The 72,089-nt window shown below is 36.8% G+C and overlaps 3 protein-coding genes across 4 annotated transcripts; 2 read left to right on the forward strand and 1 right to left on the reverse strand.

Moving 5' to 3' along the window:
* Positions 1 to 3,578: 3,578 nt before the first annotated feature.
* Positions 3,579 to 5,123, reverse strand: LOC145580956 (uncharacterized). Its single transcript, XM_081638035.1, has one exon. The coding sequence runs from the start codon at positions 5,121 to 5,123 to the stop codon at positions 3,579 to 3,581; it is 1,545 nt and encodes a 514-aa protein (XP_081494161.1).
* Positions 5,124 to 29,482: 24,359 nt separating this feature from the next.
* On the forward strand, positions 29,483 to 33,129 carry LOC145582060 (protein IQ-DOMAIN 19-like). 2 transcript variants are annotated; one of them, XM_081639093.1, is made up of 4 exons: positions 29,483 to 30,382; positions 30,656 to 30,886; positions 32,219 to 32,908; positions 33,018 to 33,116. In XM_081639093.1, exons 1-4 carry the CDS (start codon positions 29,849 to 29,851, stop codon positions 33,027 to 33,029), a joined length of 1,467 nt encoding a protein of 488 aa, XP_081495219.1. In that variant the 5' UTR covers positions 29,483 to 29,848; the 3' UTR covers positions 33,030 to 33,116. The 2 variants fall into 2 exon arrangements, with proteins under 2 accessions (XP_081495219.1, XP_081495218.1); XM_081639092.1 differs by having other exon boundaries at positions 29,485 to 30,382; positions 32,219 to 33,129.
* A 5,492-nt stretch (positions 33,130 to 38,621) lies between these two features.
* LOC145580957 (uncharacterized) lies at positions 38,622 to 39,404 on the forward strand. Its single transcript, XM_081638036.1, has one exon. The coding sequence runs from the start codon at positions 38,622 to 38,624 to the stop codon at positions 39,402 to 39,404; it is 783 nt and encodes a 260-aa protein (XP_081494162.1).
* Positions 39,405 to 72,089: the final 32,685 nt, after the last annotated feature.

Raw genomic sequence — 72,089 nt, forward strand, 5'->3', positions numbered from 1 at the left:
GCAGCTTGCTGTTTTTTTTTTTTTTTGTTGTTGTTGTTTACGTGAAAGAGGAAGAGAGTGAAAGGGGAAAATAATAAGGGTTTGGGGTTTTGTATGTTTTGTGGGCTTGGTTTCAAAATTAAGTGGGAGTAGGAATTGTATTTGGGCTAGAATAAAAATTTAATCTCTCTATATTCATATTTGGGCTACTAAAATCATTGATAAAATATATTGGTGTATAGAAAAGAAAGTTTTAATTAGATTAGTACTTATTAATTTAATAAAGTTCAAACACGTTTTACATATAATAATTCATTTAATGAAAACAAAGTAAAATATTTATTTACTTGATAAAAAAAATATAATAATTTATTCTGAAAATATGGGGGATTACAATCTACCCCCCCTTAAAAGAAGTTTCGCCCTCGAAACTTAACCCAAAAACTATAATTTTTCTAAAACCATTCAAACTTTTGTGTTTTGTATTGCTGTAAATTGCTTGATCCTCAACATTTATACTCAACAAATTGAACTTTATGCTTAATGAACTCATACTTGACCAAAGTTTACATACTTCTATTGTATGAAAACACAATAATAATGCATAATAATAAGCGAAAACATGCAATTTCAAGCAATAAATAGCATACTTGAGGGAAAATCGCGAAATTACATCGCATTCTACCCCCCTTAAAAGAAAAGAGTTACGCCCTCGTAACTCACCTCGTCAAATAATTTGGCATACTTGTTCCTCATCTCCTCCTTGGCCTCCCAAGTAGCCTCTTCGTACTCTTGGTTCGACCAAAGGACCTTCACTATGCTCACATCTTTATTTCTAGTACTACGCACCTTGCGGTCTAGGATTTTGACTGGTCTTTCTTCATAAGTTAGAGACTCATCTAGTTGAATTGTCTCTGGTTGCAACACATGGGTTTCACTAGGTACATACTTCTTCAGTTGGGAAATGTGGAATACATCGTGCATTTTCTCGAACTCCATTGGCAAAGCCAACTTATAAGCTACTTTTCCCACACGTTGAAGAATTTCATACGGGCCCACATACTTAGCACTAAGCTTCCCTTTCTTGCCGAAGCGCATCACACCTTTTGTCGGAGAAACTTTTAGAAAGACCTTGTCCCCGACACTAAACTCATCATCCCTCCTCTTTAAGTCTGCATAACTCTTCTGTCTATCTTGTGCTGCCTTAATACGTGACTGGATCAGTCTCACCTTGCTCACCATATCCTTAATAAACTCTGTCCCCAAGGTTACTCGTTCACTGTAGTCATTCCAGCAAACTGGGCTTCTGCACTTTCTTCCATACAATGCTTCAAATGGTGCCATCTTGATGCTTGTATGGTAACTGTTGTTGTAGGAGAATTCGATCAAAGGTAGGTGATCTTCCCAATTTCCTTGGAAATCCAAAGCACAGGCTCGCAGCATATCTTCCATGGTTTGGTTGGTTCTTTCAGTTTGACCATCTGTTGCAGGGTGAAAGGCAGTACTCATCTTCAACGTCGTTGCTAGATTCTGTTGTACTTTTTGCCAGAATTTTGATAAAAACCTCGAGTCTCTATCTGACACTATGTCCTTGGGAACTCCATGCAACCGAACTACATTTTTCACATAGACACTTGCTAGCTGCTTCTTTTTCCAGGTCTCTTTGATAGGGAGGAACATCGCTGACTTAGTAAGTCTGTCTACAATCACCCAAATTGTGTCATTCCCAGTGCGGGTTTTTGGTAAACCTGTCACAAAGTCCATGGATATGGAATCCCACTTCCAACCTGGTAATTCTAATGGTTGCACCTTTCCCATGGGTCTCTTGTGATCTATCTTCACCTTCTGGCACGTCAGACACTTGGACACACACTCAGCAACTTCTCTCTTCATATTTGGCCACCAATACAACTCTTTCAAGTCCTTATATAACTTGTCTCCCCCAGGGTGAACTGAATACGGCGTATTATGACACTCCTCCATGATTTTCCTTTTTATATCTTCACACTTCTGTGGTATACACCATCTCTCCTTATATCTCAAACTCCCATCCTCATGAATCTTGAATTCAGTCTCTGCACCACTATTCACACGATCCTTAATCTTCTGAAATGACTCATCCCCTTATTGCTTCTCCTTAATCTCGTCGAATATGGAAGGTTGGATGGTTAAGGCACTTAGCAACCCCTCTAACTCTCCTTTGTTAATGACCTCGAGATTCAATCTTCTCATATCCTCACACAACTCATTGGCCACCACCAAAGCATTGACATAATGACTTGACTTTCTACTAAGGGCATCTGCAACAACATTCGCCTTTCCCTCATGATACTGAATGTGAACGTGGTAGTCTGTGAGGAACTCTAGCCATCTACGTTGCCGCATATTCAGGTGATCTTGGGTGAAGATGTACTTTAGATTCTTATGATCCGTGAAGATCTTACAAGAGACACCGTAAAGGTAGTGCCTCCAAATCTTCAAAGCGAACACAACAGCTGCAAGCTCCAAGTCATGGGTAGGGTAGTTGAACTCATGTGGCTTCAGTTGTCGCGATGAATACGCGATCACCCTTCCATTCTGTTGCAGGACACATCCCAAACCATGCTTCAAGGCGTCACTGTATACTTCGAATCCGTCTCTCCCATCCGGTAACACTAATACTGGTGCAGTAGTCAATCGCTCTTTGAGGGTTTGAAAAGCTAACTCACAGCTCTCGTTCCACTCAAACTTGCTCTGCTTCTTCATAAGAGTAGTCATGGGTCTGGCTATTCTCGAAAAGTCTTTAACAAACCTCCTATAATACCCAGCTAATCCCAAGAAACTACGAACATCAGTCACATTCTTAGGTGTAGGCCACTCACTCACCGCTTTGATCTTCGCAGGATCCATAGAAACACCCTCTTTTGAGATGTAATGCCCCAAAAATGCAACTTTCTCCAACCAGAACTCACACTTAGAAAACTTAGCATACAGCTTGTTCTTCCTAAGAGTTTCAAGGATAGTTCTCAAGTGCTCGGCATGTTCCTCCTCATTCCTCGAATACACCAAAATGTCATCAATGAACACAACTACAAACTTGTCCAAGTACTCATGAAACACTCGATTCATCAAGTCCATGAATATGGCAGGTGCATTGGTTAACCCAAAAGGCATGACCGTAAACTCATAATGTCCATACCGAGTTCTAAAGGCTGTTTTCGGAATGTCTTTATCTGCAACCCTCAACTGATGGTACCCCGACCTCAAATCAATCTTCGAAAACACACTTGCCCCTTTCAGCTGGTCAAACAAGTCATCTATCCTAGGTAAAGGATACTTGTTCTTCACAGTCACATTATTCAACTCTCTATAGTCAATACATAACCTCAAACTTCCATCCTTCTTTTTCACAAATAAAACAGGAGCTCCCCAAGGTGATGCACTAGGCCTAATGAACCCCTTGTCCAACAACTCCTGCAGTTGAGCCTTCAACTCGCTCATCTCAGCTGGTGCCATCCTATAAGGTGCTTTTGAGATAGGTGCAACTCTAGGAACTAAGTCAATGGTAAACTCAACTTCCCTCTTAGGTTGCATTCCCGAAATTTCATCTGGAAAGACATCTAAAACTCATTCACAATGGGTACATCCTCCATTCGCCTACTCTCATTCATTCCCAAATCTTGAACACAACAAAAGTATAACGGACACCCCTTGCTCACAAGCTTCTTAACCTTTAAAGCAGAAATAATCCCAAAACCCTTAGGCTTCCCTAAACGTCTATAGGACACTGTCTTACCCAAAGGATCACTCAGGTGCACTCTCTGTATCTCACAGTCTATCTTGGCCTTGTATAAACTCAGCCAATCCATCCCCAAAATGACATCTAAATCCCCTAAGTTAAACTCAATAAGATCCGATGGAAAGATAGCTTCCCCTATTTTCAAAGGCAAGTCTTTGAATATTTTATTACAATGAACAAGTTTGCCCGTAGGCAGACTGACTGACACATCAACATGACTCGACTCAGTTAAGTTTAACTTACGCACAACAGAAGTAGAAATGAAAGAGTAAGCTGCCCCAGAGTCAAACAAAGTGTTGACGGAGACAGAATGGATAGAAAAAGTACCAGTGACTACGTCCGAGGACCTCTCAGCTTCTCCCTTGCTCATCACAGACAAGCGCCCGGGAGTGTTGATTCTTCCTTGGTAACCATTGTTGTTGCCCGAGTTGTTGTTGTTGCTGCCGTTGCCAGATCTGTTGTTGTTGTTACCATTTCCAAACTTCTCATTCTGACCATTTCCTTTATTCCCCTGATTGGTGAAGTTATTAGGCCTCTGTTGGGTATTCCCACCATTTCCACCATTCCCCTGTTGTTTCTGCTTGGTGTAACACTCATATTCCCTGTGCCCCTTTTTATTACAGAACCGGCAAGTCACCAAATTCCCATCACAGTCTCTCCCAGGGTGGTTTCTCCTACACCTCTTACAATGGTAGGTTCTCTCTCCATTGTTAGCATTAGAAGAGTTGCTGACATTTTGGTTACCCCTATCAAATGAGTTCCCATTCCTAGGTCTCTTAAAGTTATTCTGGTGTTCGGGTTTCCCAAAGTCCTTCCTTTTCTCTCCGGCCTTAGCACTCTCACCCACACTCTTTGAATTCAGGTGGTACATGTGAGCAGCTCTCTCATATACCTTATCAAGGGTTTTGAATACCTTTCCAGCTAGGTCTTTTTGTAATTGGTCGGTCAACCCCTGCTCAAACCTCTGAGCCTTCAGTTCTTCAATGGGTACTACCTCAGGAGCAAATCTAGCAAGGGTTATAAATTTATTGTAATACTCAGAGATTGTCATCTGCCCCATTTCTAGGTTTATGAACTCCTGAACCTTCTGTTTCTTTAGGAATGGAGGGTAGAATTTGTCTCTCAAGGCGGTTTTGAACACTTCCCATCCAAAGTTAGGTTTGGCTTTTACTAGGTCAGAGTTATCTCTCCACCAGATATCAGCTTCGTCCTTAAGGTACATAGCGGCTTGGTCCACTTTCAAACCCTCAGGACAGTTGAGTGCCACGAACAAATTGTCAAACTCTCGAATCCAATTTTCTAGGAAGGTAGGGTCAGCACCTCCCTTAAAAACTGGTGGCCTAACCTGGGCCAGTTTCTTAAACATCTCAGCTTGGGGGTCGACTTGGTCTCCCCGATTTTGGTTCAGATTTTTGGCCAGCAAACGAATAACATCAGCTCAGGCAGCGTTGTCAGCCATTCTAGCTCTACGCCTGAAATAAAATAAATAAATATGCACTCCATTTTAAATAAAACCCATATACTATTCGCACATATTCATGGAATCGCAATATTACATTTTGTCACATAAATTGGTTCAAAAGGGTACTTTAAGATCGCACCCCCTTGTCCCAAGCAAAATCACACAATAAAACACAATTCATACGCAGGAATAAACGAAGTTAAGAAAATAATTTCCCATCCCGCGACACTCTTACTAAATTTAATCATAGACAAAGAAATTCTTCCCAAAATTATATGATCACTAAAAAAAATTAAACTTGTTCTTACTCACAAATAAAAGTAAAATGAAGCTCTTAGAATAAAATATCAACTTACTATTATAACTTATATAAAGGTATCAATCCCAAATAATAACTCTGTAACACTTGCTACTTATTAAAATAAATCATCTAAATCATACTATAATGAGGTTCTAATAACCTTTATCAATGGAAAATGCCTTATTCATGCTAGCTCCACCCTAACAAAATAATCCTCAAGGTGTCACATTACTATTCTTATCTTTCATCTCATTATAATTATTAACATCAAAATCAGGATCATTTTCATCATCTGAGTCTTCAATAATTATTGCCTTGTATAGCGGGTTCGGATTTCTAGTAGCTCTCTTCCCCGCATTTGGATCTTCAAGTGGTGGTTGTAACCATTCAAGCTCATCCTCATCTGAGATTTCGATAAGAGTATACTCATGGAACATTCTTTGGTAGGTTTTAATTTTATGCTTTTTATTCTTTGATGTTTTAAACTCATATATGTACTGGTAGTCTTCCTCATCAGGATTAGTTGGTGTCATAATCCTTTCCAACCTTTCAAGAGTATCTTCACTTCGAGTATCATTCTCATCCTCAGACACGACAATGGGATTGTTCTTAGTACCGTGATTCGAGCTTTCAGCCGTGACTATTGAGTCGTTCATCTCTTTTCTACGTCAACCCAACACAACGAACATTTCAAAAGCATAACACAAACACATCACAAAGCAAATCAATAAGAACATTAACTACAACATGTTAAATAATGAGAAAAAATAACACTTCATTTAATAATCAAATGAAAAGGTATGTATGAAATATGCATGCATTCCCTTCTTAAGTCTACCCAAAGCTCACCAAGTAAACAAAATAAACTTCAAAGTCTTTTTAGATAAAACGTTTCAAAACATAGTATCGAAAAATCACTTTAGCCTTTGAACTTAAGTCCTCAACTGTTAGTTAGACGCGTAAAACATACTAAGCTAATTGGCTTTAATGGTAATTAAATCTAACCTAAGCTCCCAGATACCACTTTGGAACACCCCAATAAATCTCTCTTAAAAACCTGTGAACACCTGAACAATTCTAAGAGATTTACTGGCGTGCTACCGCCACGTGTTCAAACGTTAAGGCTATATCAAAATTTAGCAGCGGAAAAACTAAATCAATTATATAATTAAGTTTCAAACCAAAAGATTAAATCAAAATGAGTGATACAAGTTGGAACCACCATGGCCCTTATTCAAACCCATCAAAAGTAATAAATAATTAAAACTGGTATTCAAATAAATTCAACTTGCAAAAGAAATAGTATGTAGTCAACCAACTCTCCACACAAATCCCACAACCCTGATGTGAATGCTGCATGTGTAAGAACCTGTGGTTAATCTGCTCCCCAATATTACGAGTGTAAAAATTGGATCGTCACAGGGTCATTGAAAGGCGAAGGCCATGACCAAAGAAAGACACACACAAAAGCACGCAATCAGCAACGCTGGGTACATACAAGCTGCAAAATAAATTAAGAAATCCCTAACATGCTACTAATAATCAACTCACACATCATTAGATCACAAACTCAATACATGACTCAATTATCAAATTTATTAAGACTTCACTAGTTAATATTAACTAATTCCTTTATTTATTTCTTTGGATTAGCAATAGACAAGGTTGTCCAACCCCATGTTCCATTTGGAACATCAATAAATGAAAAACCCCATGCCTCCTTTCGGAAACATCAATAAACATCCAACGACCACGGGCGCGACTCCGTGACCGTAGTTAGTATGAGATCTCATCTAACTCCTAGTTTTTAAAGAAAACATATTTGAAATAAGAGACTCGCGGATCAAACGGCCTCGAGAAAAGTACACGGCTAATACCCCATGTACCCCAACCCCTGGTTGTCATTACTCCAGATGTGCACCAATCCAGAGTTTTATTGCTCATCCATCTTGCACTTTACGTGATTTACAGGTTTAGACTTGGTGATGACTCATATGCAAACAATACAATCAATCCATAGTCAATTCAACAAGTAAAACAACTTTCCAATTCCAATTCTTGATTTATTAGTGATAAGCAACATTTATTATTTATTCTTTTACTACCTCGGTGTATTAACACCTTGAGTGCAATAGGCACCCCAAAACCTAAACCTCGTCTTATAAGACTTGAATTCCTCCTTTACTCATCCTACTTCATAAATCATGAATGAGAAATTAATAAATCGTTTCACCAATCACATACCTTTGCCTCTAAGCGCACCTTGCATAATTAGAGCATAAAAAATACTTGCAATATAGGATAGTGCACATCATATAAAATTCACAATGTATAACCATACAATTTAACCCAGTCATCCCTATACATGATACTAAGTTCTCGATCCGTCCTTAAACATGCACCTACAAGCAAGGTTTCGTAACTTGTACGTACCTTGTGTAGACAATCCGGTTGGCCACTTTCAAAAAAACTAGAAATCGCCTTCTACAAAGTCCTCTCCTAAACCAAACAATTAGAAATAAATCAATACCCAAGCAAATAAATTTACAGCAATACTAAATTACTTTAAAACCTCTTAAATTGTCAAAACAAAGCCTTTAAATTGTCCCCAATAGCCATTAGTAGTAATATAATATCCCAGCTATAAGTTTATATGTCAAAATTATGAAAATATAGTGTATAATATAAAATTCCAGCAACTTTAAAGTAGGTAAATAAATCTGAAAATTTAGTCTAAGTATATAAAATAACCCCATAAGCATCATTACTTGAAAATATTGTTATATAGCAAGTTAGTGTGTTAAAAACCCAAAAATATGCCAATTCAATGTAATTAGAGGCTTCAAAATAAAAAGTATGAAATCTGAAAATTTATACTTGAGGTTGTAATTTAAAGTTCAAAGCTTTTTTGATCATAAAATACCCACAATAATTATTTTATAGACTTAGAAGCATTAAAAACATGAAATTAACATACTTTGCTCATAAAAATTAAAACTTTAATAATCTGAAAATTTATATATAAACAAAATAATGATACTTTGATGCAATTTAAACATAGAATAATTTGGTAACTTGATTAGTACGTTATCAAACCCTAAAACATGAAAAAAAATAAGTTTTAAACCCTAAATTATACAACATACATAATCTGAAATTTTATATAATAAATTAAACATGCTAAAACTTATAAATTTATAATCTTTTATAAATTAAACATACTATCAAACCATCATAATATAATTTAGAACAAAATCAAATAAAAATTGAAGCTTTAAATCAAAATAACAAAACAAGAAAAGTGAGAAAAAAGGGAAGGAAGATGCGGACAGCAGCAGGCGGCAGCCGGTGGTGGTGCGGCGGTGGTGCAGCAGCCGGCAGAAGGTGGCAGCGGCGGTGGTGGTGCAGCGGCAGTGAGCAGTGAGCAGCTTGCTGTTTTTTTTTTTTGTTGTTGTTGTTTACGTGAAAGAGGAAGAGAGTGAAAGGGGAAAATAATAAGGGTTTGGGGTTTTGTATGTTTTGTGGGCTTGGTTTCAAAATTAAGTGGGAGTAGGAATTGTATTTGGGCTAGAATAAAAATTTAATCTCTCTATATTCATATTTGGGCTACTAAAATCATTGATAAAATATATTGGTGTATAGAAAAGAAAGTTTTAATTAGATTAGTACTTATTAATTTAATAAAGTTCAAACACGTTTTACATATAATAATTCATTTAATGAAAACAAAGTAAAATATTTATTTACTTGATAAAAAAAATAATAATAATTTATTCTGAAAATATGGGGGATTACAATGTCATACTCGACCGCCCCACTCTAACCGCATCCAAGGCGGTCATTGTGCCTCACCTGATGTTATTGAAGTTTGAGAGGTCGGATGGATAGATTGGCTCGATCCAAGGAAATCAGAAAATGGCGAAAGAATGTAACCAATTAGCTGTAAAGCCAACAATTCGTGGTTGAGCAAACTCATCCGAGCCAAACTCAGATGAAGGGTCACTCCAAGCATACCAGGTCGGCCAAAAGAGAAAGGCGACCAAGAAAGAGCATGCATAGCAGTTAATGACCGTCGGCCGGCCTAAAGAGCTAAGGCCCAAGCCGGCCGGCGATCACCAGGATGTAATGCTGGACCCTAATCAACCTGATCGGACGGTCAAGGTAGGCACTATAGCCATGGGTCTGCTTGGGGATGACCTAATCAAGCTGCTAAGAATATTAAAAGATGTGCATAAGTTAGTTGTTAATCCACTTGTTAGGCCCGTCCGATAAAAGAAACGAAATCACGGGGAAGAAAGGAATTTGGCGGCCGCAGCCGAAGTACGAAAGTTGTTGGATGCTGGTTTCATTCGGCAATGTTACTACCTAGATTGGGTAGCCAATGTAGTTCTTGTTAAGAAGCCGAATGGGACTTGAAGAATGTACGTAGATTATACCGATCTCAACCAGGCATGTCCGAAGGATAGCTTTCCCTTGCCAAAGATTGACCGGCTAGTCAACTCTACGGCTGGACATGCTCTTATGAGTTTTATGGATGCATACTCCGGATTCCATCAGATCCCACAGTGGGAGGAAGATCAAGAAAAAACTGCGTTTGTGACCGAGCAAGGATTGTACTATTATAAAGTCATGTCGTTTGGTCTCAAGAATGCCCCAGCTACCTTTCAGAGACTTATCAATACAGTTTTTAGAGATCAGATCGGCCGGAATATGGAAGCATACATTGATGACATGATTGTCAAGTCAAAAGAGTCGGCCGACCATCTTAAGGATCTTCGAGAAACGTTTACCGAACTCAGGCGGCATAAGATGATGTTTAATCCAAAGAAATGTGTCTTTGGTGTTGAGTTCGGTAAATTTCTCGGGTTTCTGATCGATCAACGAGGAATTGAGGCCAACCCAGAAAAATTTAAGCTGTCTTGGACATGAAGTCGCCGAGGACAATCAAAGAAGTGCAAAGATTGACTGGCTGTTTAGCTGCACTCGGCCAATTTTTGTCAAAATCAGGGGACAAGTGCCGATACTTTTTTCAGACTATCAAGAAGAAAGCAATGTTTGAGTGGACAGAAGAGGCCGAGGGAGCCTTCGTACGGCTAAAAAAACAATTGCATACACTGCCCCGGCTCGTCAGTCCACTCAAGGATGAAAAGCTATACATGTATCTTGCCATTTCAGACCACTCCTTAAGTGCCGTCCTCCTTGTTGAAACGGACGGTAATTAGATCCCAGTCTATTTCATCAGCCACGTACTTCGTAATGCCGAGCTTAGGTATTGTAGGGAATATTTCAAGCCATCCCAAAAGTTGAACCCCACTGTGATCATGCACTTAAGTATGGTGGCGTCCAAAGGGAAGAAAGCTAGAGCAAAAGAGTCGCCAACAAGTTTTAGGAACTTGTAAACCGTTCACAGCGTGAAGGTTACACCCCTTCACGATCCATGAGATCGCTAACTCCATAGTGGTCTGGAACCATGACTGGATATTCAGGGATGAAGGTACGAATCCAATCTAAAAGAGAAAGAACTCGCCCTAATAATAGGCCTCTACTTTATTCTTCTCATATTCATGTGCGCTTTCTGATTAACATACAATCAATAAGTTAATCCTAAACCTGTTAAATCTATGTTGGTTGAATATTAATGCACAAACAAATCTATTATTGGCGATCACTTGAATTATAATCACATTAATCTAAACAAGATTATTAATTATCTTATTAAGCGTGATTACAAGTAAAAATTCCCTTTAAACATGCATAAAAGGCGTGATCAAGCAATAACAATAATATATATCAAGCAACATAATAATCATCAATCATCATCATAATCATAATCAATAATAATCTCAATCTCATCATTAAAGCATAATAATATTAGCAAGATCCTAGGCATGATACTAACAAGATTAATAACAAATCCTAGCATGTCACTAAATAATAAAGCTCAAATCTTTATCCCTACCATGATACTAACATGATATAAGAAAGAAATAGGACGCATCATAGAAACATACATGATATTAAAAAGCATAAAAGCATCCTAACATGATACTAGGAATTAAAATAATATAAACATGCTTTTTATATCAAAAGACTTTTCTTATGTTTTTCTTAGGGTTGACCTAAGGTTTTATTGTGTTTGACATTATGATTGCTTTGACTTGAGGTTGACTCGAGGTTTAGTGTGTTTGAATCTTATGTGATTTAATGTGTTTTGACACATGTGTTAGACTCAACTCGATGTGACACGATATGACTCAACATACATGACTCATGTGTGCATTGTATTGTGATTGTGTAACTCAAAAATGCAAAAAGGCAAAAAATTTCCGTCATTTTTTGTAGAGGGTATCGACTTTCTCCCGAAAAAGAAAGACACGAAAAAGAATAAGTGAAGTGTTTTGAGTGTTTGTAGTGCATGTTGAATGAGCTTAGTCAAATGTATGCGTCGACGTTGTATCTCATAGTGCAAGGATTGATAATCCTATACTTGTCTTGATTGATGATGAAAGAATTTAGGTAATCTTAGGCATGGAGGCTAAGTACTTCATACTCTGTGATGCAATGATGATTACAGCGATGAGTGATTTTGATATGACAAGGCATGCATGCTTCAACGTTGTGTTAAGATTTCATGACAAAGGGTTCCTAAAGGAAGTGCTATTTGGTCTATGTGTCTGTGCAGCGTGTGAAAGTAACACTAAGTCTAAGCTGCAAAGGCTAAGTGTATGGGATATATTTTGAGAAAAGTCAAATGATGGTGACTCTTAGGCTGGGTAAGCTAATGATGTTGGGACCAAGCCCCCATGTCTAGCTCTAAATGGATAGGGATGAGCATCGGAGATCCCTTGATAGGATCAATTATGAATGCAAATATGAATGCATTTTTATTACGACCGCACCTCAATGTGAGGTTGCCTACGTATCCCTTAGGAATCAGGCCAAACGTAGCTCTAGCCGAACCTCGCACAAGTGTATGTATACCTCAAAAAGGTCTTTTTAAGGGTTGTAACGTGGTTAGGCTAAAGGTTGAAGAAGAAGGGGATAAAGGCTCAAGACCCTAGATAAGCCCCCAAGGTGTGCAACCTTGCTTTTGAATCTTTGTATTTTTATGCTTGAGTTTTCTCACTTTTAAACTCTCTTTTGTTTATATTTTTGCTCTCTTTCTTTTTTCTTTTTCTGCTTTTGCATTTTTTTATTTTGATAAGTGTGGGCAATCTCGATCATGCGGTCTATCACTCACTTGGTATTCATGTTTCTCAGGCACGGTACCAAGCACTCGATAAGAGACGCAATCTTAGACGTGTTCATATCAAAGACATGTTCATATCAAAGACATTGGAACACTTGCCCTTTAGTACACTTTTATTATTTCTATTTTTGCTTATTTTAATCTTTTGAATTTCTTGTAAAAATCACTCAAGCTTTTGTTCTTTGAAAATTGCATAAATTGCACCACATCCCATCCCAAGGTTAGATAGATGTAGGTTGAAAAAAGAAAGGCATATCGCTAGAGGAAGCTCAAAGTGTTTTATCAAGAAATGATGTACATTTGAAGGGTCAAAGTGATATGATATGGCTACAAGGGGTGCCTCTAATCATGGGTATACCTTGTGCTTGGTTCGACAATTTTTTATTTTTTTATTTTTTTAATGCAATGCAATGATCATATGCAAGAAAGAATGCTCATTTTATTAAAGGGGGAAGAAAAATCCTACAAAATAAATTCCTATAAAATAAAATCTAAGGAAAATAAAAAGTGTCTATGCTAGACTTATTGGGGAAAGGGTGAATAAAGGAAATAGAAAAAAGGTCACAAAATCTTGTCTTTGAAGCTCGCCTCTTGTCTTGTGCCTTATCACTCGGTCTTCTTGCCAGTTGGAGGTATGGGAAGCTTGTTATTATCGATCAAATATTGGATGGCCTCTTTTAGCTTCCAACAACTCTCAGTAGTATGTCCTCTACCTTGATGGTACTTGCAATGAGCGTCAGCATTCCAATTGGGTGACCTGTTTTCGGGTGTTGGATCTTGAAGAGGTCCAATAGGAGTGATGAGTCCTTTGGCATGGAGTCGATCAAAAGCGGTATCGTAGTTCATCCCAATGGGGGTAAACTCTTTCCTTAGTTGATTTTTAGGTCTTTGGTTATCCATGGCTAAGACTTCATTGAGGTTAAAGGTACTAACATTGTTACTAGAGTGGGCATTTTCGAAAGAAGAAAGATTGTCGTTCTTCTTTCCTTTCCAGCTACTGTTGTTGCTATTGTTAGTAGTTTTTTGTTTTGCAAGGTCATCCTCGATTTCAATACCTATGTCATAGACGACCTTGAAAGTATTCAAATTGTGTTGGTATTTCAAATGCTTTGAATATTTTTCTTGGAGGTTCTTGATGAACATCCTTACAGACTTCTTTTCAGTATGAACCTCAACCATATTAGCGGAAGTTTCCCTCCACTTGTTGATGAAAGAGGTAAACCCTTCGTTTTCTTTTTGATTTAGCATCTCGAGTTGTCTATGGTTAGTTTCAACTTGAATGTTGCACTTATATCTATCAATGAAAGCGTTTATTATTCCATCCCAAGTAGAGGTCTTCTCTTTATCAAGAGAAAAGAACCAATGTTGACAAACGGTTTCTATAGATAGTGAGAACAAAGAGTGAAAAATATTCCTATAAATCCCCTTAATGTTCATTATAGTTTCAAAAGCCCTTAAGTGAAAGTAAGGATTGTCAGTTGGCTTGAACTTAGGGATGTCATTGGCATTGAACTTCTGCGGAAGAAGATCCGTGTCCACTGAGACCCCTTGTGAGCTAATACCCTGGAACCTATAGTCATTGGAGATCTTGCTCAAGCTTTCTTGCATTCGCTCCATTTGTTGTTGCTTCATAGGATCATTGATTTGAAGAGCCATAGCCTTCATCATTTCAGTTAGGTTAGCCAAGTCCTTCCTAAGTTCGTTGACTTCTTCTTAACTCGCCATTATCTTCTTAGCTTTTCTCTTTTTTCGAATCGGTTTATCAAATAGTAAGACTTGAATAAAGGTGTTGTCCTTGATTAATCTCCCTTCTCTCCTTGACCAAGTGTTGTGGAAAGGGAAGTTAGGGATACTTTTTATTGATTATTTAACTCAAACTCTATTCAACATGCAATAGATTAGAAGAGATCATGGAAGGATGAGGGGAATGATATGCATGGAGAAAGTATGTAGTGGGTGGGAAGATGATGTAGATGGGGAGATTAGGAATAGAATGGACCCTCAACTCAAATGACGGAAAAAACGTAAAACTCATGCATGAACCTAAGACATGGTCAAGGTAACATATACACGAAGTGTGTGCTAAGACTAGTGAGTGTAGGTGACATGTTAAGACTTGTGTCATGATCATGTGGCTAGACTATGTGACTAGACTCGAACAAAGACTAAGTTAAGACTTATGTATATACACTAAACTGGACAGGCTGTAGTATTTTAGTCATAACTTTTGATCTTTGACTCTGATTGAGACGAAACCAATTCCTAATGAAATACAAAACTCGGGGCTACAGATCCATAGTTTGTACGACTCATAACTCTACCTAGAACTCCGGATATGACCAAAACAAGTTGACGCTTGTGCTGTATACGGGAAAAAAAATCCAGGTTGACTCAAAGGAACTATGACTCGATTTTAGACATATTTATTAGCTCAAATTAATTAATCAATTAATTAAGCAAAGTCCTATAGTCATTGGTTAGTTTATTTAAGCATATTTATAATCACAAGTCAAACCAAACGGTTAGTTTAATCACATATAGGTTATGCACAAACAAAGAATGCACAAGTAGTCAAGTAGTCACAATATGATGCAATTAGTTTGCAACCTAACCATGGCTCTAGTTCTTTAAAGTTCAAGGATAAGGGTTAGTCAAAGAGGGAGCGGATTCATCGCGCGGAAGCCTTACCTTTGGAAGGGTTGGCGCGTATAGATGGGACCGTGCGAGTTAAACTGGCTTCCACGGTTTGGTGAATTCACAAACTCAGATGTACCCTTCGTTGCAATGAGCGTTCGATTGGGTAGATGGAGCGTGAATCCCCAGAGGGTTATAGCCATATGTAGAACACATATGGGTTCAGAAAAGTGAGAAAAAACTCAATCAGGAAGTAGAATCGAGCGAACAGTACTAGAATCGATCGAAACAAAGAAGGTAGATTTCTGGCTCGGTATTGGAAGAACATGGCGCGAAACAATAGAGCTTGTCGCCATAAGATAGATCTATCGCCAAACGACATTGCTGTCGCGCAGCAACTGAGTCATCGCATGGCGCTGGCTCTGTTTTCTCGGTGTCGGTTCCTACATGCCTCAACAGCTTTCTGTTCTTTGAATTTTCCGATTTTCGTAGCAGTTTTTCAATCCTAGTTGTGAAGGATATTAATCAAATTTCCTACGTGTAAAAATTCTATGTTTTTGACGCATTACGGATGGTCTTTCCAATGCGGACCTTTTTATGCGTATGCCAATAATGTCAATCAAAATTACGCACATGAATACTTAGAACTTTTCGACTCTCATCCACTCATTCTAAATAATTGCCAAAATAAATTTTAGGAATAAATATAGAAATCCTATCCAGTGGAGTCGCCAAAAACTGTAGGGAATATTTCAAGTCATCCCAAAACTTGAACCCCACTGTAATCATACACTTAAGTATGGTGGCGTCCAAAGGGAAGAAAGCTAGAGCAAAAGAGTCGCCAACAAGTTTTAGGAACTTGTAAACCGTTCACAGGGTGAAGGTTACACCCCTTCATGATCCATGAGATCGCTAACTCCATAGTGGTCTGGAACCATGACTGGATATTCAGGGATGAAGGTACGAATCCAATCTAAAAGAGAAAGAACTCGCCCTAATAATAGGCCTCTACTTTATTCTTCTCATATTCATGTGCGCTTTCTGATTAACATACAATCAATAAGTTAATCCTAAACCTGTTAAATCTATGTTGGTTGAATATTAATGCACAAACAAATCTATTATTGGCGATCACTTGAATTATAATCACATTAATCTAAACAAGATTATTAATTATCTTATTAAGCGTGATTACAAGTAAAAATTCCCTTTAAACATGCATAAAAGGCGTGATCAAGCAATAACAATAATATATATCAAGCAACATAATAATCATCAATCATCATCATAATCATAATCAATAATAATCTCAATCTCATCATTAAAGCATAATTATATTAGCAAGATCCTAGGCATGATACTAACAAGATTAATAACAAATCCTAGCATGTCACTAAATAATAAAGCTCAAATCTTTATCCCTACCATGATACTAACATGATATAAGAAAGAAATAGGAAGCATCATAGAAACATACATGATATTAAAAAGCATAAAAGCATCCTAATGTGATACTAGGAATTAAATAATATAAACATGCTTTTTATATCAAAAGAATAATGAAGAAGTAATTAGATTACATACTTTGTTGCCTCGTTTCTCTTTCTAATAACAAAATACACGCGTTAGTAACTTCAAGAAAAATATTAAATCAAACAATTAAATTAAAGAATTGAAATAGAGATTTGGGACCAAACCCTCAGAAATTATCAACCTTTCACGTCTAGGGCGAAGGCTATTTCGAACATAGCTAGGTGTGTCTAGAACTTGCAAATGCGGAATTGTGTTTGTAAAAAGCTAGTTTAGAAAGAGGAATAGAGAGAGAATAAGCTATTGATCAAGAGAAAGAAGAGGATAGAATTAGATGATAATTGTAGATTGTTGATGATTGTGAATGATTTGAAAACGGGGGATATGACCTCTATTTAAAGAGAAAATAGTCCGGAAATCGATAGAAAAGAGTTAGCATTCGCATCAGAATAAAATTGGTTCTGTCGCCGTGCGACAGACCTGTCGTTTGGCGCTGGTTAAAAGATAAAAACGTGCTTGTACAGAATCCTTTTCCTAATATAATTAAGTAATTGGAATCCACGTAAAACAGTTTATAAATCAGATTTATCATAAAACACTTATTTTATTCCAAATAAAACTCTTTAAAATATAATTATCAATCCTAACTCTATTAGAATTTAAAAGAACCTTCTAGATCATTCTAGAAGACTAAAGTCAATCCTAATAACTTTAGGAATGATAATTAATAATAGGCCCTCCTCTAGATCATTGGGCCGCATAGAAAAATCATTTCGAGCCCTATTTAGTATTTTGGCCATAACTTCGTCATTATTCATCGGAATTCGGCTTATAATATATCATTGGAAAGCTCTTTTCGAGCCCAATCCAACTACACTATTATTGGACCCTTATCATGAACCAAATCTAATTGGACTGGTTATTTTCATAAATAGAGTATATTTTTAAAAACAGAAAGAAGGAATTTAAATAAAAGCAACCGCATCACTAGACTTTTCACACTTTACTTTGTTTGATAATCAAATGACATGAAAGGTATTCATCACTGGGTTTGGTTTTGGGGAGACACATTTGGGTGTCTACAGGTATCCACCCATAGAGAAGTTTGGCCTTGCTCTTTTATGGCATCAAAGAAGCTACGACCGTATTTTCTAGTCCACTCAATTGTGGTCTATACTAATCAGCCGCTGAAGAAGCTGTTTACAACTTTAGAAGCCAGTGGCCGAATGCTCAAGTGAGCCCTAGAGCTCAGGGGTTTCGATATCACGTTCGAACCCAGAAAAGGGATTAAGGGGAAAGCCTTTGCTGATTTTCTGGCAGAAATGACTAGGCCAGACCTGCAGCCGGCAGGGGATCAAATCTGGAAGGTCTATGTGGACGGAAGCACAACAGCGACCGGATGCGGTGCTGGAATCATTTGTCAATCTCCCAAGGGGGATAAGTTAGAGTATGCACTGAGATTGCAATTCCAAGCTTCTAACATTGAGGCCGTGTATGAAGCTCTCCTGGCCGGCCTTAGAATGTGTAAGGCGACAGGAGAAACAAAGATTGACGTGAGCTCGGATTCACAGTTAATAGTCAACCAAGTGAATGGTGACTTTGAAGCCAGGGAGCCGACCATGATGAAGTATTTGAAAATGGTTAAAGAAGAGGCCGAGAGCCTAGAGCACTTTACTCTGCAACAAGTTCCCCCTTCATCGAATCATCAAGCGGACGCTCTCTCCAAATTAGCATCCTCGGCATCATGTGATACTCCCAAATCGGTGTTTTGGGAAGTAAAGGAAAATAGGAGCATTGATGTCGAACTAGTAAAATTATTGACAGAAGCTCCACTTGGATGGATGGAATCATTTCCTACCTAAGGGATGGATTGCTTCCGGCCGATCCGAAAGAGAGCTGGTTGATGAAAAAGAGAACGGCCTGGTTTGAGATGAAGAACGGGGAGTTATTCAAAAAAGCTTTTGTCAAACCTTACCAGAAGTGTATAACCCCGGTAAAGAGGGCACGATGTGCTGGACGACCTCCACCAGGGGCATTGTGGTTCGCATATTGGAGGACGGGCCTTAGCCGAGAAGGCCACCCACCTAGGGTACTACACTGGTCGAGCTTGAATGCAGATGCCATGCAAATGGTAAAGAAATGCGATATATGCCAGAGGTTTGCAACCCTAATCCATCGCCCAGCTAATAGTCTGTCGGCCATAAGTAGTCCACTCCCTTTTGCAAAATGGGCTATGGACATCTTGGGTCCATATACACTAGCGTCTGGTCAAAGGCGGTATGTGTTAGTAGCAGTCGACTACTTCACAAAGTGGGTCAAAGCTGAGGCCGTCTGAAGGCTCAAGTGGACGGATGTGTCAGCCTTCATTTGGAAGAATATAATCATTCGTTATGGAATGCCCCAATCTATGGTGTTCGACAATGGACCCTAGTTTGAAACGCGCCAACTCAAGGAATGGCTATGTGATCAGGGCGTCTCTCATTGTTTCGCCTCGGCCGGCAGTCCGCAAGCCGACGGTCAGGTTGAGGCTTATAACAAGTTGATATCCAACAGTATCAAGCGCAAGCTTGAAAAAGCAGGCGGCCTTTGGGCGGATGAGTTGGTTAATGTGTTATGGTCCATACGAACAACAGAAAAAAGTTCCACTAGAGAGAACCCATTCTTTCTGGTCTATGGTGCCGAAGCAGTACTCCCAATTGAGATGTACGAGCCTACCCTTCGAGTAATGTTATACGATGAATCGGCCAATTGGGAGGCCATGAAGACCGCCCTGGACTTTCTTCCAGAGGCCAAGGGCAATGCAGCGCTTAGACATGAAGTCTATTGCTTAAGGATGACAAGGGCATATAATCGCCGAGTATCTAAGCGTCCGCTGAAGATGGGGGATTTGGTTTTAAGGAAAATGGAAGCGGTAGGCCGAGCCAACGAAGATGGAAAGCTAACCCCAAACTGGGAAGGGCCCTATCGGATCACAAAAGAAGTGCGAGATGGAACTTACCGTCTTGAAGCCTTGGATGGCAGTCCTATTCCTCGAACATGGAATACGGACAATCTGAAAAAATATTTTGTTTAAAGCTTACCAGCCAATTTTTGCATCGAAGTCTAATGACCAAGTAGTTTACCTAAGCCTTCATGGTTGAATGATGTAATTAAGCCGAATGGCCACTAACAATGTAAAATTTTGACGAATGTTAATGAAAAGTCAAGCATTGTTGTTAATTTTTTTTGTTTTTTACTATTGTGCATGACTATATTGTTAACCTAAAATGCCAAATGAAATCGAAAACATGGTGGCTCACAACAATGCTGGACGACCACAACAAAATAAACACAATAGACGCCTGAAAAGAGAAACCAGTGTTGCTCCAACATAGCAACTCGGTCTTCTCAAAATAGGGCATGAAGTGTAGGCCGAGTAAAAACTCAACGAGAGTCCAACAAAACGGATTGGCTCGGTCACACCTAGTCGAACGATGATGCATCAGCCGAGTGAAATGCTTAACAAGGGCTTTCCTAGCAGAGCTACTCGGTCACCAATCTCACTTTAGCCGAGTAGAGTGTTAAGCAAGAGCATCCTAAGCTAAGTCACTCGGCCGCAATCTAATTATACCAAGATATGCCGACTAAAAAGTGTAGCAAGGGCATACTTTGACCAGCCACTCGGCCAATAAGCCTAAGGGCCAGTCTAACCATTCGACCCCATCAGGTCGAATAATAGACCAAAAAGGGAATTAAGTAGAAAAATTTCCTAAGGCATATGTTACCCATCTAGGGAAAAGATTTCCCTAAGCGAACAAGCCCAATGAATGGAAATTTACAAGTTGAGATAATACTTGGAATTTCTTGGGTCCGTCCGAGTGATAGCTTCAACGGACAAGTCAATTAAAGCCAATGAAAAGGCCGTATACCTAAAGGTGTATTCGACGTTCACCTAGCCCAAGGGCAATCATTAATATGATTTGATTAACTTACTAGTAGTCATACGCTTCAAGGTATAAAATCTACTAAGTTAATCAAACCACTCGGAGTTAAACTAGGCAAACGCCGAAAAAGGGGCATACCCTCAGTACTCGTACGAAAAGGCAGTAAGCAAAAAAAATGCATAAAATTGCTAAGTTCGAAAATGTAGAAAACTGCTCAAAAGACGGCAAAATTAGCATAAAATGAAACCGCTCAGAAGGCGGCAAAATCTTTACAACAACCGGTCGAAATAGGCGGCAATAAAAAAATGTTCAATTAAAGCAGAAAGAAAAAAAGGGGGTTGAAGACATATAGCTTGAACAAGCTGCAGAAGAGGGTTCCTCACTCGGCTGCATCCACACCATCATCACCAACATTGGTTGCTTCGGCATTGGCCGCATTATCAGCTTGGGGAGGTTCCTCATCCTCACCCGCCTCTCCCTCCTCATCCTCCTCAGCTTCAACATTGTTGTAGGAAGGAGTTTCGACAAAGGGAGAGATGGGTCGGCCGACAGCCTCGCACTCTTCCTTCATAGTGAGGAAGTCCAGCCTTCTGGTGAACCGCTCATGATAATAAGCGAGCTCGTCCGGTTCCACCATCATGGCAAAGGCGTCCTCGAAACGGTTTTTGAGGCGAGTAAGGGTCGACTGTTCGATGCGGACAACATCGGCTGGAGGAACAGGTCTTGGAGTACTTAGCTGATTTTTCAGCTCTTCTACCTCCTTTCTCATCTCAGACGCTCGGCCTCTAGGTTGCTCTCGTCCACAACCTGAAGAGCTGTGTTGAAGGCTTCCCGGCTGCTCACAGCTCAACCCTCAACTAATCAGAGGCCTCGGCCGCCTCCTGCCTGCTGGCTGCCAGGGCGACCGCCTCGTCCCTCTCTCTAGTAAGAGCCTAGTTCACCAGCCTCTCTTGCTTAAAGGCATCGCCAATTTTGACGATGTCTTCAGTTTGACGGACAGCTTTCTCGGACAAGGCGTTCATCGCCGTTTGGTGGCGAAGTTTTTCCATGGCCAGCAGGCCAGTGTTTTCGTCCTGCAGCCGAGTTAGGTCCTCCCAGGCTGATTGGAGCTGGCTCCTCTACTTCGGACGCCAATCTTGAAAGGCAAAAAGCCTGAGAAGGAGCTGCAGACGAATAAGAAAAGTTAGTAAAGAAAATTAAACAGAAAGATTGTTTAAGTGTTTGCCAGAGTTGGAAGTCTACCTCAACACAGTTGTTGATCATTGGACCGAGGTGGCCGTCGTGAATACCCCGAAACTTTTCCCGCGTCTCGGCCGGGACGACCTTCTAAATAGCGTCCTGGATAGTCTTGCGTGCGGCCCCAGTCAGAGACGACCTAGGGGGACGAACGTCCATATCCTAAGAAGTTTCTACGAAATAAAGACAAGTTAGAATTCTAAAGAAAAGAAAAGTTGGAAGGGAAAGAGATGAAGAAGTACAAGTACCTTCTGAGAGATTAGGAAAGTCTGGACGCCTCAGTTGAGACTGCTTGTTCGCCTTCAGCGGAGATGGCAGCTCCCCTTCAGCTTGGGAACCTGGGGCTGAGTTCCCAAGTACTCAACATGCGGAGTTGAGCCTTGGCCGGCCGTATTGTCAAAGGATGGCTGTCCCTCCCCATCTTTTCGGACGGGCTCGTTTCGAGCCACCCCGGACGATGGCGGCTCCAAGGGCTTGGAGTCCCCACTAGGTACCAGTTGGGGTTGCTCTCCTTTAGGTTGCGCCGACGCAACCCGCGACCTTTCCCTGGCCGCCGGCGTCCCTGAGGGGGTCTTGGACGCCGATATCTTGCGAGACTTGGACGACCCCTCGTCCTTCGAAGCGGATGCCGGCCGCTTCCTCGCGGGCTTAGGGGTAGCTGACTGAAACGAGGAAAAAATTCAGTTAGAAAAACTCCGTTCGAGTAGCATTGAAGCAAAAAGCATTGAAATCAAATTCATTCGGCAAAAGATTATTCCATCCTTGTCCGAATAAGGTTGTAGGAAGGAACCTACAATTTAATTTCACTCGGCCAGAAATAAAATGTATGTAACGTCCGACCCAGAAAGAAAAGCATTGTCATTCAAAGCATAGCAGGTCGGACGCCAAAAAAAAAATTATGAATTTTAAGGCAAAGGGACAAAGGAAGGAACCGTTCGTACCCCCTTAGCCGTCTCGTACTGCTCCCTCAGAAGCCGGTATCGCTCCATGTTGAACTCATTCATGTCCATATCTCCCTTTTGTACTAGGTTGAGGTGGGCAGCAACTTCCTCTATAAAAAGGAAAAGACATTGAGAGTTAGATAAGTTTTCAAGCAAAGATAAGAACAACAAGGCATGCTACAAAGGTCAACCTGGAGTGTGATTCTTGAGCAGGCCGAACGAGGACATGAATATGGGATCCCTTAGCCAGATCACTAAGGGAATCCGCCTCGGAATAACGGCCACTCGGCGACCCCCTCTAAATTCTTGCTTGACCGAGAAATAGTCAAGCTGGGCATTGTGGTCCGGATGGATTGGGGGGCGAGTCGGCCGGTGATCCCCTCGTCCAAGTTGAAGGGGGGAGGAGTTGAATTTGTTCATCTTTTTGTTGAACTCCCTATCCCTCATCTTGACGAGGTAAAACCTCTGCTTCCAATCGCGCCACTTAGACGGCTTGCGTAGAGAAACCATGTATTCCGGCCAAGTGCTCAAAACAAACCACCCATCCGAATTCGCCTCCAGCTTCACCATGTTGTGCATGGCGCTAAAAACTGGAAAGTAGGGGGTGAAGCCTATCCTTAGACTAGTCACTTAGTAGCCAAAAATGTTGGCCCAGCTGTTCGGCGCTAGCTGGACCAAAGCAATCTGATATTTGTCCAGCAGCTCCTGGATGAAATAATCAAGGATTAATTTCATACAAATCACAATCAATCATTAAATCCATCAACATATCTTCATCCAATTCACTAGCATAAAACCTAAGCTAACATGATAAAGAAGAGCAAGATAAAACTAGAATAAAAGCAAGAATCAAACAAATAAACTAATTAACTACTCAAATCAACAAACAAATAAGCAAAAACAAGAATTAAACAAAGCAATAAAGGTGAGAGAAAGATAGAAATGCTCATTGAATAGATGAGAAGAGATTCCACAATTAGCTTCTTCAACCTCCCAAAAACTCCATGAAAATCCCAAGCTTTCTCTCTCTAAACTACTCCTAAAACTAGAGAGATAAACTCCTAATCTAACCCTAATTCTCCTTAGAGGAGAGAGAAAATGTAAAACTATATAAAATAGAGGATTATTATGTCTTAAGAGGCTCGTACAATATATATACATCCCGAAAAATCGAGCAAAAACGAAACAAATCGCGAGAAAACCCAGAAAGCCGCGCCCGCGGTGGCCGGAAAGTCGTGCCCGCGGTGGCTGGGCCGCGCCCGCGGGGTGGCTGGAGGCCGCGGTCTCTCCTTGGCATCTCCCAGTCATCTACTGAAATTTGTAGAGGCTGGGAAAGCAGGGGGCCGCGCCTGCGGTGGCTGCTGCCTGGCTGCTCGTGGGTCGCTGCTTGGCTTCTCCTTGGGCTGCTTCTCGGCTTCTCCTTGGGTTGCTCATGCTTGCTTAATAGCTTTCTTTTCTTTAACGCTTTTCTCATGAAGATTTCGGCCTTCTCTCAGGTCGTAAATATCAAGGGAAACACCAATTACCTAGACAAAATAGAACACAAGAGAAATAGTGAAAGATCACAAACAAAAGCACGCAAATCAAGCTAGAAATCGAGCAAAATGCATAAAATTGCAAATTACAGCCTAAAAGCATTAACTAAAGCATTATTAACTAAAACGAGACTAAAAAGACAAGAAATAACAAGAAAGACCAAAATAAACCTAAAACAAAAGGAGAAAAACGCCCTAAAATGTGTCATAAATGACACTTATCAATGGGTGAAGAGGAAAGCGGAGGCCGACTTCCAAGGCCGCCCTATATACATTGAAGCCCCGGCGGATTATCTTAGGATCGTCCGAGGCAGCGAGCGAGCCGGAGGTTCGAGGGGGACTTATCCCATAGCCCTCTCCTAGCATGAGGAACTCTTTCCATTCCTCGAACCTATCATTAAGGTACGTCAAGGCGACGTCCCCAATCATGCAGTCGTAGGGACTGGTGAAATCATTCTCTTCAGCCTCGGCCTCGGCGTCAGGGTTTTCATCTCCCTGTTTGTCCGGCTGAGGTGCGGTAGTCCTGACCCTACCAAAATCACTGGATAGAACTTTGTCCAGCTCATCTGTCTCGACAGAACTACCTCCGACCGAGCTCTGCCTTGGCTCGGCCGACATTGGTTCCTCAGGCACTAAGGGGGCCTTTCCCTTGTCTTTCCTGCCGTCCCCAAAGATGTGATTTCTAGATGGAGCGGGGCGGGGCAGTCGGTCGGCTCGACAATTACTATGCCGGTCCTAGGCCTTGCCGACCCGAGTGCTTGAGAAAAGGGGGGAGCAAGAGTTCTCCCGGCAGCCACAGAAGAGCCTGGCTGATTTTGGTATTGTGTGCCGGCGCCCGTGGAGGTCTGTGGCCAACTTTTTCCAGATTGAATAACAGCCGCAGTAGAAGACTGTGGCTGATTTCGGACAGATTGGGTCACCCTTGCTCGAGATGAAGGAGGGGGAAACAAGGTTGGCAACTCGTCAGGTCCTAGGATCGAGCCGGCAAATAGAGCACGGGTGGTATTCGGACCCCGTCCAATGGTGGAGGTGCCTTGTTGATTTTGGCGCTCCTAAAAAGAAGTGGTAACCTCGACCACCGAACAGGCACTACCACTTTCAGTGGCCGAGGTGTTTGTATTGGTGTTTGTATTGGTATTTGTTTTGGTGTTCTCCAAGTCCGTATTATTCGGTTCATAAGGAGCCAAAGGTTATACCAAGCTGCCGTCAGGATTACGGGCAACATTTGGGTCGTAAGTCTGCCTCGTACGTGCCATGTCCGCCTGCAGGGACATAGAAGAATAGGTGGGGGTGAGTTGGTACGCACTAGAAATGGACCCACTCCAAAAAGACAAGGACTCGTCCCCGTCCACTCTAGATTCCTCAGTCCCAGGCGAACAGACGACCTCATGAGGAGAAACGGACGAGGCCGAGTGTTGAGCCAGTGTGTTCACAAAAAATGAAACAAGTATATAAAAATCAAGAAGGAAGAGGAGAGTATTCGGTTACCTTTGTATGAGTAGGAAGTTGAAAGATTCTACAGATCTTGAATGAAGGATGATCTGAAAACTCAAAGTGATTGAACGGAAAGCTCGAACGGGCGGTGGAGCTCTCGAAGATTCCGGGAAGAAGTAACTTTCTCTCTCTAGGAGCTCTGACTTCTCTCTAGAAAGTTAAAATGCAAAGTAAAAGAAGTGAGGTCAAAACCTTGCTATTTATAGGCCAAATTTAGGGGGGGTAAAATGGTAAAAAGCCATTCCCGCCTAAGGAATAAGGAACGGTTAACTTTTGAAGAAGTTTAACCTAAAAGTCGAATGGATTTCAACCGTTCCGCTTCTTTTGACGGAATCCACACGGATAACCGAATGTTTGAGATGGAATTCGAACGAGTGTCATAATTGCCCGTCAAATTCATAATCTGCCTCGGAAGTTGAACCATTTCTTGAGAAATGGAGAACAGTTGATTGGCAACTAAAGGCCATTCGGCCCAGGCCATTCGGACCATCTTGTTCGACCATCGACCAGGCTACAATTCCTTAAAGACGTCAGACGAATCAATCAAGGCACCCAACCCAAATTTGAGGCCACGCGGCCCATACTGTCCGACTGATGATCCGACCAATATTCCTCAAAGGCATTAGGCCATTCAGACAAGGCGCTCATCTCAATAAGGCGGACGGACGGTATCGTCCAACTCCTATTAACAACTCAAAATGTTCCAAATGCGCCCAAGGTACGCGAGCGAGTAAATATCAGAGGAGGCGGCCCAATTGGGTTGAGCCACCCCCTCTGAGGGGCAAATGTTTAGAGTAAAAAATACTCCAAGTACGTGGTCCAATCCCGTGGTGACACGTGGTCCAATGTGAAAGCGACACGTACCAAAGAAGAGTGGAGCACCTGAAAAGGGAGAATGATATAAGGCCTTCTTACATCAGGAGGCCCAAAATACCAGGAATGCCGCAAAAACGACGCCCCAAGGGGCACGTGTCATTCACTGATTGCGCAGCCAATCATGGCACTAAATTTTAGGTCACTTACCCTAAAGGGCACAAATCCCCACCCCTATAAATACCCCAATCATTGATGATGGGAGGGGTAGATTGTGACATAACATTCAATAGAGCACTAAAAGCTCCAACTTCTCTCTACTTTCTTTCTCTACATTTAATCCGTTTCCGGTCACTAACTTAATCGTTGGAGGCGGATCTCCGACCACCGGAAATCCCTTTGTTTTTGCAGGTGTCCGAGTCTCGTTGTCAGCAAGTACGTGACCAGTATCCCAAGGGATTCCAAAAAACCCCGAAACAAACATTATATAAAAAAACAAATGAAATAATAAAACAAATTCCAATGACATAAAATATTATTCAAATCACATTCCGTAATTTCTATATCGGCCATTAATGCGACTAAACAAAATTTTAATAATTAAATTGTTAGTGAAAATGAGCCTATCATTACTAATTGAATCATTTTTTGTTTTTTTCCTACGGGATTAATAATACTCCGTATGATTTATAAACTGTGCATCGTATGGGCACTATGCTAGCTTAGAAACTGCGAAGTATAAGTTAAGACAATTCAAACAAGTAAAAAATGATTATGTTTTTGTTATGTAAGTAAATAACTAATATTGGTCAAAATAGTTACTCAAAAAATTAAATTAGAGCCCTTAAAAAAGCGAAGGAATACCCATTACTTATAAAGAGAATAATAATAAACTCATGGTTGAGGTTTCCTTGCCATCACAAAGAGCTTTCATTGGAAACTTACAAAACTGACCTTGGGATCGTAAAAAAAGATGAAACTTTAAAATCCATGTAATTCAACAAATTGAGGTATAATAAACATGCTTTGGGATTGCAAAGATACATTTTATAGCTGTAAATTAATTCCATTCCTTAATCCTTATCCTTACAAATTATTTTAAGAATGGATCGTAAAAAAAAAAAAATATTGAAAATGAAGTTTTCATAGGCATGTGGCCCCATACTATTAAATAAAAAGTGGTCTCCACTTCTGTACAAGATCTCAAGAAAAAAAGCCTTCAACACCCAAAAATAGCACACTTCCAAATTGGCCAACCATACTTCATCTCACCTTTATTTTCTGATTAGAAGTATTTTACACGAATTCTTTTTTTTTTTTTTTGAAACCATTTTACACGAATTCTTAAAAATAATGTTCCAGAACTTATGCACATGGGTGTTTTCTGACCTTATTCAAGACCATTTACCATTATGGACAGTAATTATATCTACTATGGTACACTCATTTCTGATTTTGTAAGTGTAACAGAAATACACTAGATCTAGTAAGATTTACCCTTACATGAAGGAGGATTGTCATTTTCCAATCTCAATTTGTAACTAATTAAGTTTGAAAAAAGTAATGTAATGTGTATAACTTGGTTTTGGTTTGAAATGAAATCAAAATTAATTTCATTGAAATTATAAAAGACAATTCATATTTAGTGTAAACAATTTTTTCATATCGGAGTATGGAGTGTGTTCTTGAGAAGATAATAATCTATTCGAATTTAAGATATATTTAAAATAGATCTTCTAACGAACGATCCTGAGGCGTTGGATAAGCATTTAAAATAATTTTTTAAAGTGGTATTAATTAGGGAATGCATGTCAAAATCACGCGTTAATTGATGTAATTAATGTTCATTTTAATTTGATATTTTCACTTTTAGTTAACTTATCCAATGCCCAGAGGGCGTTCGTTAGCATTTAAAGTAATATATATCACAATTACTCTGACTAAATTTTTTACATAGCTACTCCTTCTGTCTCTAAATTAGAAGACTATTTTCCTTATTATGTGAATAATATATATTAGAAATAGACTTTTTATAAAGGGACGAAGGGAGTAATATTTAGAATATAAACATCAAAACGAATTGGCCTAATTCGAATAAAACAATTTTATACAAAACACGTAATCACTTAAAATATTAATTATATAAATTTTTTTTATCAATACTTTGATTTACTTCATTCTAAAAATGGTTTTGTTCTAATGATAAACCTTGTTTTGAAAAATGTAAATCACTTCTCCAAGGAATACAAAATCTAAAAAAAAGTCAAACAATTTAAACCCAATCCAAAAATATGTACTCCGTACTTTGTAACTAGTAAATTCAACTCCATAAATTCAACCCCTTAGTAAAATGGACAGGTAGGGCAAAGAAAGATAGATAATTAATTGAAAAGATTCAACCCATAATTATATCAAGTCTAATCCGATTAATATTCTTAACTAATCTGGAGCTTCCTCTCTACTTCTTGGTTCCTTCACTCAGTTACCAACCACTTTATGCTCAGGAACTTGCCCATTTAAAAACTTTAAAAAAAAAACAAAAACACGAAAACTTAAATTCTCCATCACTCAGTAGAAGTTATTGACAGTTGTGCTAATATAAAAATTGATATTGTATTATTATAACAGATTTTCTTTTACAGGTAAAGAGAAGACGTCCAATCAGACCATAAACCTTTACGGGTCAATCCGATCTGGGTTAATACTTAATAATAATGACGGATATCAGGACATGCCAGATATTGACAAGTAGTAGATGAGAGAGAATACAAAGAAGTACGTATAAAGCCCAATTATGCAACATAAGAGACAATATCAATAGTTATTAAATATGAACTAACCAACTAACGACAGCTGAGACACAAGGAGGGAAGAGCTGCTGTTATTTTGTTATTATTATTAGTTCCAATGTATTTGGTCTAATCATTTTTACATTTTGTATAGTAGGATTTGTATTCATTGTTGAAGCTAAAGATGGGGAAAACAGGGAAATGGTTCAAGAGTTTTCTTGTTGGAAAGAAAGACAAAGGTAGTGGTAAAGATCAAAAGTGTATTGGAAATAATAATAGTAATAGTAATAGTAATAATCAGGAGTCCGTTTCGACGAATAATCCAAATACTACGACTCCGGTGGTGGCAGAGGTGGTGCCGAGGCCAACGACTCCCAAAGAAAAGAAGAGATGGAGTTTTAGAAGATCATCTGCTAGCAATAATAGTAATAATAATAGTACTAATGCTAATAATGCCAAGGATCAAAATTCTGCTGATGCTGCTAATGTTCAGAAATCTGAAGTCCTGCAGATGGGATCAAATTTGGCGGGTGCAGCGGAGGATAAGCAACCGGAGGAGGTGGAAGCCGAGACCGGTGTAGTAGAAGATGTAACAGTTGAAACTATAGAAGGGGAAGTTGTAGTGATTCCTATGGAGGATTGCGGCGATGATGGCAGAGATAGCATTGTTGAGGAGGCTGCTGCTGTCAAGATTCAGTCGGTGTTTCGCTCGTATCTGGTATGTATATTATCCTGTAATGTGATTGTTGAGTTTTACAGTTTCAATTGGATTGCAATAACAACAAATCAAAAAGTTGAGTCTATGTATTTTGGAATGAAGAATAAATGGTCAAAGATTTGCAAAATTGACTACAGAGAAAAAAAAATGTGACAATGACAGTAGCAGTGAAACAGGGGTATATATATATTATATGAAGGATCAAATGTATGTAAATTTTATCAAAATTGTGATTAATAATGTTATATTATCGTGTCGAATTTTGCGATACAGGCAAGAAAGGCACTGAAGGCATTAAGGGGATTGGTGAAGTTGCAGGCATTGGTAAGGGGTCATTTGGTAAGAAAGCAGGCAACTGCAACATTGAGATGTATGCAAGCGCTTATCACGGCTCAAGCACGAGCTCGAGCTCAAAGGATCCGATCAGGAGAAGACGGGACGGTAAATCATAGGCAGTCTACTCACCGACGAAACGGCCAAGAGAAGATCAAGCACACAAATTATGTTAGTATGCTTTTATTTGACTTTTCTAGTTCATAATTTGCATTGACATCTCGCGGTAACAGTATCTTAGAATCAGATTATGCTTAAAACAGAACATTCAGAAGCAATCGAATTAATTTATTTCTTTTTTTTAATAATTTTGCACTATCTAATCTATTTCAATTGATTATGCTAGATCCACCTAACAACTTCATTTACATGATTTGGTGTTCTGCCTAATTGATTAAGTTTTATTGATCAAATTACGTTCTCCTTTGTCTTGATTTCGGAATTAGTTGCCACCAATTATTTAAACGGCATATTAAGAAGTCTAGTCATAATGAATTACTCCGTTCTACATTATTGTGAAAGTTGACAGCTATTTTCGGATATCATAAAATAGTATTTTACACAGTAAAAGTAGTAATTAACTAGTCTAAGCTCGCACATGGATTAGTAATTGGCCAAAAAGCTTCTCAATTCTGTATTTATTGAACTAATCTCTTATTCTCTTAACAAGTAGGACCGAGAATGATATAATTATTTGTGAAAAATTTTGTATCAGCTAACTCTAGTTATAGAATACACTTATTTGATCACATATGAAAACCAATTGAACATAGCGGTAAATATATCAAATAATATGGGGGATGCCCAGTTAATCTCTTTGATTGCTGTAGTGTGTCAATCTATTTCGCCAACTCAGCAATTTGAGCTAAACCCTGATGAGTCAGCAGCACACATGGACACGCAGTGTAAACGCCGTTACCGACACCAACCATTGAAGCTACTACCAACACCAACCTTTGAAGCTACCATCGACACCCACCATCTTCATCATGTCCACCGACACCACTATCTTCCTCCATTAAACCATCCACACACCACCACCACCTCCGGCGGCTTCGCCGCCATATTAAACGAAAACCCTAGGAATAAAAGGTGAAATTAAGGGCTTGGTTAACCCCAAAGGGTAGAGGTGACCAAGAACATGGTATTGGTGAACGTTGGGTGGATATCTGGTGGAGAGAGAAAGGTGGAGGTAATGGTTATATGCAGTTGCCATTGATGGATGAAGGTAGGAAGCTTGAGGAGAGAGGATGAAGAAGGTAAAGTGAGTTAACGGAAGGAAATGTGTTAACTCCGTATAATGACGTGTAATGCAGAGTCATCCGAAACGTGGCAATACCGTGTAATTTACCATGTTATCCTTACATTAAGTGAGAGAAATATCTATTATACCCCTAGATTGACAAATTAAAACAATCAAAGAGATTAACAGGAAATTGCTGAAATAATATCTGTCAGATTCTTTTTTAGTGATCAAGATTTTTGACTTCATGAATAATGCAGGACATGGAGGAGAACATCAAGATAGTGGAGATGGATCGAGGTGACTTTATATCGAATGTTAACAGCAGGGACAGCTACTTGATTTCAAGCCAACAACAGATTATTGATGATCGAATGGACAATAGAATGTCTACATATTACTCTCCTCAGCAGGTTTATCTAAAGCAGCAGGACTATCAGCAATACTCCCCTGCTCCTTCAGCAATCACAAAACTGAGTCCAAGAACTTGCAGTGGCCACTTTGAGGATTATTCTTTCGCCACTGCACAAAGCAGCCCACAGTGCTACTCCGCAGTATCACGCCCAGACCCATCAAGAACTCCTTTTTCATTCCCTCAGCCAGATTTTACAGAGACAATGTCGTATGATTTCCCTCTCTACCCAAACTACATGGCAAATACTCAATCTTCTAAAGCTAAAGTGCGGTCACAAAGTGCACCAAAACAAAGGCCGGAGTTGGAGAGGCAACCAAGTCGTGGGCGAAGGCCTTCAGTTGAAGGGCGGAACATACCAAGGGGTGCAAAGATGCAACGGTCATCCTCACATGTTGGGTCTAATCCACAGAAGTACAATTATCCGTGGTCTGTCAAGTTGGATAAGTCGAGTGTTTCACTTAGAGATAGCGAGTGTGGATCCACTTGCTCGATGGCTACCAATGCTTACTACTGCAGATCAGTTGTATCATATGATGTAAGTAACAAAGCTTAAAAATTGCTAAGGTATAGTTAGAACAACTTTAAGTAGAGTATATGTGAACTTTATAAGATATTTACTTAATCTTTTCGCTTTGTGAATGCAGCCAAGATGCTAAGGAGTTTCTATTTTCATGCTAACTCAACTCGAATGTCTGACAATGGTTTAGTCACAGGAGAATAGAGCATTCAGAAGAACAATTCTGCTCCAAGATTGCTTGAAATTGTTTGGATTTTGTAATAATTGATTAATTGTAAAAGAGTGTGGTATCGGAATTTCTTTTTTCTAGGTTTCAGATTGTTGAAGTTATTTGTATTTAATGTGTTCTTGGATTAATTAGTGAAAAAAACAGACATTTATGTGCAGAAAGTAACCACTATGTATAGCTTCTATATGGTCCATTTGAATGCTTTTAAGTTGTGAGACTTGTGACCAAGAATCTTTTTTTTTTTTCTTATTTAATTTTAAAATAAAATGTGTATAATGTCTTTATAACTAGTAGAACCAGGTTTATCAACTTGAAAAACATTTGATATTTATATCTAGGGGTAAACCAGTCATTTTCGGTATAAAGTGGAGGCCTAGGTTGCACCGATACAGGTACGGGGGCATATACGAGGACAGGGACGAGGACGGAAAATGGCAAATCTAAAACTTCTAGGGTACGGGGACTGTAGGGCCCATTTCTCCAAGCAGCCCAAGGCATGTAAGGCACAGCCAAGCATCCAAGATATGTCAAGAATCAAGCAAAACGACCTGATTGATACAAGTATAGCAAGAAGATCGAAGAATCAATTAATTGATTACATACCAAAAATACACCAGCTGAGCAAGGAAAGAAGAATAAAATTAAAAAGATCTTGTCCTTTTGAATATATTCTGATATCTATTTAACCCTAGCAACTCCTAGGTATAAATAGCAAAATTAGGCATTGTAATACGGGCATACACTTACTAATACATTAAGACAAATAATATATTTCATTACGTCTATCAGAATTGTGTCATTTCTGATCAAGGAGCCTGTCCTTACTCAATATTGTATCTTTAAACTCTCTCTTTAATGTCGATTTCGTTTGTTTATTGCTTTATTATTGCTCTTGGTTATAGTGTTTAATATTGTAGGTTTGATTGTTATTACCCCTTAATCCCTAAGCAAATTCCTAGATCATCCCAACTAAGATTTGCCTAAATAATTTGGCGCCCACCGTGGGGCTGATAATCAGTTAACGTGCCAAATCCTCCAAAAACCGAGACAATCACAATGACTAGACAACCAGTACCCTTCACCATAGCTGAAATCAATGAGGGAATGAATGCATTCCGTTAGACCTTAGATCAACAGAAAAGCCAGATCGAATCCTTACTAGCTCTAGAAGTCCAAACCGAGGCCAAACTCACTAGCCTAACCAGACAAAATGAAGCCCTCCGCAGCCAAATACAATCGGTTGCATCGAAAATAGTAAATACCAGAAAGAATACCGAAAGCATAGCCATGGAGCTTGATATGTCAGGAGTTTTCCATACCCGTATTAACGAGGAAAAAGGTACTAACAACTGGGATAAAACCCTAGACAAAGGTTTTATTGAAGAGGCTGCAAATGGCTACATAAAGTCACCCTTCTCAGAAGAGATTGCCATGGTGGAAGTACCAAAGAGATTTAATACGCCCAATATGGCCATGTATGATGGAACAACAGACCTAGATGAGCACGTGTCCCTCTACAAGCAAAAGATGATGACCAGTTCAATCCCTAGAGATATCAGAGAGGCCATTATGTGCAAAGGCTTTGGAGCCATGTTGTCAGGTCCAGCTCTAACTTGGTTCATTAATTTAGATAATGGGACTATTCGATCTTTTGCAGGAATGGTAAACCTATTCAAGATCTAATTTGCTAGCAATAGAAAGATCGAGAAGCAATCTTCAGACCTATTCCGAGTCGTGCAAAGGCATGGAGAATCTTTGAGAGACTATCTTAACAGGTTCAACAGGGAAAAGATCGGGATACACAAGTGCGATGCCCCTACAACAATCGAGGCATTTAGAAGAGGGTTGCTGGATCATAGCGAGCTCTACAAGGAATTAACCAAGTATCCCTACGCAACCTTTAAAGACGTCTAAGCCAAAGCAATGGCACAAGTTAGATTTGAAGAGGACGTGTATGCAAGAAAGACCCCCGAGCCAGATCGCTCGTCAAGAAGGAACAACAACTTTCCGAGAAGGGATCATCAATTCAAGCCTTATCAACATTCCCGTTTTAAAGAAGGATCAGTCAATGCTGTTGAAGAAGAATTCATAGATTGGAGGGAAGATCCTGAACTCCCACCCAAATTTCATGAATATTGTTTTAATGTTAACCCTGCAGGTGTGATTAGGACCTTGAACAAAACGGGAGATATTATGCAATGGCCCAGAAAGAGCGACAGGCCAAGAGAGAAGAAAGATCCTTCAAGGTGGTGCGATTTCCATTCAGATATTGGCCACACTACTGACGAATGTGTCACGCTCAGAAAGGAAGTTGCTTACTTGCTGAAGAAGGGATACCTCAAAGAGCTCTTGACGGACAGGTCCAACGCCTCGGGAAGAGAGAAAGAGTCCGTGCAAGGTGGCCCCCCCCACCACCCCCTCCAATCGTCAAGACCATCTATTTCACATCAGGAGGGTCGAAAGTATGCGATCTGACGTACTCAGCAACAAAACGTCATGCTAAAGAAAGTAACATAGATCAACCAGAAAGGAAGGCTCGAGCAAAGCTAGACATCCCCATCATGTTCGAGGAGAGTAATGTAGTGGAAGGGCACCATGACGGCCTAGTAATATCACTCCCAGTTGGAAACTTCCTGATTAAAAGGATCCTAGTTGACAACGGAAGCTCAGCAAACATCATCATGCTCGATACCATGAGACATATGAACATTGATGAAAAGAGTATCATCAACAAGTTAACAATGCTGATAGGATTCAACGGGGAAACTAAAAAGACCATCGGAGAAATCACATTGGCTACCTATGCAAAAGGGATTAACTTACAAGTTAAGTTCCTAGTGATCGATACTTTGTCATCCTACAACATGATTCTGGGCAGACCATGGATACATGAAATAAAAGTCATCCCATCCACATACCATCAGGTCATCAAGTTTCCCACAAAGTGGGGGATTCAAGAAATCAAGAGAGATCCAAAAAAAGCTAAAGAATGTTACAAGATAGCCTTGAAAGCAACATCTGTAGAGAAAGGATCAGTATAGCAACCAGAGGTTCAGTTGGTCGTGAAAAGATCAGTATAAGAGCAAGAAGCAACAGAGGTCCAACTAAACCCAAAACAGCCAGATTAGAAAGTACAAATAGGGTCAAAACTGAGTACAGATCTCCATCAGCAAATCTCATAATTCTTGGAAACAGAGAAGGATGTGTTTACACGAACACATGAAGATATTAAGGGAATTCCTCCAGAAGTAATCACATATAAGCTAAACGTAGATCCAAAGCATATGCCAGTAAAGTAGAAGAAAAGAAAGTTCGCTCCAGAAAGGAATAAGGTCATTAATGAAGAAGTTCATAATCTGCTCAAAAAAGGAAAAATCAGAGAAGTAAAGTACCCAGAGTGGCTTGCCAACGTGGTAGTGGTCAAGAAGAAAAATGGGAAATGGATAATATGCATTGACTTTACAGACATCAATAAGGCCTGCCGAAAAGACCCATTCGTATTTCCTCACATCGATGCCATGGTAGATGCTACAGCGGGACATGAATTACTCTCTTTTATGGACGCATACAGTGGATACAATCAAATCCTCATGCATAAAGATGATCAAGAAAAGACCGCCTTCATAACCAATCAAGGTATTTATTGCTACGAAGTAATGCCTTTCGGACTGAAGAATGCAGGAGCAACGTATCAAAGGTGAGTAAACAAGATGTTCTCATAATAGATTGAAAGCACGATGAAAGTATACATAGATGATATGGTAGTGAAATCCAAGAAGGCAGAAAACCACGTCAAAGACCTCAAGGAAGCCTTCTCCATCTTGAATCAGAATGGTATGAAGCTAAATCCTACAAAGTGCACGTTTGGGGTACAGTCAGGAAAATTCTTGGGGTACATGGTAACACAGTGAGGAATAGAGGCCAGCCCAAATCAAGTCAAAGCTATTCTAGACTTAGAACGACCAAAGTTGAAGAAAGACATACAAAGCCTTACAAGAAGGATAGCAGCATTGAACATGTTCATTTTTAAATCTTCAAACAAGAACAAAGTCTTCTACGAGGTACTGAAAAAGAATAAAGAATTCAAATGGGAACCAGAACACGAAGAATAATTTTAGAAGTTAAAGAAGTACTTAGCAAATCCTCTGATACTTTCCAAACTAAAGGAGGGAGAACCATTTCAATTATATCTTGCAGTATCAGAAAGGACAATCAGCGCTGTCCTCACCAGGGAGGAAGATAAAGAGCAGTTTCCAATCATCTTAGCCTTAGTCACTACTTCAATCAAACTGCGTCCATACTTTGAAAGCCATTCTATATATGTACGCACAAATTACCCCACTAATGCTATCATGAGAAAAACAGAAATGTCAGGAAGAATGGAAGAGTGGGCACCCCATCTCAGTAAGTACGACATTCAGTACAAGCCCAGAACCGCAATCAAGTCACAGGCCTTAGCAGATTTCGTGGCCAATTTCAGCCCAGCTCTTGAACAAGAAATGCAGAAAGAAGTATTATCCCTATAGGAACCCAAAGACACACAGAAAATGGAGACTCCACACATATGGGGCGGCGAACATACGAGGTGTAGGCTTAGGGATAGTACTTACATCCCCCCAAGGAGACATAATTGCGCAGGCAGTAAGATGTAACTTCAAAAAAACCAATAATGAAGCTGAGTATGAGGCATTAATAACAAGATTGACCATCGCCAAAGACATGAAGATAAGGCACCTAGAGGTGATATTAGATTCCTCACTCATTGTGAATCAAATTAACGACGAGTATGCAACAAAGGACACTAAGATGATAGCATACCTAGAAGTAACAAGGAATCTCATCAAAGAATTCGAGGAGTTCAAGGTTGCACAAGTGCCTAGAAACTTGAATACCAAAGCAGACACTCTAGCAAACCTTGGATCGAACATTAACCTTAATGAGTTCGAAGCTATACCGCTAGTGCACTTCTTATCCCCAGCCATAGAGAAATTAATTAGTCAACCATGAATGTCTACAAAGTACAAATGGACTACGTTGAAGAAGAAGACAGTTGGACAAAACCTCTTAAAGACTTCCTCACAGACAAAGTAACACCAAAACGGAAGACCGCAGCTCACGCATTCGCCATGAAGGCATCCAAGTATTATCTAATCAGCAACATGCTCTTTAAGAAGTCAGTAGCAGGCCCATTCCTACAGTTCTTAGAGAAGCAGGAAGTGCAATAAGTCTTACAGTCATTACACAGTGGAGAATGCAGAAATCACTCAAGAGGACGGAATCTAGCCAACAGAGCCCTTAGAATGGGATACTATTGGCCCGATATGGAAAAGAACGCTGCAGAATTTTCAAAGAAGTGTCTAGCATGCTAGAAACACGCACCATTGACCCATCAACCATTTGAGGAGTTATATCCAACACTGACACCTTGGCCATTTATGAAGTGGGGAATGGATATAGTAAAGCCGCCCCCCCTAATCAGGGCAAAGGATCTATTTCTCGACAATGACAAACTATTTCTCCAAATGGATAGAGGCTGAAGCATACAAATACATCAAGGACAAGCACGCCATCTCATTCATCAAACAGAACATTTTAAGCAGATTCGAAGTACCAACAGTAATCATCACAGATAACAGATCCCAGTTTATCAGTAACAAAATCAGAAAATTCTGCAAGGAATGGAACATATCTCTCATCACGTCCACACCAAGGTACCCACAAGCAAATGGGCAAGTTGAATCAAGCAACAAGGTCCTCATCCGCAACATGAAGAAGGGACTAGAAGGTGCTAAAGGAAAGTGGGCAGACGAGCTACCTAACATACTATGGGCAAATAGAACAACTCTAAAAGGCGCAACAGGCCACACACTGTTCTCACTAGTATACAGATACGAAGTAGTAATTCCTATAGAGGTACAAGTCCCTACTACGAGATACGAACTAATGACCGAAGACAAAAACCAAGCCGAGTTGGTGCACAACTTGGATACAGTGGAAGAAATCAGAGAAGATGCAAGAATGAGAATGGCAGCCTACCAACAAGAAGTAGCAAGGAGCTTTAACAAGAATGTGAGAGAAAAAGTCTTCAAGATAGGAGACTGGGTCCTCAAAAAGGTGTACGAGAATACAAGAGAAGGGAACGCTGGGAAGTTAGCACCCAATTTGGAGGGACCATACGAGATTGTAGAAGTAGTAGGAAACGGGGCGTACGGACTAAGGAATGTAGAAGGGAAAGAAGTCCAACGGAGCTGGAACGCAACACACCTAAAGCTCTATCATTTCTAAGGTATGTGAAAGTTCAAGTAGATGGGAGCAGAGAAAGGTATGCAAACACTACTTTTAAGTACTTTTCTGCAAACATTATTCAGAAAGGAAAACCTCCCTAAAGACATTCCAAACACAACTCGAAAAAGGTACATTCCCTTATCATAATACTTAGTCAATTAAGCTTTTTTACACTACGAGTACTGACTTAAGCATCGGAGGGCCGTTGGGGAAACCCACGGCCACCCCTGACCATATTCTATTTTGCAAGGACATCAGTACAATACAGAGCGCAACAAAGCACAAAACCTTCCCTACGTAACAAGGAACGCACAAGTCATAAAACATGTAAGCAACACTACATCCCAACTGTAATGCAACTGGGATACATGCAAAAACAGCATAGCATAGAAAATACCAAATTACTTAGTTGCATGAAGCAACAAAACAAACAAAGCATCCAGCTACAACAAAGGCAGCAAAAAGGCAAAAAGAAACACCAATATCCTACTGCGCTTAGGCAGTAAAAATATACATACTGAAAAAGTTAATAATAAAATTGTTCTAAAAATACTAGGTGACACAACACCACAAAGCTAATTTTCTCCAGTCTTTTCATCAGGGACCTTCTCTTCCTTAGGAGCAGCCTTTACGTCCTCATTGATTGGAGAATTCACCTCTTCATTAGCGTAGCTCAACAACAGTGAGCCTGGAGCAGCAACCTTTTCTAGGAAAGAAGTCGCAAAAGCAGCCTTTTCAGCAGCATAGTCCATGCTTCATGCTTGTCCTGCTGATACTCTTCCATCATCTCCAAACGAGCCTCCCCAAAGTAGTAGCTTGCCACATCAAGAAATTCATTCGTAGTAGACTTCAAAGTGCCCTTCATCTCATCAAGCTCACCGCGGCAATCTTTGTGCTTAGTCCTTTCACCCTTTAGAGCATTAGCAGCCGCGTTATACTTATCAGTGGGAGCATCACACTCCTTCTTCATGGCTTCAAAGGTCCTAGAAAAATCTGAAACCTTGCTCAACACACCTAAGCAAGATTGAAGACTTTGAATAGACAAAGACCACATCAGTAAGGATCAAATAATTCCTTGTTGCTGTTTTATAAAAAAAATTTATGAGTATACTATACCTGAAAAGAGTGTACTGCAGTCTCCTGAGAAAGGTCAGCAAAGGTCTGTGAGGATTGACGCTCGTTCAAGTAAGAAAATAACAAATTTTCTGCGTGAGGAGCCAAAGCCTCGTAGGAGAAGGTCGTAGCATCAAAATCAGTAGGCATTTCAAACTTCCTTTTGAGACTAGAAGAACGAGGTGGAGGAGGTAAGGGAGCTCTCTTCAGTACAGATCCCTTCTCAGGAACGTCCTCACCAACCTTAGAGGCCTTTTGCTTAATACAATCCAAAATAGTATTACCCTTTAACTTTATTCATTGTAGTTTCTAAATTACCCTTGAATTTTACACGTGTCATGTACTTTTTTGTACTTTCTCCCAAAAACTTTTGTCTATAATTGTACTCGTACATCAATGTACTTCATCTACTTTTTCTTCCTACTACCTCTGTAAATGTTATGTGCAAATTTGGAATAATTTAAATCTCACAAATAATACCTTAAAATTGCACATAACATTTAATGGAGGTAGTATTATTTCTTAACTAACGTAAAAAAAAAAAAAAAAAAAAAAAAAAAAAAAAAAAAAAAAAAAAAAAAAAAAAACATAAACAAGAAATAGTTTGTATATTATGGGACGGAGGGACTATTTTCCTTCTTTTTAATGGTGCCACAGTAGCACATTGTTGTTGAGTCAATCTCTCCAAATCCCAATTAATTAAGTAGTTTATTATTATTGTTAGTAATAATATTTATGTAGTAAAATAAAAGAAAATAAACAAAAATTGAAAAATAATGTCATAAGTAGTACTGTAATGGTTATGATAAGTGTCATTATATGCCAAGTGTACTAGTGCTAGACTATAGGTATTCACTTTGGGGTAAATGCAATGATGCATGTAGCTAGGTGGCGAGCTTGATGAAGAAACTAGCTTTGTTTGTGGGCATATATATGTAGTGTGAGTGTTATGCAATAGAGTGTAAGAAGTATAGACTACTAGAAACAGATGTAAAGCATCAATAATCTCAAAGTGAAGGAGATATATAGTTGTATTTGTTACTTGTGAGGAAGGAAGAGACGGAAAGGAAAACACAATATTAGTGTGAGGGGTATTTTAGGATTAGTATAAGTACCAAAGTTAAGGGTACTAGTATAGATTATCATAAGAATACTTTGAATCTAGTATTTTATTTGTAGTAGTGGTCATTGTACTCCCGAAATAATTTTAATAGTGATTATTTTATTCCCGAATAATATTAGTAAACAATCCCTCCGTAATTAAAAAAATAAGATAAAAATAATATTATACTCCCTCCGTCTTTAAATACTTGTTCAATTTCTATTTTTTGCGTTATTCATTTATTCTACTTTGGCTAATGTTTGTGATTTATACATAAGAAAAATATAGTCTTGTGAGTACTTATTGGAATCGTCTCGGTGAATAGATTATTAATTATCGATTGTTAGAATTTATACTTATTGATAATTGAAGATATTATTAATCATAGATTAGCATCAGCATACGTGCACAAGAGAAATGGAGCAAGTATTTAAAAATGTAGGGGTACTAAATAATTAATAAATTTCAAAATAAGATAAAAATTCGTAAATACAAAAATAAAGATAAATGTATATCATGCTAAATAAAATAGAGACAATATTACTTAATCTTAATTTAGTAGGCCCGAGAGCGGCCTTGAAATTTTGACGAGTCGGGTTTTGACTTGCAACTAGTGTGTGACCCGGGTTTCGCTCCGGATAATAATTTGAATGATTTCATTTTTATATTAGACGCTTTAAAAGTATTGTTAATTTATACAAGGAAATTTTGCCAACAATTACCATTTAAATGACAACTTTTTAGAATAACTAACATTTATTATTTTTTATATAAAAAGTACCACAAAAACACGAAAAGTTTGAGTAGCACTACCACATTTATTATTTCCGGCAAAAATCTACGTTTTAGGGGCACATTTTATAAAGTTAAAAATTATTGAAAAAAGAATAATGGAAAAAAAGCAAAAAAGAACAAAAGTAGAAAAAAAAATGAAAAGATAAAAGAAAGAGAATGTCAATCACTCAATTGTCAATACTTAACTTTAATGGAGAGTCAACTGACAAAAATTTTATGCAGTGCTAGAGTGGAGTGTCAAAAAATTTATGCACTGTAAAGACATTTAATAGTCTTGAGTGTTGTTCAGTTTTTCTACAATAAATCGAGTGTAGTGTAGGTAAAATGACGAAATAAAAGTTATTGATAAATTGTTTAAGAAAACTGAATTTTTTTTATTCTTAACTTGTACTTAGTTTTGTAAAAAGCCTTGGTGAGTTGGTACTGATCATAAATTTTGGTAAATTCTAATCTCGAGAGTTTAATTGAGCGGTCAAATTAAAAAAATGTTAACTTTTCAACATCTAACTTTTTCACTTTAGACTTACTTAAGAGGGTTTTAGAAATCTAGATTTAGTGTCTTACCCATACTCTTATTTAATATTTTCACCGACCTCCAGTTCATAAATTATCACACCATGTCTAAATCTCCCTCAAGCTCAAATGAAGCAACTATAAGCCGTGGAAGTGGAGCAGCAAGTGCAATTAAGCAAACTTAACCATATTTGTAAATAAAATTCATGGAAAGGAAATTAAGGAAAATTAATTACCAATGTTGTAATGCATGTTTCACCAGTAACAATTTGTAATTTTGAAGGTTGGGACAATTCTTATGTGTTGGTTTTGTAATAAAACCACTTTATTTTTTGACATTATGTTGAATATTAATTAGTTTGTTATATAATGTGTCTAAAAGGTTTTCTGGGTAACCCGTTAAATAAATGAGTTAAATTAGGTCAAGGGTTTTCAACCTGTTTGTTGTTTGGATTAAGGATTTGTCAACCCGTTTAACATTGACACGAACAATCACACATGAAATTGACACAACACGACCTGTTTGACAGCCAAAAAAGTGAAAATTAACATTAATTATATCCCGTGTCATGCACGGTAATTTTCACTATTTATTAGTTTTACACTATATTTATTTATAATAATTAACAAATTGCAAAATGAGATAAAAATTTTTAATTACAAAATAAAAATAAAATTATACTCCGTATCATACTAAAGCTATTGGTGGAAGTATACGTGCACGACTAATAAAAAAAAGTGTCTGGCTAAAAAATGAAAACTATTCATAAAAGAATAATGAAATAAAACAAATAATAAAGAACAGAAGTTGATAAAAATGAAAAAGATAAAAGAAAGGAAATTTCAAATTATCAATCACTCAATTGTAAATACTTAACTTTACTAAAATGTCAATTGTCAAAAAAAATTATGACGTGCTTGAGTAGAGTGTTTAAAATTTTACTATATATGAAGTGAAGATACATTCAGTACTCTTTAATTTTGTTAGTACTTCTACAATTAATACTACCCCATAGTAGAGTGTAGTGTGGTAAAATGATTAAAATGAAAGTTATTGATACACGTGTTCTTTCCCGTTAAATCCCCATATACTCCCTCCGTCCCTTAATATAGTTCCTTATTTCTTATTTTGGAGATCTAAAATGTTGTTCCTCTTTCTATTTTTAGATAGTATGTAAAGACTATTATACACTTACTTTTTTAACTTTATTCATTGTAGTTCCTAAATTACCCTTGAATTTTACACGTGTCATATACTTTTTTGCATTTTCTCTTAATAACTTTTGTCTGTAATTGTACTTGTACATCAATGTACTTCATCTACTCTCTCTTCCTACTACCTCCGTAAAATGTAATGTACAACTTTAGAATATTTTACATCTCACAAATAATACTTTAAAATCGCACATTACATTTAACGGAGGTAGTATTTCTTAAATACCGTGAAAAAACACAAACACGAAATACTTCGTATATTATGGGACGGAGGGACTATTTTCCTTCTTTTTAATGGTGCCACATTATTACAGTGTTATTGGGTTAATCTCCCCAAATCTCAATTAATTAAGTAGTTTAATTATTATTGTTAGTAATAATAATTATGTAGCAAAAGAAATGAAAATAAACAAAACTTGAAAGATGATGTCACAATTAGTAGTGTAATGATTATGATAAGTATTATTATATACCTAGTGTACTAGTGCTAGACTATAGGTATTTACTTTGGGTAAATGTAATGATGCATGTAGCTAGATGGCAAGGTTGATGAAAAAGCTAGCTTTGTTTGTGGGCATAAATATGTGGCGTGAGTTTATGCAAAAGAGTGTAAGAAGAAGAAACTATTAGCAACAAAAGTAGAGAAGCAATAATCTCAAAGGGAATGAGGTATATAGCTGTAGTTGTGACTTGTAAGGAAAGAAGTGACGGAAAGGCAACACAATATTAGTGTGAGGGGTATTTTAGGATTAGTATAAGTACCAAAATTAAGGGTAATAGTATAGATTATCCTAAGAATACTTAGTATCTAGTATTCTAATTGTAGTAGTGGTCATTGTACTCCCAAAATAATTGAAGTAGTGATCAAAGCACTCCCGAATAATATTAGTAAATATTCCTTTCGTAATTACAAACAATAAGATAAAAATAATATTATACTCTCTCCCTTTTTAAATTCTTGTTCAATTTCTATGTATTGCACTATTCATTTGTCCTATTTTGGCTAATGTTTGTGATTTATACATAAGAAAAATATAGTCTTGTGAGTAATTACTGGAATCTTCTCGATGAATAGATTATTAATTTTTTATTGTTAGAATTTATACTTATTTATAATTGAAGATATTATTAATCAAAGATTAGCATCAGCATACGTGCACAAGAGAAATGGAGCAAGTATTTAAAAATGGAGGGGGTACTAAATAATTAATAAATTGCAAAATAAGATAAAAATTTGTAATTACAAAAATAAAGATAAAAGTATATCATGCTAAATAAAATAAAGGCAGTATTACTTAATCTTAATTTAGTAGGCCCGAGAGCGGCCTTGGAATTTTGACGAGTCAGGTTTTGACTTGCAACTAGTGTGTGACCCGGGTTTCGCTGGATAGTAATTTGAATGATTTTTTTTTTTTTTTTATATTAGACGCTTTAAAAGTCTTGCTAATTTATACAAGGTAATTTTGCCAACAAGTGTCATTTGAATGACAACTTTTTAGAATAACTAACATTTATTATTTTTTTATATGAAAAGTACCACAAAAACGCGAAAAGTTTGAGTAGTACTACTGTAGACACCTAAAAATGTCTCCCCAAAACCAAACCCGATGATGAACAATCTTTCACTGCCATTATTGGTCAGGTTGAGTATTTAATCTTTGGAGTACCTTAATCCATAAATACATCTTATAAACTAACTCAATTCTTAGCCCATTTCCCCAAACCATTACTTAATTTCTTCTTTTCGTCTCCACATCACAAAACCGAGTTGAACTGATTTTGTGGCCCTATAATTTTAATCCAATTATTATTTGGTTGGATAGGGCTTTCAATAATCTTTTCAACAGTCTTTTCAACGGTGTATCATAAGCCCAATTTCGATTAAAACGAAGAAGATATGAGCAAAATACTAAACTCGGCTCAAAACCGACATCCCTTCACTAAAACGGCCATATCTTAAAATATGAAAATAATTTTGAACTGATTCTAATTGATTTACAAAATTAAACTTGATAAGCTTTCCAACAATATATTATATGCCTTATTATAAGTTACGGATCAAAAGTTATCATATTTTTAAAAACGCGTAAAAAACTGAAATTATCGCGCAGCAGCTAAAACGCCACGACGCGGCATAAGCTGATAGTGCCTTGTATCGTGACACGGTATTTTGTGTCATGTCGCGGTACATATACCATGACACGGTGCTTTCACGTGTCTTCTCCATGTTTTCTCTCACGCGCTTATGAACCTGTACGCATTTTAAAACAAATTGTACACCGTGACATGGAGTGCTTTGCCACGCCACGGTGGACAATGCCGTGACACGGTGCCCAGTGCCGTATCGCGGTACACACACCGTGTCACGGTGCCCAATTAGGGTTTTTCTGCGGCTCTTATATCTTCTAGGGTTTTGTGCATCCCCTGTTCGTTTCCTCTATAAATACCCCTCTCAAATCTGCAGTTTGGAGCACACAAAAAAATCATTCTCTTTCTCCCTACACCAACAATCATTCTCTTCTTTCTCTTTCTCTTGCTTTAGCCTAAACCCTAGCCACCCTATTCTTCCACCATACATCCCTTAGGCACTCCAAGGAGTCCATACTTGACCCGAGGTTCCGTCCTTAAACCAAGGCGTGAAAGGTATAATTAATTGAGGGTTTGGACCAAATCAACTCTACTTTTAATTTAATTTAATTTCAATTTGATTTATATTTTTATTGAAGTTACTAACAATTTATTCATGATGTGGCAATTTAAAGGAGCGCGCGAAATGTGAGTAATTAATTTAATTACTTATTTTATTTAAATATTGTTAGTATCATGATTAGGTTTATATTATTTGATTTGACTAACAATTTATTGTTAAATTGCTTCTAATATTAATGTTTATTCTATCGTTATTGTTGATCAATATATTGCATGTTTAAAGGGAATATGTAATTGAAAGTCACGACTAATAAGATAATTTGGACGACCGCTTTAGGTTCCTTTTTAATCTTGTTGTTTAATCAAGTGATCACAATATTTTAGAATTATATGTTGCATTAATATTTAACCAATTTAGCATAATAATAGTTTGGAGCAAATAAATTATTGTTTGCATTCCTTTAAGATCGTAGGAATTGCTTTTCATAATAAGAATCGAGTAGAGGCCAATACGGGCGAATGTAACTCCATGACTCACTTCGTACCATCATCCTCGATCCTCCTTTCGTGGTTCCGAACCATATGGAGTTAGTAATCTCATGGATTATGAATGGGGTATAACCTTCACGGGTCAATTGTTGTTGCCTTTCGTTGTCCCTTTATTGTGGTTGCCTTTTATGATCCGTGAACGGTTTACAAGTTCCTTAAAAACTTGTTGGCGGCTCCCTACTTTATTTGTTTTCTAATCGTATACGTCAATTCCCACTTCCTATGAGTGCCAAGCATATTCACAACATGCTTTAACGTAGGCGCACTTCGAACGACGCCTACAATTTGGCGATTCACTGGGGAGGATTCTTGGTTATTTGTCGATTTGAGTGATCGGTACTTAATTAAGATGAGTGGATGAGACTTGAGAGATTCTTGAATCGTATTCCTGTGATTAAATTGGCATTTTTGGATTTACATTGACGTTTTTTAACGTCGTTTTTAGGTTCGCTCGTAGAAAAAATTGAATAACCTGATTACGCATGAAGAAAACAGAGGCACCAGTCAGATTTCCTAACTGCCGTGTCACGGTGCAGAATGTCGTGACGCGGCATTCTATACGGGGACATGGTGCTTCATGCCGTGTTGTGGCAGTCCTGAAATCTTTCTAGTGGCTTTATTTTTTTTTTATCACAGTCAGCTTTCTTTGATTTTTTTGAAAAAACGTGTGTGTTCTACATACGTCTTAGCCCCGGGGAATTTAAGCTCTATCAACCCAAAAACGCTCATGGAAATAAGGGTTCATCCGAGTTATTAAATTCACCCAAACCATGGAGTCAAGTTCGATTTAATCACGAACTTGCGGAGCCGCCCGTTGGCATACACCCTCAAGGGAGGTTGTCTTGCTAACGCATCCAAACTCTTAACCATGGTACCCTTTTGACACCAAATAAACTTGACCATAGTGGAACATAGAACTTGACCTTAGGTTGCAAACTCTTCTTTGCATCATTGTACCTAGGTGCCCTATGTGTATATATTTGATAATTTTGATCCTAACATTAACGATCTTTCTTTGTCTATGATGGTTTATTTTATGACTAACGAATGCCAATGGACCGTACTCACTTAGTATTTCGCGCAAACACTAAAATTATAAAAAAGAAACTGGAAAAAACATACAAAACACCTGGAACTGATGACCGCGCCACGGCAGAAATGTCGCGTGGCAATCAGTGCCGTGTTACAACAACTTGTACCGCGACATGGTACAGTTCGCCGTGTCACGGTGCCCAGGGAATAAGTCCAGTTAGCTTTTGTTTAGTGTTCTATGCTACTTTGGTCCTCGCGTTAGTCATTTTGGTTATTGTTCACATGTCTAGCCATACGATCATACCACGAGTCTTATAACATCACTTAATCACTCACGAGTCAAGTATAGTCCATAAAATTTCTTTATTTTCTGACTCGAGTCATGCACCATGTCGTTTATGATCATATACTAGGTTCATGCACCCCCTTTTTCGTCATAATAAAAAATGAGTGGAGTTCTTCTCACCTGTTTTCAAATGCCTATTTTTTCTCCTTCCTTTCCTATCTTGAGCAATGAGTCAAACAATTAAGTGAATTGTTTTATTTCACAGTACTTGGTCAAGGAGAAGGGGTAGATTAATACGGTTCGAGTTATTACCGCAACAATCTTTTAGATCTAAGTGGCGTTCAAAGAAAACTTCGCCATCTCCACATTACTTATCACCTTTAAACTACTTTCAGTTCGTTCCAATGGCCACTAAGGAAGATATTGAGAACATCTACAAATCCATCGAGGAACTGTCTTCCATGATGCAAACCCTTACCACTAGGGTCACTACCATAAAACAAAACAAGGACACTATTTCTACCCTTGACAAATTGAAAGAGCAGGTGAGCATGATTTCTGAGGATTTCACTTATATGGAACAACCTCCCACTCCTTTGGATATGAAGGACAGGCTTCTTGAAAAGTTCTATACTGCTGATATTCCAAAGTTCAAGCCTACTGACAATCCAATATTCCATTTGAAGGTGTTCTCCGCAACCATGGCTCTCAAGGGATTGGACGTAACACTCTTCCCTATGGTGTTCCCTCTCTCCTTAGAGCATGCTTGCCAACAATGGTTTTATTCCCTAGATGCCAAGCATACTGCAACTTGGCAAGATGTCACGACAGTTTCATGAATCGTTACAAGTATAACATTCAAACTAGAACTTCTGAACGTGAACTCTCCATTCTCAGAAAGAGAATGAAGGCTTCACCGCTTATCTGAACAAGTGGAGGGAAACGGCTTGACTCTTGGTAGATCCTCCCAAATAAAGATAGATGGTTTGCCTCTTCATCTAAAATCTGACTTACAAGTATAGGGAACATCTCAAATTTCTTCCACTGAACTCTTTCGAAGCTGTATATGACATTGGCATCAATATCGAGGACGAGCTAATAAATACTGCTGGTAGTAACAACAATAACACTTGAAAAAACAAGAAGAACGACCTTCCTTCTTCTTCGTCTTCTAAGCACGAAAATACTGCCAATAATATAAGCCAAGTCGATCTCAATGAAGTGTTAGCTCTTGATGCTCATTTGCCTAAGAAAAGGAGAACTTACACTCCTTTAGGAATGACTTATGATGCGGCCTTTGATCGCTTTTACGGTCAAGGCTTGATCACACCTATTGGGCCATTTCTAGAGCCAAAACCTGAAGAAAGGAGCGCCAAGTGGAATCCCAATGCCCACTGCAAGTTCCATCAAGGAAGGGGCTACACTATCGAGCAATGTTGGAGTTGAAGGACGTTATTCAAGATCTAGTTGATGCCAACAAACTTCCTGTCCCTCCAATCGGTAAGAGATGATAAACAGCAATGAAGACGGGCGCACGGCGAGCCCTTTTTGCAATATTCCATGATTCCTTTTTTTTTATCATTCATCTCCCTTCCCCCGTTCATGTCTAGCATAGGTTTTCCATTTCGAATTTCTATATATTTCATATGTTTCGTTCACCTTTTTCATTAATAAAATGAGCATATTTCCCTTACATCTCGATCATACCATTTTTCATACATTCATTACAAAAAAAAATAAAAAAAAAAATATTGTCGAACTAAACACAAGGTACACCAATGACTTGAGGCACCTTTAATTTGCATCCCATTCACTCCCTATTAACCATTCAATCTCATATCTGTAGACACCCAAATGTGTCTCCCCAAAACCAAACCCAGTGATGAATACCTTTTGCGTCGAATGATAATCGAACGAGGTGAAAGTGTGAAAGGTCAGGTGTTGCGGTTAGTTTTTATTAAATTCTTTCTTTCTGTTTTCGAAAAACAACTCTATTTTATGAAAATAATCAATCTAGTTTAGTTTGGTCCACGACAAGGGTCCAATAATAGTGTAGTTGGATGAGGCTTGCAAAGAGCTTTCCAACGATATATTATAAGCCCAATTCCGATGAATAATGAGGAAGTTATGGCCAAAATACTAAACTGGGCCCGGTTTGATCTTTACATGCGGCCCAATGATCTAGGGGAGGACCCAATGTTAATTATTATTCCTGAGGTTATTAGAATTAATTATAGTCTTTTAGAATTCTCTAGAAGGTTCTCTTTAAATCCTAATAAAATTAGAATTAATAATTATATTTTGATAAGTTTTATTTGGAATAAAATATTATTTTATGAAAAATACGATTTCAGTTTTCATACGGACTTTACGAGTCAATTTTGATTGATAAGTGGACTCCGTGTTTGAAAGCGCGTAGGAATCCAGGCTGTCGCCAAACGACATGCCTGTTGCCACGCGACAGAGCTTGTCGCCTAGTGACAAGGTCGGTTTTGCGGCGACAGAGTGGAGTTTTATTCCTTATCAAATTCTACCTATTTCCGGACTGTTTTCTTATAAATAGGGTCCTGAACCTCCGTTTTTAATCATCAATTCTCATCCACAATCAATTATCATCAATTCTCATCTACAATCAAATCTCATCAAGAAATTCTTGATATTCTCTCTCTCTTTCTAGCCTTCCCTCAAACACAATTCCTCATACATTAGCACTAGACACACCTAGCCAAGTTCGAAGTTGCCTTCGCCCTAGACGTGAAAGGTTATAATTTCTGAGGGTTTGGTCCCTAGTCTCTATTTCAATTATTTAATTTAATTGTTTGATTTATTATTTTCCTTGAAGTTACTAAAGCGTGTATTTTGTTATTAGAAAGAGGTACGAGGCATCAAAGTATGTAGTCTTATTGCTCTATTCTTGTAGAAAGCATGTTTATTATTTATTAATTCCTAGAATCATGTTAGGATGTTATTATTGCTTTCTAGTATCATGTTTAGGGTGCCTTTTACTCTTTTCTAATATCATGTTAGTATCATGTTAGGGCTAAAGCTTTGATTTTTATTGTTTAGTGACATGCTAGGGTTTGTTATTAATCTTGTTAGTATCATGCCTAGGATCTTGCTATTAATATTATGCTTTAACATGATTATGATAATTATGATTATTATGATTGTTATTATGATTATGATTATAATTATGATGATGATTATTATGTTGCTTGATATGATATATATTCATTGTTATTGCTTGATCACGCCTTTTATGCATGTTTAAAGGGAATTTGTACTTGTAATCACGCTTAATAAGATAATTAATAATCTTGTTTAGGCTAATATGATTGTAATTCAAGTGATCGCCAATAATAGTTTTCTTGTGCATTAAATTCAACCAACATAGATAAACAGGTTTAGGGTTAACCTATTGATTGCATGTTAGTCAGAAAGCGCACATGAATACAAGAAGAATGAAGTAGAAGCCTATTTAGGGCAGGTTCAATCTCTTTTAGGTTGGATTTGTACCTTCATCCCCGAACCCTATTTGGTTCAAGACCTTTTGGAGTTGACGATCTCATGGATCGTTAAGGGGTGTAATCTTCACCTTGTGAACGGTTTACAAGTTCCTAAAACTTGTTGGCGACTCTTTTGCTCTAGCTTCCTTCCCTTTGGACGCCACCATGCTTAAGTGTATGATCACAGTGGGGTTCAAGTTTGGGGTAATGCTTGAAATATCCCTACAATATCCATTTCTTCATCAACCACTTTGAGCCTCGTCTAACGATTGACCTTATTTATTCAACCCACATTCACCTAATCTTGGGATGGGAAAGTGCGAAATTGGCGTAACATTCAAAAAGCAAGTTAAAAAAAAATCAGTAAAGCAACAATAAAACAATGTCTAAGGGCAAGTGTTCCAATATCTTTGATATGAACACGTCTCAAATTGCGTCTCTCATAGAGTGCTTGGTACCGTGCCTGAGAAACATGAATGCTAAGTGTGTGATGGACCGCATGACCTGAGATTGCCCACATTGGTTCAAAATAATGAAATTAAAAATTAAAAAAAAATTCAAAAAAAAAAAGAAATATGAAAAATAAAACTTGCAAGTTCAAATCTCAAATACACAATTGCATATCTTTGGGGGGCTTCTCTCGGGTCTTGAGCCTTTACCCTTTTCTTCTTTAAACCATCAGCTTAACCACATTACAACCCTCGAAAGACCTCTTTGAGGTATACAAATACTTGTGCAAAGTTCGGTTAAAGCTACGTTCGGCCTGATTCCTAACGGATACGTAGGCAACCTCATAATGAGGTGCGGCCATATTCACGTCCACATTCATATACAAACATGATCGAGTCATTTCTAATGCTTATCCCTGCCCATAAAGAGCTAGACTTGGGGGCTTGAACCCACGTCACTTAGCTTACCTAGCTTAAAGAGTCACCATCTCGACTCTTCTCACATCTCTTTCCATCACTATAGCCTTTGCAGCCTCACCTTAGTATCACTTTCACACACTTCTTTCACACATACATAGCCATATCATCTTTCCCTTAGGAACCCTTTTATCATGAAATCTTGTTTCCCTACCGCGCATGCTTCATTATCTTTCAAGACAACATTCATTAGAAGAAACATTGTATACTTGCTTAGCTTCCTGACCTGAGCAATAATCATTGTTTCACGCATAGCATAATATGCTTAGCAACATTTATATATCAATGATTTGTATTCATACAAAGCATATCGTGCTTAGATCCTTGACCTAAGCAACGTTCATTATGTAATACTCAACAATCACTTCATTTATATACGTGCTTAGCTTCCAGACCTAAGTGACGTTCAAAATCGTTTCTTTACACCATATATGATGCTTAGCTCCATGATCTAAGTTCATTCATCTATTGTGTCACATGATGTAATTGTCCTTAGCCTCCTGGCCTAAGAACATGCATCATGCATACATTATTTTCGAGACAAGCAATTCAATCCATACGATTCATTTCGTCTTGCTCAACGAGGAAGTTCAAAACTTCTTCCCTTTTTCCTGTCTTTTCTTTTGAGAAAGTTCAAAAAACTTTTTCAAAAATTTTTCATCGAGGAAGGTCGAAAACAAAATTTTGTTTCACATCTTTCTTTTTCGGGAAAAAGTCGGTACCCTCCACTCATGACAAAAATGACGGAAAATTTTTGCTCTTGCATCTTCGTTTGCTTGTGTCTGCACACACACTCAAATCATACACATACACACACACTCACAAGTCATACACATGTCATGTCATGTCAAGTCAAGCTTGGTCAAGTAAATCATAGTATATGCGAGTCCCTTGGCATATTTCATTTTGCAGGTTTCATCTACAGACCACGTTCGGGGACAAGGGAACCATCTACAACCCACGTTCGGGGACAAGCGAACCATTTACAGCCCACGTTCGGGAACAAGAGAACCATTTACAGCCCACGTTCGGGGACAAGCAAACCATTTACAACCCACATTCGAGGACAAGCAAACCATTTACAGCCCACGTTCGGGGAGAAGCGAACCATTTACAGCCCACATTCGGGGACAAGCAAACCATCTACAGCCCGCGTTCGGAGACAAGCGAACCATTTACATCCCACGTTTGGGGACAAGCGAACCATCTACAGCCCACGTTCGGGGACAAGCGAACCATTTACATCCCACGTTCGGGGATAAGCAAACTATCTACGGCCCACGTTCGGGGACAATCGAACCATCATCTTTTTTCAAACATTAGTGATCATCTCCCAAAGCAAAGACGATTCACGGCGCAAGGTTCTCGATACATAGAGACTTGCAATCTCATCATCAGATAAGTTTTTCTTCAAGCATGGAAAATTGTCGGTCGTTGCCACCTCTCAAGGCAAAGAAGTCAACGATTATATCACAACATTCTTCATCTGATGGATTTCTTCAAGCATATAAAGCTACCAAACTCATTTTCCACTGAGACACTGGTGTCAGATACTATCGAACATATTTTCCACTGATACACTGGTGACAAATAAGCATTTTATCTCTACACTTTTATCTGTGGAACTAACGCTTTTTTGCAGGTATCGGCGTATAAAGAGTGGTTTAGGATCGCAGAACTTCATAAATCATTCTCCGTCCCAATCAAATACTATGACTATCGTTTTTGAAACTGACGTTTCTACAAACTTAGTCAAAGTGGGGGCTTCTGTAGAAACCTAAAAATGTCTCCCCGAAACCAAACCCAATGATGAACAACCTTTCACTGCTATTATTGGTTGGGTTGAGTATTTAATCTTTGGAGTACCTTAATCCATAAATACATCTTATAAACCACCTCAATTCTTAGACCATTTCCCCTAACCATTACTTATTTTCCTCTTTTCGTGTCCACATCACAAAACCGAGCTAAAATGATTTTGTGGACATATATTTTTGATCCAATTATTATTTGGTTGGATAGGCCTTTCAATGAGCTTTCCAACGGTATATCATATGCCCAATTCCGATTTAAAACGAAGAAGATATGAGCAAAATACTAAACTCGGCTCAAAGCCGACACCCTTTCACTAAAACGGCCATATCTTAAAATTTACAAGTAAATTTGATCTGATTCTAATTGGGTTGGAAATTAGACTTGATAAGATTTCTAACAATATATTATATGTCTTATTCCAATTTATGAATCAAAAATTATCATAGTTTTAAAAACGTGTAAAATCTAGAATTATCGCGCAACAGCTAAAACGCCGCGATGCGGCATAGAGGCACCATGACATGGTATTCTGCATCGTGTCGCGGTACACATACCGTGACACGGTGCTTCCACGTGTCTTCTTCGTGTTTTTTCTCATGTGCTTATGAACCTGGATGCATTTTTAGACAAATTGTACACCGCGACACGGTGTGCTTTGTCGCGCCACGGTGCACAATGCCGTGACATGGTTCCCAGTGCCATGTTGCGGTACACACACTGTTTCACGGTGCCCAATTAGGGTTTTTTTGCAGCTCTTATCTCTTCTAAGGTTCCGTGCATCCCCCTGTTCGTCACCTCTATAAATACCCCCCTCATTTCTGCAGTTCGGGGCACCAAAAAAAATCATTCTCTTTCTCCCTACACCAACAATCATTCTCTTCTGTCTCTCTCTCTTGCTTTAGCCTAAAACCAAGCCACCCTATTCTTCCACCTTAAATCCCTTAGGCACTCTAAGGAGTCCATACTTAACCCGAGGTTCCGTCCTTAAACAAATACGTGAAAGGTATAATTAACTGAGGGTTTGGACCAAATCAACTCTACTTTTAATTTAATTTAATTTCAATTTGATTTATATTTTTTATTGAAGTTACTAACAATTTATTCATGATGTAGCAATTTAAAGGACGAGCAAAATGTGAGTAATTAATTTATTACTTATTTTATTTTAATATTGCTAGTATCATAATTAGGTTTATTATTATTTTATTTGACTAACAATTTATTGTTAAATTGCTTCCAATATTAATGTTTATTCTATTGTTATTGTTGATCAATATATTGCATGTTTAAAGGGAATATGTAATTGAAAGTCATGACTAACAAGATAATTTGGACGATCGGTTTAGATTCCTTTTTAATCTTGTTGTTTAATCAAGTGATCACAATATTTTTGAATTATATGTTGCATTAATATTTAACCAATTTAGCATAATAATAGTTTGGAGCAAATAAAATATTGTTTGCATGCCTTTGAGATCACAGGAATTACTTTTCATAATAAGAATCGAGTAGAGGCCAATGCGGGCGAATGTGACTCCATGACTCACTTCGTACCATCATCCCCGATCCTCCTTTCGTGGTTCCAAACCATATGGAGTTAGTAATCTCATGTATTATGAATGTGGTGTAAACTTCACGGGTCAATTGTTGTTGCCTTTTGTTGTCCCTTTATCGTGGTTGCCTTTTATGAACCGTGAACGATTTACAAGTTCCTTAAAAACTTCTTGGCGGCTCCCTAATTGTATACGTCAATTTCCACTTCATATGAGTGCCAATCATATTCACACATGCTTAACATAGGCGCACTTCGAACGACGCCTACAACTACCACATTTATAATTTCCGGCAAAAATTTACGTTTTAGGGGAATATTTTATAAAGTTAAAAATTATTGATAAAAGAATAATGGAAAAAAAAAACAAAAAAGAACAAAAGTAGAAAAAAAATAAAAAGATAAAAGAAAGAGAATGTCAATCACTCAATTGTGAATACTTAACTTTAGTGGAGAGTCAACTGTCAAAAATTTTATGAAGTGCTAGAGTGGAGTGTCAAAAAATTTATGTAGTGTAAAGACATTTAATAGTCTTGAGTGTTATTCAGTTTTTTTATGATAAATAGAGTGTAGTGTAGGTAAAATAATGAAATGAAAGTTATTGATTAATTGTTTAAGAAAAGTGAATTTTTTTATTCTTAACTTTGTACTTAGTTTTGTAAAAATCCTTGACGAGTTGGTACTGATCATAAATTTTGGTAAATTCTAATCTCGAGGGTTTAATTGAGCGGTCAAATTAAAAAATATTAACTTTTCAACATCTAACTTTTTCCCTTTAGACTTACTTTAAAGGGTTTTAAAAATCTAGATTTAGTGTCTTACCCATACTCTTATTTAACATTTTCACCGACCTCCATTTCATAAATTCTCACACCATGTCTATATCTCCCTTAAGCTCAAATGAAGCAACTATAAGCTGTGGAAATGGAGCAGCAAGTGCAATTAAGCAAACTTAACCATATTTGTAAATAAATTTCATGGAAAGGAAATTAAGGGAAATTAATTAACAATGTTGTAATGCCATGTTTCACTAGTAACAATTTGTAATTTTGAAGGTTAGGACAATTCTTATGTATTTGTTTTGTACTAAAACCACTTTATTTTTTGACATTATGTTGAATATTAATTAGTTTGTTATATTATACGGCTAAAAGGTTTTCTGGGTAACCCGTTAAATAAATGGGTTAGATTAGGTCAAGGGTTTTCAACCCTTTTGTTGTTTGGATTAAGGATTTGTCAACCCGTTTAACATTGACATGAATAATTGAACACGAAACCGACACAACACGACCTGTTTGACAACCAAAAAAATCGAGAATTAACATTAATTATATCCCGTGTCATGCACGGTAATTTTAACTATTTTTTAGTTTAACACTATATTTATTTTTAATAATTAACAAATTGCAAAATGAGATAAAAAAATTTAATTACAAAAATAAAAATAAAATTATACTTCGTATCATACTAAAGCTATTTGTGGGAGTAAATTGTTTAAAAAAAGTGAATTTTTTTATTCTTAACTTGTACTTATTTTTGTAAAAAGCCTTGGCGAGTTGGTACTGATCATAAACTTTGGTAAATTCTAATCTCAAGGGTATGATTAGGCGGTCAAATTTAAAAAAAAAACTTTTTAACATCTAACGTTTTCACTTTAGACTTACTTTAGAGAGTTTTAGAGACCTAGGCTTAGTGTCTTACCCATACTCTTATTTAACATTTTCACCAACCTTCAGTTCATAAATTCTCACACCATGCTTCTATCTCCCTCAAGCTCAAATGAAGAGATTATAAGCCATGCAAGTGGAGCAACAAGTACAATCAAGCAAATATAACCATATTTGTAAAAGAATTTCATGGTAAGGAAATTAAGGGAAATTAATTACTAATGTTGTAATGCATATTTCAGTAGTTAACATTTTGTCATTTTGAAGGTTGAGACAATTCTTATGTATTGGTTTTGTTACTAAATCCACTTTAATTTTTGATATTATGTTGAATATTAATTAGTTTATTATATTATGTGGTTAAAAGGTTTTCCGGGTAACCCATTCAATAAACGAGTTAGATTAGGTCAAGGGTTTTCAACCCTTTTATTGTTTGGGTCAAGGATTTGTAAACCCGTTTAATCTTGACACAAGCAATCGAACTCAAAATCGACACGACACAACCTGTTAGACAACTCTAAAAATGAGAATTATTATTAATTAGGTCCCGTGTCATGCACGATAATTTTCACTATTTATTAGTTTAACACTATATTTATTTATCATAATTATCAAATTACAAAATATGACAAAAATTTGTAATTACAAAAATAAAAATAAAATTATACACCATATCATACTAAATAAATTGGTAGGAGTATACATGCTTGACTAATTAAAAAATGAAAACTATTCATAAAAGAAAAATAAAAGGGAAAAAAAATAATAAAGAAAAGAAGTAGAAAAAAATGAAAAGATAAAAAAGAAAGGGAGTGTCAAATTGTCAATCACTCAGTTGTCAATACTTAACTTTAGTTGAGTGTCAATTGTCAAAAAAATAATGTCGTGCTTGAGTGAAGTGTCAAAAATTTTACTACACATGAAGTGAAGATACATTTAGTACTTTTGAATTTTGTTAGTACTTCTACAGTTAATGCTACTCCGTAGTAGAGTGTAGTGTGGTAAAATGATGAAAATAGAAGTTATTGGTACACGTGTTCTTTCCCGTATATTATGGGACGGAAAGAATATTTTCCATCTTTTTAATAGTGCCACAGTTGTACATTGTTGTTGGGTTAATCTCCCCAAATCCCAATTAATTAAGTTGTTTTCTTATTATTGTTAGTAATAATAATTATGTAGTAAAAGAAAAGAAAATAAATAAATATTAAAAGATGATGTCATAAATAGTAGTGTAACGATTATGATAAGTGTCATTATATGCCTAGTGTACTAGTGCTACACTATAGGTACAGACGTCGGGGTAAATGTTATAATGCATGTAGCTAAGTGGCAAGCTTGATAAAGAAGCTACCTTTATTTGTGGGTATGTATATGTGCCGCGAGTTTATGCAAAATAGTGTACGAAGTAGAAGCTATTAGCAACAGAAGAAGAGCAGCAATAATTTCAAAGTGAAGAAGATATATAGCTATAGTTGTGACTTGTGAGGAAGGAAGTGACTGAAAGGCAAACATAATATTAGTGTGAGATATATTTTAAGATTAGTATAAGTACCAAATTTAAGGGTACTAGTGTAGATTATCCTAAGAATATTTTGTATCTAATATTGTAATTGTAGTAGTGGTCATTGTACTCTCGAAATAATTGTATTAGAGGTCATTTTACTCCCAATAATTTTAGTAAATACTCCCTTCATAATTACAAAAACAATATAAAAATTATATTATACCCCCTCCGTTTTTAAATACTTGTTCAATTTCTATTTTATGCACTATTCATTTGTCGTACATTGGCTAATGTTTGTGTTTTATACATAAGAAAAAATATAGTCTTGTGGGTACTTATCAGAATCTTCTCAATGAATAGATTATTAATTTTGAATTGTTAGAATTTATACTTATTGATAACTAAAGATATTATTAATCTAAAATTAGCATCGGCATACGGGCCCAAGCGAAATAGAGCAAGTAATTAAAAATGGAGGGAGTATTAAATAATTATCAAATTGCAAAATAAGATAAAAAGTCGTATTTACAAAAATAAAGATAAAATTATATCATACTAAAGAAAATAGTGGGAGTATTACTTAATTTTAATTTAGTAGGTCCGAGAATGGCCTTGGAAGTTTGATGTGTCGAGTTTTAAATTGCAGCTAGTGTGTGGCCCGGGCTTTGCTCCAGATAATAGTTTGAATAATTTCATTTTTATATTAGACGCTTTAAAAGTCTTGTTAAATAATATAAGGAACTTTGCCAACAACTACCATTTAAATGACAACTTTGAGAACAACTATCATTAAATTTTTTTTTTTTTCAAAAAACTACCACAAAAACACAAAAGGTTCTAGTAGTACTAAAACATTTATTGTTTTCGATAAAAATTAACGTTCGGGGGCATATTTTATAAAATTGAAAACTATTGATAAAAGAATAATGGAAAAAAAACAAAAAAGAACAAGAGTAGAAAAAAAAATGAAAAGATAAAAGAAAGAGAATATCAATCACTCAATTGTCAATACTTAACTTTAGTGGAAAGTCAACTGTCAAAAATTTTATGCAGTGCTAGATTGGAGTGTCAAAAATTTATGCAGTGTAGAGATAGTTAGTAGTCTTGAATGTTCTTCAATACTCCTACAATAAATAGAATTTAGTGTAGGTAAAATGATGAAATGAAAGTTATTGATAAATTGTTTAAGAAAAGTGAAATTTTTTATTCTTAACTTGTACTTAGTTTTGTAAAAAGCTTTGGCGAGTTGGTAATGATCATAAATTTTGGTAAATTCTAATGTCGAGGGTTTAATTAGGCGATCAAATTATAAAAAAAATTAACTTTTCAACATCTAATTTTTTCACTTAAGATTTACTTTAGAGTGTTTTAGAGATCTATACTTATTGTCTTACTCATATTCAATCTTATTTAACATTTTCACCTAACCTCATTTTATAAATTCTCACACCATGTCTTTATCTCCTTCAAGCTCAAATGAAGCAAGTATAAGCTGGGGAAGTGGATCAACAAGTGCAATTAAGCAAACTTAACCATATATGTAAATAAATTTCATGGATAGGAAATTAAGGAAAATTAATTACTAATGTTGTAATGCATGTTTCAGTAGTATTAATTTGTCATATTGAAGGTTACAATTCTTATGTATTGGTTTTGTTACTAAAACCACTTTAATTTTTGACATTATGTTGAATGTAAATTAGTTTATTATATTATATGGCTAAAAGGTATTCCGGGTGACCAGTTTAATAAACAGGTTAGATTAGGTCAAGGGTTTTCAACCCGCTTATTGTTTGGGTCAAGGATTTGTCAACCCGTTTAACATTGACATGAACAATCGAACACAAAACCAACACTACATGACCTGTTTGACAGCCCTAAAAGTGAGATTAAACACTAATTAGGTCTCGTGTCATGCACGGTAATTTTCACTATTTATTAGTTTAACACTATATTTATTTATAATAATTATCAAATGGCACAATGAGATAAAAATTAGTAATTACAAAAATAAAAATTACATTATACTTCGCATCATATTAAAGAAATTGGTGGGAGTATACATGCACGACTAATATAAAAAGTGTCTGGCTAAAAAATGAAAACTATTCATAAAAGAATAATGAAATAAAAAATAATAATAATGAACAGAAATAGACAAAAATGAAAAAGATAAAAGAAAGGGAATGTCAAATTTTCAATCGCTCTATTGTCAATAGTTACTTTTAGTAGAGTGTCAATTGTCAAAAAAATAATGTCGCGCTTGAGTGGAGCATTAAAAATTTTACTACATATGAAATAAAGATACATTCAGTACTCTTGAATTTTGTTAGTACTTCTACAATTAATACTATCCCGTAGTAGAGTGTAGTGTAATAAAATGATGAAAATGACAGTTATTGATACACGTGTTCTTTCTCGTTAAATCCTCATATACTTCCTCCGACACATAATAATTGTTCCTGCTTTCTTATTTTTTGGAGTTCCAAAATGTTGTCCCTGTTTCTATTTTTGGATAGTATGTAATAACTATTATACACTTACTTTTTTAACTTTATTCATTGTAATTCCTAAATTATTCTTGAATTTTACACGTGTCATGTACTTTTTTGCATTTTCTCCCAATAACTTTTGTCTATAATTGTACTTGTACATCAATGTATTTCATCTACTTTCTTTTCCTACTATCTCCATTAAATGTTATGTGCAACTTTGGAATATTTTACATCTCACAAATAATACCTTAAAGTTGCTCATAACATTTAACGGAGGTAATATTTCTTAAATACCGTGAAAAAACACAAACAAGAAATACTTCAAATAAAATGGGACGGAGGGAGTATTTTCCTGCTTTTTAATGGTGCCATATTAGTACAGTGTTATTGGGTTAATCTCCCTAAATTTCAATTAATTAAGTAGTTTTATTATTATTGTTAGTAATAATAATTATGTAGTAAAAGAAATGAAAATAAACAAAATTGAAAGATGATGTCATAAGTAGTAGTGTAATGATTATGATAAGTATCATTATATACCTACTGTATAGTGCTAGACTATAGGTATTGACTTTTGGGTAAATGTAATGATGCATTTAGCTTGATGAGAAGCTTGATGAAGAAGCTAGCTTTTTTGTGGCCATAGATATGTGGCGTGAGTTTATGCAAGAGAGTGTAAGAAGTAGAAACTATTAGCAACAGAAGTAGAGCAGCAATAATCTCAGAGTGAAAGAAATATATAGCTGTAGTTATGACTTGTGAAGAAGGAAGTGATGGAAAGACAAACAAAATATTAGTGTGAGGGGTATTTTAGGATTAGTATAAGTACCAAAGTTAAGGGTACTAGTATAGATTATCCTTAGAATACTTTGTATCTGGTATTGTAATTGTAGTAGTGGTCATTGTACTCCCAAAATAATTGAAGTAGTGATCGTTGTACTCCCGAATAATATTAGTAAATACTACCTCCTTAATTACAAAAAATAAGATAAAAATTATATTATACCCCCTCCGTTTTTTAAATACTTGTTCTATTTCTATTTTTTGCACTATTAATTTGTCCTACTTTGGCTAATATTTGTGATTTATACATAAGAAAAATATAGCCTTGTGAGTACTTATTGGAATCGTCTCGATGAATAGATTATTAATTTTCAATTGTTAGAATTTATATATATTGATAATGAAGATATTATCAATCAAAGATTAGCATCGACATACGTGCCCAAGAGGAGCAAGTATTTAAAAATGGAGGGGGTAATAAATAATTATCAAATTGCAAAATAAGATAAAAATTAGTAATTACAAAAATAAAGATAAAAGTATATCATACTAAAGAAATAGTGGGAGTATTACTTAATTTTAATTTAGTGGGCCCGAGAGCGCCTTGAAATTTTGATGAATTGGGTTTTGACTAGCAAATAATGTTTGACCTGGACTTTCCTCCAAATAATAATTTGAATGATTTCATTTATATATTGGACGCTTTAAAAGTCTTATTAACTAATATAAGGAAATTTTTCCAACAAGTATCATTTAAATGACAACTTTTGAGAACAATTACCATTTGATTTTTTTATTTTTTTTTTTTGAAAAAACTACCAAGAAAACACAAAAAGGTTTGAGTAGCACTACAACATTTATTGTTTCCGACAAAAATCTACGTTTTGGGGTCATATTTTATAAAATTGAAAACTATTGATAAAAGAATAATGGAAAAAAACAAAAAAGAACAAAGTAGAAAAAAAAAAAGAAAAGATAAAAGAAAAGGAATGTCAATCATTAAATTATCAATACTTAAATTTAGTGGAGAGTCAACTGTCAAAAATTTTATGCAGTGCTAGAGTGGAGTGTAAAAATATTTATGCAGTGCAGAGACATTTAATAGTATTGAATGTTGTTTAGTACTCCTACAATAAATACTGTGTAGTATAGGTAAAATGAGGAAATGAAATTTATTGATAAATTGTTTAAGAAAAGTGAATTTTTTTATTCTTAACTTGTACTTAGTTTTGTAAAAAGCCTTGGCAAGTTGGTACTGATCATAAATTTTGGTAAATTCTAATCTCAAGGATTTAATTAGAAGTTCAAATTATAAAAAAAATTTAAAAAAAAAATTAACTTTTCAGCATCTAACTTTTTCACTTTAGATTTAGTTTGGAGGGTTTTAGAGATTTAGACTTAGGGGCCGTTTAGTTGGGGATATTCAACAAAGGGAATGGGAATCAACTACCATGAATCCCTTTGTTGATGTTTGATAGACAAATTCAATCATTCCCTTTACCCCTTTCATTACCCCATTTTCCTCTATCTTCATTCCCCACCCCCACCCCCTCAAGGAATCACCCAAACCCCCAAACTCTTCTTCAACCACCTACCTTGACCAACTTTCTAACTACCTTGACCACCCTTGAAAACACCAACTGACCACCGACACCACCGCCCAGCCACCAAAAACATCGGCCAGACATCAAGACCACCTCCTAACCGCCACCAGAATCACCGTCGGAAATGTCGCCTAAACACTCACCACCGCACAACCACCACCCTTCCCCGCCGAAACCACCCAAAACCACCAAGGAAAAAAACCCACCCGCACCCAAAACCACCCTTCCCTACCAAAACCACCCAAAACCCACCCGAAAAAAACCCACCCTCCTCGAAACCACCCAAACCCATCCGAAAATAACTTTACACCCACCACATTCGCCGCCTATTACCCTCAAAAACCACCATGAAAACCACCCAAAAAACACTAATCATCTCAATAAACAACCCAAACCACCCCATAAACAACCTCAAACACCCAAATAAACAATCTTTAACACCTTAAAAACAAACAAACTACTAGATCTACAAAAAAAAAAAATAAATAAATAAATAAATTAAAAAAAGAGAGAGAGAAGGACGGCATGGGTACAACAGGCGGTGGGTGTCGAAGTCGGGCGATGCGACAGTAGAGGATAGAGGGGTGGCAGTGTTGGAGGCTTGAGGACTAACAATTGCAATGGTGGAGGTGGAGAACAGTGGTGGTGGTGGAGAATGGTGGAGAATGCTGGTGCTTCATATTTGATTCCCATTCTTTTTTAATAAAACAAACAACACATTATAAATGGGGGAGTTGCTTTCCTTTCTCTCTCATTCCCTTTCCTAATGTGTTTCCCTTTCCCCTCTACCAACCAAACGGCCCCTTAGTGTTTTACCCATACTCTTATTTAACATTTTCACCTACCTTCAATTCGTAAATTTTCACACCATGTCTTTATCTCCCTCAAGCTCTAATTAAGCAACTATAAGCCGTGGAAGTGGAGCAGCAAGTGCAATTAAGCAAACTTAACCATATATGTAAATAAATTTCATGGAAAGCAAATTAAGGGAAATTAATTACTAATGTTGTAATGCATGTTTCAGTAGTAACAATTTGTCATTTTGAAGGTTGGGACAATTCTTATGTATTAGTTTTGTTACTAAAACCACTTTATTTTTTGACATTATGTTGAATATTAATTAGTTTATTATATTATTTGGCTAAAAGGTTTTTTGGGTAACCCATTTAATAAACAGGTTAGATTAGTTCAAGGGTTTTCAACGGGTTTATTGTTTTGGTTAACGATTTGTCAATCCGTTTAACATTGACACGAACAATAGAACATGAAACCGACAAAACACGACTTGTTTGACAACCCTAAAAGTGAGAATTAACATTAATTGGGTCTCGTGTCAATCACGGTAATTTTCACTATTTATTAGTTTAACACTATATTTATTTATAATAATTATCAAATTGCAAAATGAGATAAAAATTAGTAATTACAAAAATAAAAATAAAATTATACTCCGTATCATACTAAAGAAATTGGTGGAAGTATACATGCACGACTAATAAAAAAAAAGTGTCTATCTAAAAAATGAAAACTATTCATAAAAAACTAATGAAATAAAAAAATTAATAAAGAACAAAAGTAGAAAAAAAAAATGAAAAGATAAAAGAAAGGGAATGTCAAATTATCCATCACTCAATTGTCAATACTTAACTTTAGTGGAGTGTCAATTGTCAAAACATAATGTCGTGCTTAAGTGGAGTGTCAAAAATTTTACTACATACGAAGTGAAGATGCATTCAGTACTCTTAATTTTGTTAGTACTTCTACAATTAATACTACCCTGTAGTAGAGTGTAGTATGGTAAAATGATGAAAATGATAGTTATTGATACACCTGTTCTTTCCCGTTAAATCCCCATATACTCCCTCTGTCCTATAATATAGTTCCCCGTTTCTTAATCTGGTGATCCAAAATGTTGTTCCTATTTCTATTTTAGGATAGTATGTAAAAACTATTATACACTTACTTTTTTTTAACTTTATTCATTGTATTTCCTAAATTACCCTTGAATTTTACAGATGTCATGTACTTTTTTGCACTTTCTCCAATAACTTTTATCTATAATTATACTCGTACATCAATGTACTTCATCTACTTTCTTTTCCTACTACCTCCATTAAATGTTATTTGTAAATTTGGAATATTTTACATCTCACAAATAATACCTTAAAGTTGCACATAAAATTTAACAAAGTAATATTTCTTAAATAGCGTGAAAAAACACAAACAAGCAATACATCGTATATTATGGGACGGAATGAATATTTTCCTTCTTTTTAATGGTGCCACAGTAGTACAGTGTCATTGAGTTAATCTCCCTAAATCCCAATTAATTAAATAGTTTTATTATTATTGTTAGTTAAATTAATTATGTAGTAAAAGAAAAGAAAATAAATAATAATTAAAAGATGATGTCTTAAGTAGTAGTGTAATGATTATGATAAGTGTCATTATATGCCCAGTGTACATGTGCTATACTATAGGTATTAACTTTAGGTAAATATAATGATGCATGTAGCTAGGTGGCCAGCTTGATGATGAAGCTAGCTTTGTTTGTGGGCATATATATTTGCTGCGAGTTTATTTAAGAGAGTGTAAGAAGTAGAAGCTACTAGCAACAGAAGTTGAGTAGCAGTAATCTCAAAGTGAAGGAGATATATAACTATAGTTGTGACTTGTGAGGAAAGAAGTGACGAAAAGGCAAACACAATATTAGTGTGAGGGGTATTTTAGGATTAATATAAGTACCAAAGTTAAGGGTAACAGTGTAAATTATCTTAAGAATATTTTGCATCTAATATTGTAATTGTAGTAGTGGTTATTGTACTCCAAAAATAATTGTAGTAGTGGTCATTGTACTCCCGAATAGTATTAGTAAATACTCCCTACGTAATTACAAAAATAAGATAAAAATTATATTATACTCCCTTCATTTTTAAATACTTGTTCAATTTCTATTTTTTGCATTATTCATTTGTCGTACTTTGGATAATGTTTGTGATTTATACATAAGAAAAAATATAGTCTTGTGGGTACTTATCGGAATCGTCTTAACGAATAGATTATTAATTTTAAATTGTTAGAATTTATAGTTATTGATAATTGAAGATATTATTAATCAAAGATTAGCATTGACATACGTCCCCAAGAGAAATGGAGCAAGTATTTAAAAATGGAGGGAGTACTAAATAATTATCAAATTGCAAAGTAAGATAAAAAGTCGTAATTACAAAAATAAAGAAAATAGTGGGAGTATTACTTAATCTTATTTTATTGGGCCCGATAGTTGCCTTGGAAGTTTGACGACTCAGGTTTTGACTTGCAGCTAATGTGTGGCCTGGGCTTCGCTCCGGATAATAATTTGAACAATTTCATTTTTATATTAGACGTTTTAAAAGTCTTGTTAATTAATACAAGGAAATTTTACCAACAACTACCATTTAAAAGACAAATTTTGATAACAAATTCCATTTTTTTTTTTGATAAAACCTCCACAAAAACAAAGAAAGTTTGAGTAGCTGTACCACATTTCTTTTTTCTGGCAAAAATCTACGTTTTAGGGGCATATTTTATAAAATTGAAAACTATTGATAAAAGAATAATTGTAATAAACAAAAAAGAACAAAAGTAGAAAAATAATGAAAATATAAAACAAAGGGAATGTAATTCACTCAATTGTCAATTAATTACTTAACTTTAGAGTAGAGTCATCTGTTAAAAATTTTATGCAGTGCTAGAGTGGAGTGTCAAAAAATTTATGTAGTGCAGAGACATTTAGTAGTCTTGATTGTGTTCAGTACTCCTACAATAAATACAGTGTACGTAGTGTAGGTAAAATGATGAAATGAAAGTTATTGATAAATTGTTTTTAAAAAAATGAATTTTTAAATTCTTAACATAGAATAAAAATGCGGTATCGGTCAAGATCACGGAAACGGTCGTGATATAACGGTAACGAAAATGATGCGTTCATCGCGGACCGGATAGCGGTTGTCGCGGTAGAATTATTTTTTGTTTTTACATCTTACTAGTTGTGGACCAACGCGCGTTGCGCGCGGTTCCTCAAGTTATCGGTATTGATCATCAGCTAATTATTTTAGCATCAGTAATAGTTACATAGTTTTGATATTATGATGTTTTTATAAAATATGTATGTAATCAATTATTATGAATACAATATATCAAGTATACTTTTATTATATACTAATAGTATACTTCTAACCATAATTTATAAACTTCGTCTATTATATTTAATTTTGCTCTTTAAATTTTAAACTTTGTATTAATTTAAAATTTTAGTGATGACACTAATGTGATATATATGAAAAACAACTTAAAATAACTATAAAGGATTATATCAAAGTAAATTACTTGTTTAAGACAATAGAGTAGGTATTTATCTAAGCTTCTTAGATATAGTTGACATACATCAGCGGTACTTAGATTCATACTCCCTTTATTTTTAATTACTTGCTCCACTTTTCATTTCCGGTCATTTTCAAATACTTGCTCCATTTTCTTATTTGGAAAGCTTTTACAAAATTCAATTCATTTCTCTTAATTAGTGGATCCAACATAAATCATATTTTATTAATTTCATACTCTTTCTTCTCTAATTCTCTCAACTACTTTTGTTTTTTACAATTTTTTAATTCTTCCACCAACCCACAACATTCATATTTTATTATTTTTTCCAATTTCTCTTAAAGCTTTGCACATGGAGAAATGGTGCAAATATTTATAAATGGAGGGAGTAATATGTATTTAGATTGCTCCCTTCTCCTTGCCTCGTATCCTCTTTCTTATATTTTTCTCTCTTGACATATTCCTCTCTCTTTCCCAGCCCTTCTCGATCTAACTTGGCTCCTTCTCTCTGGACATATTCCTCTCTCTTCGCCCCTCTCTCACTCTCTCCCATGTCCCTTCCTTTTCAATCTTTCCGCTTGTCCTCTCCTTCTCCTCTCCTCTCTCTCTCTCTCTCTCTCTCTCTCTCTCTCTCTCTCTCTCCCCCTATTATCATGATTCTACCTTATTAATGTATTTTCTCGACTGATTTTGTTGTCGATGTTGTTTCTCGAGTGATTTTTTTTAACGTTTTACCATCCCTTAAGATTTACAGTTCCCCAAGTTATCAATATATTTTATCCACTTTATTTTCTTCAACTTATGTCTCTCTTTAACAATTAATGTTAGTCGACTCTAAATTATTCGAGACTAACCCCTCTAAAGTCTCTACTCAATTACTTACTCTATTGCATGTTGCACGCAATACATCAATTAATTATATTTTCTTTATTGGAATTAATGATAAAGTTATTTTAATTTAAGCAGAAGGAGATAGACAAAGCAATGCTGGGACAATCTGTTATAAAAACTTCAAGGCTGCTTGATGTGTTTAGTTTATTAGAAGCTTACTTGTACTTTTTTTTTTCATTGTGTAAGTAGCGGCTTGCTTTTTAAAGACTGCATACTGTGGTGTTTATTAAATTTACATGTAACGTGTTCTTTATCTTTTGTTTCATTTTTCTTTACATTCTGTAAAATTTATTGTCAAAGTGACTTTGCTGAATTTCCTTAGTATTATTTTAGGTTGTTATGACTTGCTGTTGTTGAAGATTATACTTAAGTTCAGGTACTCAACGATACATTGTTATAGTTACAAACTTACAATTTTGCTTGGTCAAATGTTTTGAAGCAGTGCAATGTGAACTGAGAAAATTATACAAAATAAGCTAGATATTTTTAAACTATAAAAAGTAAAGGAAGCATAACAAAAACTGATGCATGAATTTTCAAAAAAATCCTCATCCTTCGCAAATGTAGAAATGGCGAGCTAAACATTCCCGCTTCTATATTCTGCATCAAGAATCATTTTTTAAGATGTTCCACCGCCTTTTCGTCATTACTTGCAAAGATGTTTTATTACTACACACATCACGCATAATCTATATCCCTAAATGTAGATCAAAATGATATCATGTGTTATTGTGTCAATACAACATCAAAATGATATCATGTGTCAATACAACAGTAAAATGAATTTCCACAACAGCCATGTTATGTTTGACTGTCTTACGTTCATCGTCTCTACTTTTTCAAAAGTTCAGCTGCTCGCAAAAAGACCTGATCAACCTCATTAAAATCAGCTAGGTCTAGGTCAACACTCACACTTGAGAGCTTAACCTTTTTTGAGTTTTCTGACATCTGACGGAGATCATCCGTAAATGTTTCTGTGACAGTATTTTTCGCAGGTAATTTATCAAACTCATGCAAGTATAGAGGTTGCTCTACATAATCTGCACCATTTGATTCTGTCTAAAAAAATGTCAGATAAATCTTCTGCATCTAAGTTCACGCTTTAAATTGTAAATGAATCATCACCCTCCACAGTTTTATCATATTGATCCATCAATTCTCTAAGTTTGTCTGAAGGGGGTGACTCCAAGCTTGGTAAGGGAGCAAAAGAAATATCATGGGTATCAAGTGATACATTTATAGGATTTTCAGCTAGCTCAGAAGCATGTTCCTCTTTGTTTCGAGCCTGCGCCCTCAGAAGCTTATGTTTCCGCTAGCCTTGGAATATATCTTCTAACAGCCCACAAAGAATCTCTGTGAATGCCTACAAAGAAATAAATTCATCTATTAGTGAGCTAAGAAGCACTCTCCCTGATCTATCCATTAAATTATGCCCAACAACAATTACAACAAAAAAATCGTATAGCTCCTTATGAAGTTATGAAACTAAAAAATATTGAATTCATTGATAACATTTGGAGCTAGAAATTGAATTCAGAACCAGAATAAAATTTTCCCATAAAAAACATAATTCTTAGTCATGTTATAACCCTAACAATCAACCAAAGAAGTGTTCCTAGGATCTCCTGTCAAGGATGTCCTTAAACCACACAAATGGTTATCACCTGCACTAATTTCGACATATCGAGAACCCGGTTTCATGGTTGAGGAACACCAATACGAACAAACCCACTGTCCCCCAGCAATAAGGCTGATATGAGTCCATCAGAAGTCCACAAATAAACCCATTTCTCCTAGTTAAATCCAGGAAACTGAGATGTGTTGGAGCAACGTTGCACGGAACGCGGGACGGCAGCGCGTTCCCCGTACTGGGTCGTATGTCCCAAAACGCGGTACGGACTCGTCCCGGTTCGTTGTGGTGCGCGATTTGGAACGTCGTTGATGGAGTACCCATTTGTGGGTGCAAGAACCTTCAATTTTCTTGAGTAGCAAGGACTAGCAACTGTATTTTGTCTAAAATTTCAGGTTTAATCGGAGCTTTTAAGATTTACATTAATGGAAGAAGATAAGAAAGGGTAGAAGGAAGAAGATGTAGCTGAAAAGTCACATGCACTGCTAAAAAGTTGTGGACCCTACCTTATAATCTTTTCTTTTTTTTTTGAAACCACCTTATTATCTTTTCTTGTTATTTTTAATTGTTTAATGTTATGTAATGGTAGTAGTGGTACTACTTTATTTTATTTTATTTTATTTTTTGACAGCAAGTGGTACTACTTTTTTTAAGAGTTTACGGAGTAGTCTATGCTTTAGTATTGTAACTTGT

The sequence above is a fragment of the Chenopodium album genome, chromosome 15, assembly GCF_948465745.1.
Source record: "Chenopodium album chromosome 15, dcCheAlbu1.1, whole genome shotgun sequence".
Lineage (NCBI taxonomy): Eukaryota > Viridiplantae > Streptophyta > Magnoliopsida > Caryophyllales > Amaranthaceae > Chenopodium > Chenopodium album.

Coding starts and splice junctions, on each gene's coding strand:
- LOC145582060 (XM_081639092.1), top strand. CDS start 29,849: ATGGGGAAAACAGGGAAATGGTTCAAGAGTTTTCTTGTTGGAAAGAAA. Junction 30,383..30,655: donor CGGTGTTTCGCTCGTATCTG/GTATGTATATTA, acceptor TTTGCGATACAG/GCAAGAAAGGCACTGAAGGC. Junction 30,887..32,218: donor AGATCAAGCACACAAATTAT/GTTAGTATGCTT, acceptor TGAATAATGCAG/GACATGGAGGAGAACATCAA.
- LOC145580956 (XM_081638035.1), bottom strand. CDS start 5,123: ATGTTTAAGAAACTGGCCCAGGTTAGGCCACCAGTTTTTAAGGGAGGT.
- LOC145580957 (XM_081638036.1), top strand. CDS start 38,622: ATGACAAACTATTTCTCCAAATGGATAGAGGCTGAAGCATACAAATAC.